This window comes from Triticum aestivum, chromosome 1A, assembly GCF_018294505.1.
Source record: "Triticum aestivum cultivar Chinese Spring chromosome 1A, IWGSC CS RefSeq v2.1, whole genome shotgun sequence".
Lineage (NCBI taxonomy): Eukaryota > Viridiplantae > Streptophyta > Magnoliopsida > Poales > Poaceae > Triticum > Triticum aestivum.
The window spans coordinates 543,156,847-543,214,642 of record NC_057794.1 but is presented as its reverse complement, the minus strand read 5'-3'; the positions used below and the strand labels follow the sequence as shown (position 1 = coordinate 543,214,642).

The window sequence follows — 57,796 nt, the reverse complement described above, 5'->3', positions numbered from 1 at the left end:
TTTTTTGGTTTTTCATGGAAATATCGATATTTTTGTTTTCCAGAAATTCGATTTTATTTATTTTCCCTGATTTTTTCCCGGAAATTTGATTTTTTTATTTCTTTTCCTGGATTTTTTTATTTTACAGCTTTTTAAAAATAATGCTGATGTGCCATGCTGACGGGACCCTGTTGACCGGTCAAAACCGGTCAACAAAGAGGGGAGGGTTGAATCCTAGCCGGTTTTGAGAGTTAGGGGTTGTAATTTAGACGGTATTGGAGTTCGGGGTTGTAAATTAGACCAGGACAAGAGTTCGGGGTTGAAATATGCACTTCTCTCTTCTGTAAATGGCATTCTTGTTGTTTTATGTTTCTGGTAACTCTCCTCTTAGCTTGATCTTTATTGTAGTACTGTGTTAGCTTGAACACCGCTTTGTGCTTGAATTTTGTTATTTAATGCAGTGATAATTATTAGGCATCCAGTGTCTCTCATGTTCTATCCCAGTGCTTCACTGCAATAGAAAGAATCAAAAACATAGTGCTAGGGATTGTATTTTGTTGTTCTGTTCATGAGGTCTCGTACAATACTGCCATGAAACAACTACTTGCTTACCCTTCCTTTCCTGGAACTTACAGGGACTAAATTGGTGGCTCGTATGTCTGCTTAGAGCTTGGGCATTCTGCTGTAGAACTGAACATGATGTGGCCATGGATCAACTCAATACCATGTCTGAAATTATCGCGTTGGAAGAACTCAAGCGACTGACAGCAGCTCTCAGTTCTTGAATATTTCTGCTACTTATTCTCAATGGACAGTGCCTGTATAGGTGCTGCGTGCGAGCATAGTTATGTCTCGCTAGCTGAATTGAGCTATATGCTTCTTCTGCAATTATTCACCTATATCCAGTGATACTATGCTCTAGCTGTCCGGCAACATAAATAATATCCTGTCAGCTTTCTTTCTGCTAAGCATATTATCCATTTTGTAGTTACACAGGAATGTACCATGTCGCCCGTTACATATTCGGGATTGTATTTTCAGTTTGGCGTAACCTCAAGAGGGTAATAACACTTAGACAGGGTGGACAGCAGATTTTTTTTTTACAGCAGATAGAACTCCTGGATTCATGGAATTGAGGAAGAAGGTCTTAAACAAGCCACAATATAGCTGGTTCCAGACTCGTATCATTTGATTTTATGAACACCCATCAAGACAGACATTGACAACCTAGCTGCTATCTTACAAGGCTTTGGTTACGTGACGAGCCTCTGCAACAACTTCCAAAAAAGCTTGGTCGTGCCAATCCGTTGCAACCATCTTGACCTCGAGCACATCCTCCGGAATATGCCGACGATCCGCGCTACCTTCTTGGTGAAATACCTAGACTTACCTCTTTAGGTTTGGCAGCTAAAGACGGTGGATTTCCAATATCTGGTCGGCAAGGCGGCCGGATAATTAAGCACTTGGGATGGGCAAAACATCACTGCTATCGGACGCACAACTCTCGTCAAGTCGGTCATCTCCTCTCAAGCGGTCTTCTCTATCACGCCTCTCATAGTGCCGCCGGGCATTCTAGATACACTTAATAAGATTGAGAGGGCCTTCTTTTGGTCGGGTGCGGAAAAGACCACGGGAGCCAAATGCAAGGTCAATTGGAATTTGGTGTGCAGACCAAAAGATTACGGTGGTCTTGGGGTGCTCAATACCGACAAGTTTGCACGGGCGTTGCGGCTTGGTTGGCTATGGTAGGAATGGAGGGAGCCCCGTAGACTATGGGTGGGCTCTGGCAACCCCTGCACTGAAGAGGACCTCCAGTTCTTCTATGCATCTACGACTATCACTGTCGGTGACGGCGTCAAACACCTTTCTGGGACTTCCTTTGGCTCCTGGGGCGCAAGCCCAAGGACATTGCATCGCTAATCTATGAGGGCTTGGCGAGGAAGAATTGGAAGGCGCGTGAGGCTTTGAATGGGAACGATTGGATCCTCGAAATCAAGCATGACACCGCCATCTCCGTCAACCACATTTCTGAGTTCTTTAACCTTTGGATGCTTGTGCATGACTTCCACCTTGATGAGCAAACCGAAGACGATATCATTTGGAAGCATGCGAACGATGGGGTATAAACGGCGAGCACTGCCTACAAAGCTCAATTTCTCGGCCTGACCTTGTCCCCCTGAAGCGCATGGACGCATGGTCTGAAAGGCTTGGGCACCTCCAAAGGTCAAATTCTTTACTTGGTTGGCTCCACAAGATAGGATTTGGACCGCCGATCGCTTGGAGAAGCGTGGTTGGCCAAACTGTGGCCCTTGCCCGCTTTGCAAAAGGGAACAAGAACATAGGGATACACCTCTTCGTCAAGTGTCGCTGCACGCTTAGACTCTGGGGATCAATCATTGAGAAGCTTGGGTTCGCGCACATGAACACCTCCGAATGGCAGTTAGATGAAACCGTCATTGAGTGGTGGTAGAAAGGAACCGACGACAACAAGTCTCACCGCCACGCAATGGCTTCCCTTACCATGTTCGTTTCTTGGACCATTTGGAATGAGAGAAACGTCTGAGTACTCCGTCGGAAAAGTGCGCCACCGCCGGTCCTCCTAACCAACATTTTAGAAGATGCTAAACTTTGGGTTACTGTCGGCGCAAGGAAACTAGGGAACATCATATTGTACGAGTAATTGTCATGCCGTGATTTGTGAGTGCGTTGTAAAACTCTACTCTCCCTTATTTAATTGAAGAGGCAAATCTTTTACATTCGTTTCAACTTTCAAGATAAAAAATCTAGCGAGCGCTCATGAGTGATTACGAGCTTCAAATGAACATAATCGAGCATAGTTTTTTTGCCTCGTTAAGTTTACCGAGTTTAGTGGTCACAAGCTTAACGAGCCAAGCAACTCGTTAATTCATCTGTAAGAATGCTTCTCGAAATGGAAGAAAACAATTGAACATCAGAATTTTAGAATATGGCCCTGTTTGGTTGGGATTTTTTTCATGGCTTCCACTGCTGAAAAGCCAACCAAATGAGCAGATTCCCAAACATGCTTGTCACGAATCCATTGAAAATAACTTGAACTAGGGACTTACAGAAACATCAGTAGTTCGACGTGTGTGCTACAGCAGTCAAAACTGAAAAGAAATTATTGTTCTAAAATGGCCATTTTTCTAAAACAGTTTACAGATCAGTGTTTATGATGAATTAGCACATAATAATTTACCAGGGCTTTAGGGCATTACAGATAGCACATAAATAATTTACCAGGGCTTCAGGGCATTACAGATAATTCTTATACTAGCAAGTAAACAAATTGTTCTAGCACTCACTGAAACTCTTCTAAAAAAAGAAGCAGTATTTTTGTCAATTATCGTTTGGGCTGAGGTTTTCGTCTGGGACGTTGGCGGCAAAGAGCAAAATACGGTCGCGCCTCGTCGGAGTCCATTTTCGTTTCATCTGCTTCTCCACGATCCGCCTGACTCCTCTTCGACCAATCAGAGCACGCGAAACCACCTCCCACGGATCACCCCCTCGACACCAGATCCCAGCCGTCCAGGCGCCCCACATCCAACGCTCCACGCTCCACCGTCCCTCCCGAAAAACCAAAACCCACGCGCGCTCCCCGCTCCAATTCCCCACCCGCTCGGTGCTCCCATCCTATTTAACGCCGCCCCGTCCCCTTCTTCCTCCTCACCCCCATCCCTCCCAATCCCCCAAATCTCCTCAGCCTCCCTGCCGGCGCATCTCCGACTCCATGGCCCGCACCAAGCAGACGGCGAGGAAGTCCACCGGCGGCAAGGCGCCGAGGAAGCAGCTGGCCACCAAGGCCGCCCGCAAGTCCGCCCCGGCCACCGGCGGCGTCAAGAAGCCCCACCGCTTCCGCCCCGGCACCGTCGCGCTCCGCGAGATCCGCAAGTACCAGAAGAGCACGGAGCTGCTCATCCGCAAGCTCCCCTTCCAGCGCCTCGTCCGTGAGATCGCCCAGGACTTCAAGACCGACCTCCGCTTCCAGTCCTCCGCCGTCTCCGCCTTGCAGGAGGCCGCCGAGGCCTACCTGGTGGGCCTCTTCGAGGACACCAACCTCTGCGCCATCCACGCCAAGCGCGTCACCATCATGCCCAAGGACATCCAGCTCGCCCGCCGCATCCGTGGAGAGAGGGCCTAGGCTGCAGTCTGCAATCCATGCGTCGTCTGTTAGATCCCTGTTAGCCTGAGTTCGTCGGTGGAAGTGTGTGTGTGCTAGCAGTAGGGTTTCAGACTGTGCCTGTGTTGTTCTTGTCATGGTGGATGTGGTATGCCTAATGTGATGGTACCGTCTTGTTGCCATTAGCAATGGAAATGAAAAATGTTTCTCATTCATCTGTGTTTGAATGCCTGTTCCCAACTTGCCAAATTTCTTGCCTGTTTTGCTCTGAATCTGAGCTTGAATTATCGTTCGACTGTCATCTGGGTAGCTGTCTCTGAACCCGAACGAACGAGCAGTTGAGATTGCTTGTCTGATAGTGTGCTCGTCTTCAGTTCCGTCCATCGACAGACAATGCCGGTATGTTTGATGCTCAGTGCACATATTCTGTTGAAACCATCCCTACTTTGCCTAGTTATGTTGCAATCACGCAACAAGTTACTTGGTGTCTTGTCTTCAGATTTTTACAGGTTCAGAAAATGCTGCAGGCTTCCACACTGTTCCCGCAATATTATTGGTTGCATCACCCACAATTCCTAAATAACACACCAAAACATCGAGCAAGCGCTGGCCACTATTGGTCAGAATCTCATGCCGTTCCTGGTTCTTGGACATTGCTTGGATAGTATCCTGAATATGTGAAATGACCTGCCAGTTTTAGCTACTGTGTTCTTAATTGCTTCGATTTTGTACCTTATAATAGTACTAGTACTGTGTCAAAATTCTTCGAAATAACTATTCCGGTTGGTTGCCTCTGAACCTGAATGAACAGATGTAATACGCTCGTTCAGTTCAGTTCTGTGTAGTACACATAAACATCGCTTTCCTGATGATAACATCGGTGCTGAAAGTGTCTCAACCCTGCTTCTGTGCTGTATAGTCTCAAAACTACAAACACAGTTACAATACAGGTTACAAGGATGCCTCCAACTACAGTTTTTCTTGATTAAATGTTTATCATGAGGCACACCGCTACTTCTTAAGAGAATAACTGCTCCCACAGTAATACCAACGCCGATTTCTTGGTACCTATTCTCCAATCGCACACACTTAACGCGAAACACGGTTCATTCTGGGCAGTTTACAACAGTGCTGCTGTGGGGTCCGAATGTTTTCTGGTGGTAGGCTGATGTTAGAACAGTCAAGCATCTCGGAATTTAATTTTGTAGGAAGAGAGGCAGTATTATGTTTATGAACTGTACAGTTCATTTTAAATTATGAAATTTATTACTGATGCACGATGCAAGTCTCTATGACGGGAGAAGATTTGTAATGGCACTCTGTCGTGTGGCTCAAAATGAATGCAGAGCTTCTAGGACCAATTACCTGATCGCTAAGTTATTATATGTAATATTGTAAAGTGTTATCTGAATCCTTGAATTTGAAAAAAGTGAACTCCAGTAAGTGATGAAAAATGAGAATAGCAGTGATGCATTGCGTTCGAGCCAGTTTCTTGTAGATTATCTTCAGATCTCCAAAATAGTTCGGATGAAGGAATAAGAATCTGTCATTGGGTGGGGACATGCTACAGCAACGCAGCAAGTATATCAAAATGAATTGATATTCACAGTGAATTAGTGACTTATCTTGTTTTCTGGGTTTGAAATATACCCATAAAAAAAAGTCTGTTCCTTGCAGAATAACTGAAGACAACCATTCTCATTTCGACAGAGAAAATTCCACAGACACATTACAATATTTCTAATACATGAAATCGAAAAATATATTTTCAATACATTCTTTCTTTGATACCTACGGGTTTGGACACCATCCCACATGAACAATCTCAAGAACACGACACAGCAGCATTTTTTTTTTTGAGTAGAACGACACAGAAGCTCTGAACAAACACCCGGCCCGCGCTCACAGCCCAAAAATTTGGAGCTGCCGCCACAGCTCTGACTCAGCCCGCCAATCCACCGGTCAAGCTCTCGGCCACGTCACCGATCCGCAGCACCCCTCACCCGGATCGCCATCGTGACCGTCCATTCCATCCGCATCCAACGGCAGGCAGACGCCTCCTCCACCCTCTCGTCCCCGTTAAAACGCCCCTCGCCCCTCCCCGCAAATCACATCACCAGCAGCCACCACCGTCCCTCCGATTCCACATCCGCTCGCAGCTCGAGATCGTCAGCCATGTCCGGGCGCGGCAAGGGAGGCAAGGGGCTCGGCAAGGGCGGCGCCAAGCGCCACCGGAAGGTGCTGCGCGACAACATCCAGGGCATCACCAAGCCGGCGATCCGGCGGCTGGCGCGGCGGGGCGGCGTGAAGCGCATCTCGGGGCTCATCTACGAGGAGACCCGCGGCGTGCTCAAGATCTTCCTCGAGAACGTCATCCGCGACGCCGTCACCTACACCGAGCACGCCCGCCGCAAGACCGTCACCGCCATGGACGTCGTCTACGCGCTCAAGCGCCAGGGCCGCACCCTCTACGGATTCGGCGGCTAGGTTCTTTGCCGCCGCCTGCAGATTCCAAAATCTTGATGGAACCCCGACTTGTTTAGCTCGCTGTTTACTCTGGCTCTGTAGTTCGAACTGAATCGTGGAACAAAGTTATTTCATATCTGTTGTTGGAAATGAAACCTGTCTTTGTGCAAATGCCGTCTTTCTGATTTTTATCTCTCTGTTGGGTACGATATTGAGGTGGCGATGAGTTGATTTGCCATAATTTTACCGGTATGAATCGTACCGTATTTGTTTGCAGGCTAATGTGTAATCTGAAAAAAACGCCACAGGGACTGAACACTTGTGTATCTCAATTCAGGAACATCATTTGCTTTGTTTCTGCTATTTGATCTGATGCATTTATACTGGACACCACTGATGTTACTTGTGGTGCAATGTGCTTAATGGAGACTGGGATTAGTCTGCATTTCATACTTTGAGTTCTAGATTCAGTCGCTATCCTTGATCAGAGGTCTGGGTGTACACATTTGCTCTGACTTGTAATGTGAAACTAGCCCACAGTGACCAATTCATGATGTAGCTCGTGCTAACTGCTAGTACAAGTTAATCAGGATCATCATTTGTGCCACAATAACCTTTTAATTGCTTGAATTGTGCTTCCAACTGCGGATTTGCAAATACAGATACACGATGCCCTCTTGGCAGTGCCAGCAACTTCATCCTTCAGTTGAATTGATCAAGAGGTGCAATGATGTATTGGATCTGCTATGAATTATATTCAGATATCCAAAGCAGCTCCGATAAATGAATACTAATCTCTCCTGGGAAGACATGCTACGGGATACAACCATCATTCCGTCAGAACGACAATGGAACAAGCATACCAAGTTAGATGGATACTGGTATTCACGGCATATTAGCGGTCATTCTTGTCGTTTGGCTTTGAAGTATACTTATATAGTATGAAAGATGTCTGCTCATTAGAAAATAAACCAATATTTTTTATAGATTATGCTCAATAGACAGATTACAGTCTTCTCTATTTGATGCCAACAGCTTTGTTACAACCCCACCTGACAAACTTCAGGAACGCCTTTATGAAACTGAACGCCTGATACAAGGATTAGACTAACACACACTCTGAAGACACAAACACACAGGAACTTTAAACAACAAAAAGACTTACATTTTGTACTATTAACACAAGCAAAATTTGGCACTCCCGTTAAAAATATACATGTACACCGATGTATAGAAAAGAAATGAAAAATCGCTATCAAGTATGGGCAGCGAGGTGACTAAAGCAGCACAGAGTTGGCAAGTTCCCCTGAAAAGCTCCGAGCAGCATCAAGCTGTTGGTGCTGCATTTACCGACTCACAGCATCCCAGTCCGGCACAGATTAGAGCAACCATGCTTTTCAAGGCACATGATACAGCAGTTCAGGTTGCTGTCATGGAGCGAAGGGAATACCAGAGTCGTCGGATGAGAACACGATTGCTCTGCCGCAAGTGCAGTGGCTGTAATTCCCAACAGTGGCAATATCGGTAACGCTTATGAGGGCTCTATCGGATTATTCTTGATACAATGGGGAAGCACGACCCGCGTGCTACAGGCGCGTGCATCGGGTCGGCTGGCTTGCGCTTGAGGGAGTCAGTTTTAGAGCTGCCAGTTATAGAAAATATGACAAGTTGTTTTCAGCTATGACATCAGAGTGCCTTTTTTCTGATTTTCATACTTATGGCAATGAGTTGTGCAGATTGATAATGGTCAAAATATAATAGGCTAAATCTGTTATCACTAAATAAGTAGATTTATGTGTTCCATTGTGCACAACATAATATTTAGAGTAATATGCATGGAACAACGTCTATACGTACTCGGTCAACCAGTAGTCTGCACTAGAAGCTCTGAAAAAAGTATGTGAGCAAACTTAAGTAGTAACCTTATATTTGTATCCATATCACGAAGCAGGCTTTCACCCCTTTATAGATAAGGGCATAAACAACCAAACCGATACAGTGTCACATGATACAAGGCATTGAGGAAATCCTCAAAAGCTGATCTAAAAGATATATGATCTTTTTCTCGAACTTGTAAATGATCTTAGCTACCTCCAGTTTCAGAATGGTCACATATTGCTATTACTGGGAATGCTTTTGCTATTGCAGGTTCAACTTACTCTCCACTTCTGTTTTGCATGGAATTGACTCGCCTCTTGATAAATTTCTAGTATTCTGAATTTCTCTTCCTGTTGCCACAGAAATATTTTTTTTCTTTGGCAAATCAGTGTAGAAATCCATGGTTTCTATGTAGCAATAGGCATGCATTGGTCTCTGTTTTCGAGCTGATTCTTCCATTTCTTTCTTGCTGGGCTTGGATAACTGAGTATTTTAATATGAAAATTTTCTGATTCTTCTGACTTTGCATGTAGCTCACTTGCATGGGAGGTTTATTCCAGCACGCGTTGAACATGAAGTACATGAAGTATATCACATATGGGAGGTTTATTCCAGCATATGTCTCATAACGAAAAGTAAGCCACATGAACTTAGTAACTCACAATTTACCATTCCGTGATGAATCAATTCTGATTGGTATATGTGAGATTTCTAATTTTGTTAATAATAAACTTCCTTTTTATCTGGAGCAAAAACAGCGATTCACCATTACTACCTAGATGGCTACATGTCATGTTGAATGCTGAAAAGAATTATGAAAAGAACAACATGTATCGATTGGTTTCAGAAAAATTGATGATGAATTGATTTTTTTAAAAGGCATCCATGTGCATGGATAGGGAATTGGAAATCTTGGATTGACATGCCATGTAAGCCTTGATTTTCCTGGCACATACATCAAACTTTATCATTTTTTTTTTGCGGGTGAAAAGGGATTTCTCATTACTCAAGGTGGTCTCTCAGCGGAGGCCAGACGTACAACAGGGTCAATCCCCGAGTGGAACCACACAGCGGTTCGTGGGGTTCGTCACCCGTAAGAGGCAAGTTCATGGCTACATTTATTTTGTGACCGGCAACATAGAGTAAATGAGATCTCCCTTCCAGCGGCAGTCGCTAAATCTCGTATCTCCTGAATGAGGGTGCGGTGCACCGAACGATCCTCCCCATTTGCTGTGATCATTGCCACAGCCTCCGCGCAATCAAGCTCGACCGTGATAGGCAACCCGGTCCTGTTTAGGGCCAGCTCCAGGCCCTCCTTGCAAGCCGCAAGCTCCGCTCCGAGCGCATTATCGCATGTGCGCAGCTCTCTACATGCAGTATAGATGATTTCTCCTCGATCATCGCGCAAAATCATCCCTCCTCCTGCCGCTCCCGTCTCCGCAATGAAACTGCCATCGGTATTCAGCTTAGTGCGTCCCGACGCTGGCGCGGTCCATGATCGCTCCTCCTTAGCCTCCTTGGGATGCCGAGTGACAAACGGCGGCAAGGAGACCGTCATCTTCCCCTTGACCACATCCGCATTTGGGAATTGTTGGATACAGAGCAGTGAAGTAATGTACCCATGCAAGAAACGTCGTGAGGCTTCAGGAGGTGGCGGCTTCTTGTCATGCGTGATCTCATTCCGGACATGCCAGGTTCTCCACATGATCATAAAGACGATCATCCTCGTAGCCTCGTCAAGGGGGTCCAGCAGGGTAAATAGCCATTCCGGTCCTGTGTACAGGATGTCCTCCACCTTGGGGATACACCAATCCGTGGCCATAGTGTGCCACAGCTCCTTTGCCAACGGGCACCTGCAGAAAGCATGGAACATATCCTCCCGTTCCAATCCACATAAGGGGCATAGGTCAGAAACCTCAAGATGGCGAGAGAGCTTATTTGCCCAAGTAGCAAGAGAGTTCGTAGCAATCCTCCAAGCAAACACGCGTACCTTTGGGGGAGCAGGGCACCCCCATATGATCTTCGAGATGGCGCGATGACCATCCGGTGCCCTGCTCGTGGCGGTGGCCAGTGGAAACTCGCGCTCGTCCATGGCGAACCGATAAGCGGATCGAACGGTGAAGATACCGTTCTTCTCTGGGGCCCATGCGATGATGTCGTCGGTGACGCGTGTCGAAGTACGAATGCTGGAGATCATCTCCATGTCTGCCGGGTGGAAGTAGCGATGGAGCAGGTCAAGGCACCATGACCTATCCTCGTGCAGGAGCTCGGCCACTCGTCGTAGTCGGCAGGTACCCTGTTGGGTGATAAGTTGGTGTGAAGGTTCGCGGGGGATCCATTTATCTCGCCAAATCCAGATGTTACGGCCATCCCCTACACGCCAGACGATGCCCTTCTTGAGGAGCTCAAGGCCATACTGAATGGCCTGCCACGTAGGGGAGGCGTTGCCTGAGAAGACTGTATCCTCTAGGCGACCTTCAGGGTAGTACCTCGCCTTGAGCACCTGCGCACATAAACTGTGAGGATTTATTAGTAAGCGCCACGCCTGCCGGGCAAGGAGGGCCTGGTTGAAGGCGTGAAAATCTCGGAAACCCAGCCCGCCCCGTGTTTTGTGCGCCAGGATCTTTGGCCAAGCCAGCCAATGTGTCTTCCTCTTCCTTTCCGATGCTCCCCACCAGAAGTTCCGGACCATGCGGTTGAGGTCATCACATACAGACATAGGAAGCTTAAACGCCCCCATAACATATGTCGGTATAGCCTGCGCAATAGCTTTGATCATCGTCTCCTTTCCAGCCAAGGATAACGTGTCTCCCCATGCTATGATTCTCTTCAATAATCTGGATTGCAGGTTTTGAAATTTCCCACGAGACATGCGACCCTCCGGTGTGGGTAGCCCCAAGTATTTATCCTCAAACAAATCTGTCACAATATTAAGAACTGCACATACTTTCTGCTGCTCTTCACTTGTACACGCATCACCAAATAAGGCACTGCATTTGGCCGGATTAATGCTCTGTCCGGTGGCTCTCTCATAAGCATGCAGGACTTGCTTCACATTTCTTGCTTGCTCCTCTTCAGCTTTGAAAAAGAGTAGCGTGTCATCTGCAAAGAGCAGATGGGACACACCAGGAGCTCTGCGGCACACCTTTAGCGGGGTAAAATCTCCATTTTCTTCCCCTTTCTTCAACAAAGCAGATAGCCCATCAGCCACCAATAAAAATAGGGACGAGGATAGAGGATCACCTTGCCGTAGCCCACGGGACGGTGCAAACGAATCCAAGAGGGTACCATTGAATTTTACAGTGTATCTCACCGAGGTGACGCATGACATAATCCAGTTCACCCATCGGTGAGCGAAACCCATCTTTTGCATCATTCGCTCCAAGAAGATCCAGTCAACCCTGTCATAAGCCTTGGATAAATCCAGTTTATAAGCGCAAAAGCTTTTTTCAGGATCCTTCTCTTGCTGTATATAGTGAAAGCACTCAAAAGCAATTAAAGCGTTGTCTGTTATGAGGCGTCCAGGTACAAAGGCACTCTGCTCCGGCGAAATAATCTCATCAAGAATAGGTCGGAGGCGATTTACCAGACATTTAGCCACCACTTTGTAGATGACATTACACAGGCTAATGGGCCTGAACTCAGACACTCGTTCCGGGTTGTCCACCTTGGGAATGAGTACTATGGCCGTGTCATTCACTCCATCCGACATAGTGCCCGTCCAAAAAAACTCCCTCACGCCAGCAATGACTTGCTCCCTCATCACCTCCCAGTTCCTTTGAAAGAACCGAGCGGGAAATCCATCCGGTCCCGGTGCTTTCAGGGGGCCAATCTGGAACAAGGCATCAGCAATCTCCTTGTCGGTGAAATCTGCGCACAGCCCAACATTCATGCGGTCAGTAACACGAGTGTTAATTAAATCAATAACCGGATCCGGACAAATGGTTTCATCCGCAGTAAACAGCGTAGAGAAGTAATCTAAGATCATCGCCGCCATAGTTCCATGATCACAATGGGCGATTCCTGAAGCATCAAGTAGCTTTTTTATGCGATTCTTTCTAGCACGCCATTTGGCCTTCCTGTGGAAAAATTTGGTATTACGGTCCCCTTCCTTTAGCCACGCCACCCGCGACCGTTGCATCCACATCATCTCTTCGCTGTACAGGAGCTCGTTGAGGCTATCCGTCGCTTCCCGTATTTCCCTTCTATCTGCATTCATGGACAGAAGCTCCTCGAGCCGTGAACGAGACTTGTTAATCTCTTTTATGACATTACCGAATTTTTTCCGGCTCCAAACCTGCAGCTTCTTCATCAAATTACCCAAGCCAGAGGATATGTCACCAAGATTGAGCATAGAACCCAAATCTGTCCAGGTTTTCATAATTACCTCCGGGAGCGATGCCTCCCTTTCCCACATGACTTCATATTGCCGAAACCTCCTGCCAGCAGCTTGCATCGGTTCCTCTCGCGAGCACCGAATCAGGATAGGAAGATGGTCCGAGCTAGGTGCCACCAGGTGGTCCACCTTAGCATATTCAAACAAGTCCCGCCAGGCATTGGTTGCAACCGCCCGATCAAGGCGGACCTTGACGTTAGCACGTCCAGCTCGTTTATTATCATATGTGTAAGGCAGCCCTGCAAAACCAAGGTCACCCAACCCACAAACTTCCAGAACATCACGAAAATCAATCATCTGACCTGCCGACCGTGGTGATTCAAAGAAGTGTTCGAAGCTCCACATAGCCTCATTGAAGTCGCCAACCACCACCCAAGGCAAATCGGATTGGCGGTGAAGATCATGCAGGGTGGACCACATGCGATGCCGGTCCTCCGTTCGCGGCTCGCCGTAGATGCAGGTGAGCCGCCAAGGTGGCTCTCCCGGCATCGTCATCACGTACGCATCAATATATCTTTTATTAATAGTTTTTACATCAAGACTCAAAGACTCATGCCAATACAAAGCCAGGCCACCACTAAGGCCATCACTATCTAAAGCCTCAAAACCACTTAAGCCTAAACGAGAGCGAACCCTCTTCATCTTATTTTTTGACTGTCTAGTTTCACAAAGAAAAACAATGCTAGGGGAATGAGTCTGTACAAGACTCACAAGGTCATGAACTGTCCGAGGGTTCCCACCCCCCGGCAGTTCCAACTAAGGATATTCATTGCTCCTGACGGGGCGCCTCGGGCCCCGTCAGTTCGTCGGCGGCCCCTGGGCCGACTGCCTCCAATGGGTTGGACACCTCCATCATGTCCTGATCACGTACTCCGCCATGCACTTGAGACCCCTGCCCCTCCAACATCTCTGATGTTCTCCGCTTCTTCGGCGTTCCTGAAAAAACAATAGCTCCCGCAGCAGTCGGGTTAGTATAGAGCACCATGGCTTTGTCTCCCTGTTCCACTTTAGCCGCGGAGGACACCTCCTCCTCCGCACTCCTTTTCCCAAGTTGTGTGGCGCCCGATAGTTCAGCATTGGCCATGAGTATCTCGTTTGACAGATCACGTAGTGCTGGTATGATGTCGGAGCTCCTGGGCTGAGAGGACGTGTGCTGTTTCTGGGAGTGGCCGTCCCCGCTGACTTCACTTGTAGGCTTCTGCACACCCGGTTCATCCTGGTCTCTCCCCGTCATATTCTGCATATGTTCTGCCAGCATTTGATCAATGGCCGGGTTGCCGCTCTTGTGCACTTCCTGTGTCTTGTATGTGCGCGCCTGATCTTCCTCACGGCGAGCTCCACGCCCCCTCGTCCCCGGCCAGAAGAGGTGCTACTTCCCGCTGAGAAATCAAGACCACGGAACGCAGTTGGATTAGTTTTCGCCCGTACTGTGCCAGACTGCCTTGTGAACAGGCGGGGCGAAGAGCATCTCAGTTTGCCGCTAAACTTCCCCGTTGGTGCACTACCGTTAACCTTTCTTCCGCATGACTTCTCCACATGGCCAAGGTAGCCACAGGTATAGCAGAAGTCAGGCAGTTTCTCATACTGAATTTCGAATTCAACCTTGGTACGCTTCTCTTTCAGTCGAGCATTCATCGCCACCGCTGTCTCAAGCGGCTTATACACAGGCATCGCTACTTGCACGCACACATAATTGCCCCTGTTCTCATCAAGTTCAACTTGTACAATCGTGCCTAAATTCGCACACAGAGCTTTCACTATTTTCTCGGTTCTCCAGTTGGTTGGCACATCCAGGATCCGCACCCAGATTCTAATCCGATCAAGGACGTACTCAGAAACTTTCCTCATCCCATCATATGCTTCGATGATGAGTGGATCATGTTTATATTGCCACGGTCCCCCACGCAGAACCCTTGTCATATCAGCTTCACATCCAAAGTGAACAAGGTACCTGTTATCTCCCTGGTATGAGTAGTCAAAGTTCTCCTTCAACCTCCAGCCATCTACAATATTGTCAAAAAGAGCTCTGGGTGTTGGTCGATCCAACGAGTAAACAAGCATGATCACCGTCCATGGATGAGCCGGTTGCTGGAGCACCCCCTCTTCCTCGAGATCAACCTCCACAAGTTCAGCCTCTTCCTCCGTTTTCTCGCCTTCCCTGAACTCCTCTGGGCCCTCAGCGTGTTGGCTCCCATAGCCTTGCTTCTCAGACTGTCCTGCCTTTAGCGCTATCCGCTTCATCTGGTCCCATATGGCGAGGTCCTTCACGCGCGAGTGCATCTCCACAGCAACACCAGAGTCCCCAGTGGAAGGCTTCGGGCGGGAAGCATCCGCAAGGGGAGCCCCATGATCGCCCCCACCGACCCCTGGGTCCCCCTCGGTCACTGGGATCTCTTAAGTCCTCTCCGCGCACGGGCGACTTCACCATGGCGACGGGGTGGTTTGGCGGCAGCAGCGCAGCAGCGTGGTTAGACCGATCTGGCGGCTCCCGAGGTTTCTGACGTTGTAGCGTTCCTGCCTTAAGCTTTAAAGGGGGGGGGGGGTCAGATCTTCCTTGCGGCAGGGTTTGGAAACCCTAATCCCTCCCGGCGTGAGACGACCGGACTCCTTGAGGCAGTTTCCTTCACGGGCACGATGGGATTGACGAGACCTGATTGGTCGCGCGATCGCGGGGCGGACGTAGCCGCTGCTGGTCCGGCACCCTGCCATGGCTGGGGCACGGACGGGGGGCCGACCGTGGCCGGGGCGGCGCCCGGCGTTGGCGGCGGCGTGGGGATCGCCCCCTGATTGCCCTGTGTGGACATCTACATGTATGACCTCAAAGGATATCAAACTTTATCATTTAATAAAGAGAATCTATTTGTTGTCATTTCGTAAGCATAATAGTTCATTATTTTGGTGTGCAAATAAAATTAACCTAGATATATCACCTCTACTGGGTATCTTAATTTAACCTTATTGTTTTACTACCGAACGGCCCGTGCGTTGCAATGGGAGAAAAAAAATCATAATCTCCAATTGCCATGACCATATTTTGCTGCATCATCGAGATACACTATCACTCTCATTTTCGTGAATTCGTGAACAATTTTTGAAAATCATATCATAAACATTTATTTAAACTCGCGAACATTTTTACAGATTTTTGAACAATTTCTAAATCCAGGGAAAAATTGAATTCATGAACATTTTATACTATTCGCAAATATTTTTACAAAAAATGTGAACATTTTTTAAACATTGTCCTTGAATAGGCAAACATTTCTAGAATCGGCAATTTTTTTTGGAAATTGGTGAAACAATTTTCTAAATTCACGATTTTTTTAATTTAATGAACAATTTTGAAAATGCATGATAATTTTTTGAATCAGTGAAAAATTTATGAATCAATAAACTATTATGTAATTCACGAACAACTTTTGAATTTTTAGGATATTTCTCAATTTCATGAACATTTTTTGAGTCGGCGAAATTTTGTTCAATTTCATTAACATTTTGTAATACAAGAACTTAAAAAAAACCATGAACATTTTTTTTAATTTCCTAAACATTTGTTTTCGAAATTGTGAACATTTTTTGAATATGCAAACATTTTTTAAAAGTCACAAATATTTTCTGAATCCATAAATATTTATTAATTATTAAATATTTCATTTAAAATTTTTATTTTTTATTTTAGGAATTATTTTGGAGTCCGAAATTATTTAAAAGTAGAAAAAAAATGAAGATGGAAACGAAAATGAAATTTAAAAACAGACCGCCTGGACATGGGCCGGCCCAAATAGGCGTGCTGTGTTTTCTCTGAAGCAGAGTGCAGTATAGAAGAAGGTTCCTACTACATGGGCCGGCCCAGGTGGGGATTCACCTGTGTGAAACTTTTTTATCACTTATAGGTGACATCGGTGGGCAATATTTTGCAACTTTGGAGGCAATTGCGGTGATGTACCGACAGAAACAATAGCCCTTTTCTATACTACTATATAGTGTACCAATTTTGAAAATTTGAAACATGGGCTTAATTAAGAAGTAATTTCAGCCATCGATAGGGTCAATCCTATAGTTCAGAATGCACGGATTCGCGTCTACAATATCCACCATGCAGCTGGTTGTTCATTCTAGAGAAATCTAGGCCCACCCGAATTGTTTATTACAGGACGTCGCGTTTGTGCACTGCAAGGTTGGGCCACGTAGATAGGACGCTGTCCGGCCATGGACTGATGGAACTGCAGCGCAGCAAACCGCAGTCACGCCAGACTTTCGGTCCTGTATACCCATCTCCATCCTTCTCCTAGAGCGTATCAAAGTAATGGTAGCTTTGCATCCCGTCCGTCCATGAAATAGCATTGTTTTAGGGAATACGACATGTATATGATAGTACAATGGTTAAGTCATCTATCACACTGCACAAATACATGAGATGAACAAAAATTTATGTTACCAAGTTTTGCAACCATGAAAATATTTTTCTTCGAAGAAAAAATGTGACTAGGACATTTTGATTAGTGAAATTAGGATAGCTGTCATGATAACTTTACATACAAACAGAACATAATTGTTGATTTCTTAGACTTTTCAAGGACTTCTTTTTTGAAGAAAAAAAATCAGCGTGGGAGATCTGTTTTCACGAATTGAACTTTGCACGTGCTATGCACGTACCCGCGTACTAGTATTATTAGGTATAGATATAGATATAGATATTGTGAGGTTAATTATCCAAAAGCTATTATCAAACTCTTTCTTTGTACAATCGGATTCTCTAGAAAATATGCGGAACTGCACTCTTTCTTTGTACAATTAGATTTCTCGGCAAATTCATGGAGTACACTCCATGGGAGGGGGCGAGGAAGAGAGCACACGAGGAAGCAGGGGATGAAGCTAGAAAAAATGGTCACTGGGTCAACCAATGCCCACTATAACACATGCTATGGCGTTACTCACGCCGAGAGCAATATAAAGAAGAAAAAACCAAAAATATGCCCACTATAACACAACATAAATAACATCCATGGGCAACATGAAGGGCGAAAATATGCAATGAGCCAATGATATAATTGGTATCATAATAATAAGATTGTCATACCAAGTACTGGTTCCCCGAAGTCATAAAATCATTTGTTTACATATTCAAGATAAAATAAGCAAAAAAGATGACTTCTAACAATTTCATTTGTAACTTCCTGAAAAGGATGAACAACAATGGTGTGTAAGAAATAATATAGAGAATAAATAGCAATAACAAAAAGTTATAGTCATGTGATACTCACATTTTATAACTTGCCTTCTCAATCTCTCATCTTCTTAAATAGACCAATTACGGCGTCATTCGTAATGGTAGTAAATATATATTTCTCCACATAGAAAATCAAGCAATCACTCATGAACTGAGCACCCATTTTGTTGCGTAAAACACTCTTCACGGTATTCATTGCTGAAAAGCATCTCTCCACTGACGCCGTGGCAACCAGCAAAATTAGCATTAGAAATTGATACACGAAAGGGAAAACAAGATGCTTCTTAGTGTCCACCAACTTTTTAGCAAGATCCGCAATGCCATCCAAATAAGCAAATCTTTGGTCCCCTCAGACATTGTCAATATAAATCCGAAGTTCATGTTCAAGATCCATCAATTTTGATGAATCAACATCGTCATGATAAAACTCAGCTAGCTTCAACAAACTCTAAGTTAACAGCAGCGAAAGAGTTTTTTGGGTTGAAAGAAGCCATGTGAACAAGCAATGCAAAATTTACTTCATTGAATCTGTCACCAAACTCTCATAGTTTCCAATCAATAACAGTGTTAAGACACTCTATTTGATAATGATGTAGGTTGTTATATTGGTTCTTTTTCGTGTATATATTCATCATGCATGTTTAGTTTTGGAATGCCATGTTCTTCACATAATGAATATACCTTCTCCAAAAGTGATTTCCACCCATTATCTCTTAGTTGTTGTAGATCATTCCTTGTTGACTTCACACATGACATTGCATCCAAGATATCTTGATCCTTTTGTTGCAATGCATGTGACAGAGTGTTGGCACTCCCTAATATATGGAACATCATGTGACAGAGTGTTGACGAAGAAATATTGTGTTTACAGCCTAATTAGCCAGCAAAGAAAATGGTCATAACTTATCACACCATTGCAAAATGTTACATGTCCTGAAATTGAGACCAAGTCATTGCTGACTTAATCAAGTCGCTGACAAAAACATAGAGCCCACTGAAACAAATCCACAATATATTATTGTTCGGAAGGACACTGATAGATCAAGAAAATCAGGAACCGGCGGCATGTTAGAAGAGAATTTTACACACTATGGCAAACTTTGGCTGATATATAGAGCTTATCGGTGATTTATTGGTTCTCTACGGAAACTGGACTAACATGTACTTCTGAAATTGGACTTCCTAAATAGTAGTGACTTATACTGCATCAATCATATCACAATAATACTAGTTCATGAGCAAACACACAGGGTCCAAAGCAAGAAAAGGAACTGACATCGAGTAAAGCCAGGCAATGATGGGATAAAATTACAGATAGCAAAAAAATAATTACTCCTACCAAATCTGCTCCATACAAAGTTCAAAATTCAGTGAACTTAACTGGACATGCATCAAAACTGCATTAGCCATCCTGACAAAAACGGCAGGCATGATGTCAGCTTAGGATCGCTTGTAGTTATCGGACAAGACAAGCATACTGGTATGGTTATGTAACACCGAACTGGACGGGCATATTAACATCTGTTCATTCAGGTTCAGAGGCAGCAAACCCGATTACTAGATACATACTAGTTTTGACATAGCCAAAGGATAATTAAGCTAAGAATCAGATAAACTTGGCTAAAACCGACATGAAATTTCACAAGTGAACTGCCCTTTTATCTGTTCCGATAGGACACATCTTCGCTTCATACTCCTACATGTACCCAATCTTCAGCATATGTACTCTAACAGTATACCCAACCATTGCATTTTTCCATGATACTAATTATACTGAGAACAACACATCGAGTAACAGCTACTGTTTCGACAGCGGCAGACCCAAGATCAGCATCAGACTCTGACCAATCTTGGCCAGCACTTCCTTGCTCAGCTCCTGGAACGGCCACAGGTGTAAGAAGAATCTGAACGAACTTGGAGGTTCAGTTAGTTGAATCGAGGGGATGCACCCAACATTACAATCAAAATGGGGAAGTCTGAAGCCTGTTTCTGAACCAATCATCTAATAAGATCTGAAGACAAAGACATCCATGTAATATGTACAGTAACTATGTACTCCATGAGATGATACGGGACTGGAACACTAGGCCAGACACATGCAGGATTGCTGTATCATTAGGCCAGACACTTGCAGAATCTGTGCACCGAACATCAAACATACTGGTACTGACGTACTGTTATGCAACTGGTTCATACTCTAAACTGAAGACGACAATTACCATGATGTTCGTTCAGGTTTAGAGACTGCAAACTAGCTTACTTAATTGCGAAATTTGGCGTGGCATGGTTAGTTTAGCTTAAAATCAGAGAACTTTAGGAAGGACAGGCTCACGAACATAAAAGGGAAAGCTCATGTTCGAGGCAAAGATAGCCAACGGTTTCATTTCCATTGCTGATGGGAGCAAGATGGTAGCATCAGACGAGGCAACACATGTTAGACTGTATTTACATGTGTATATTGTAACGTTGTATACCACCTCATTATATATATATGTGATAGGCCACCCCTAGAGGGTTGTGCCGGTTCCCCCCAAAACCTATTGTCTTACATGGTATCACGCTAGGTTACGTCCGCTTCCGCCTAAAAACCCTAAACCGCCGCCGCCGCCGCCGCCACCGCCGCCGCCGTCGCCCGACTGCTATGACGTCCGCCGCTGCGTCCGGCTCCACCGCCACCGGTTTTCTGCCGGCCTCCCTCGCGGCACTTCTCTCGAGGCCGCTGGATGCCGCCTCCCTTCAGGCGCCGATCGGGACATGGAGCGTCGGCTCCCTCTTCGCGCTTCCGCCGGCTGCTACTTCGCCTGGGCAGACGCTTGTGGCCCACACCACCGCCGCCCCGTCAACCGCGGCTGTCGCGCCCTCGGCCACTGCGCCTCTGGTGGCGGAGGACGTCGCGCTGGCAGGCTTCGCGGCGTCAACCGCGGCCATCGCGCCCTCTGTCGCCGCGCCGGCTGCCCCTCCGACTGTCTCCACGGTGTTCTCACCTCAGCCAGTCTCCTCGATGGGATCGCAGCCGCCGCCGCCGTTTCACTTCGGCCATCTCATCACCATCAAGTTGTCGTCGGACAATTACATCTTCTGGCGCGCGCAGGTTCTTCCGCTTTTTGGGAGTCACTACCTGCTTGGCTATGTCGACGGCTCTCTCCCTTGCCCTCCTGCGCTGGTTGACAGCGTGCATGGTCTGGTCTATAATCCGGCTCACCGTGTCTGGACAGGGCAGGATCAGGCGAACCTCTCCTCCATCCAGGGGTCGCTCTCTCCGGCCGTTGCTGGGCTTGTTGTCTTCGCCAAGACGTCCCACGAGGCATGGACTATTCTTGAGCGCTCGTTTGCGGCACAGTCGCAGGCTCGTGTATCTGGACTCCGTCGCCAACTTGGGGAGTGTCAGAAGCTTGACTCCACCGCCACTGAGTTCTATAACAAAGTCAAGAGTCTCGCCGACACGCTGGCCTCCATTGGACAGCCCCTCACCGACTCCGAGTTCAACTCGTTTATTGTCAATGGTCTTGATGAGGAGTATGACGCCCTAGTCGAGATCATCAATGAGAGGGGCAACTCCACGCCCATGCCAGCACACGAGGTCTTTTCACGCCTCCTGCTTACTGAGCAACGAGTCGAGACGCGCCGATCCAGGGGCAACGGCGCCCTCTCGGCAAACGCCGCCACCAAGGGTGGTCGCTCCTCTGCTTCATCCAGGGCTCCTTCGGGGCAGTCACCACCACCCGCCTCGGCCCCTCCTCCTACTGCGACGCTACCAGGGGCTGGCGGTCCACGTGTGTGCCAGCTTTGTGGTCGCGATGGGCACTGGGCCTCGAAGTGTCACAAGCGCTTCCAGCGGGGTTTTCTTGGTCTTGGCAATGACGGGAAGGATACACGCAACTTTGCTTGTCAGGTCGCCATGGCTGATCGTCCGCCGCCGCAGAAGCCACAGGGACACACTCAGTCCTACTCCATTGATCCCCACTGATACATGGACTCTGGGGCGACAGAGCACCTGACCAGTGAGATGGGGAAGCTTCACACTCGTGAACCCTACCATGGCTCCGACAAGATCCACACCGCCAATGGAGCAGGTATGCACATCTCTCATATTGGTCAAGCATCACTTCTCACTAGACATGCCAATAGGAGTCTTCAACTTCGCAATGTTCTTCGAGTTCCATCTGTGACACGTAATCTTCTTTCAGTTCCTAAACTCACTCGTGATAATAATGTGCTTTGTGAATTTCATCATTTTGATCTTTTTATTAAGGATCGGGGCACGAGGGACATTCTTCTTAGTGGGCGGCTCTGCCAAAGTCTCTATCGTCTGGAGCATCCTGGCGTCGCTCGCGTCTTCAGTGGAGTTCGGGTATCTCCGTCACAGTGGCATGCTCGTCTTGGTCACCCGGCCACACCTATTGTCCGGCATGTTTTGCGTCGTCATGAGCTTTCTAGTGTGTCTAGTAATAAAGATGTAGCAGTGTGTGATGCTTGTCAGCAGGGGAAGAGTCATCAACTTCCTTTTTCGGAGTCCAGTCGTGAGGTGAAACATCCTTTAGAACTTGTGTTTTCAGATGTATGGGGTCCTGCTCAGACTTCTGTTAGTGGTCATAATTATTATATCAGTTTTGTTGATGCTTACAGCCGCTTCACCTGGCTTTATCTTATCAAACGTAAATCTGATGTGTTTGACATTTTTGTTCAGTTCCAAAAACATGTTGAACGCCTTCTCAAGCACAAAATTGTTCATGTTCAGTCGGACTGGGGTGGCGAGTATCGCAACCTCAACTCCTTCTTTCAGTCGCTTGGGATCACTCACCGTTTAGCATGTCCACATACACATCAGCAGAATGGTTCAGTAGAACGTAAGCATCGTCACATTGTTGAAGCCGGTCTGACTCTTTTGGCCCATGCATCTGTTCCGTTTCGTTTTTGGAGTGATGCTTTCACCACTGCATGTTTTCTCATCAATCGTACTCCCACTCGTGTTTTGAATATGAAGACTCCCATTGAAGTTCTCCTTAATGAACAACCGGACTACACCTTTCTCAAGGTGTTTGGGTGTGCTTGCTGGCCCCATCTTCGTCCATATAACAAGCGTAAGCTCGAGTTTCGTTCCAAGAAGTGTGTTTTTCTTGGTTATAGCTCTCTTCATAAAGGATACAAATGTCTTCATGTTCCCACTAATCGTGTCTACATCTCTCGGGATGTTGTGTTTGATGAGCATGTTTTTCCCTTTGCCAAACTCCCTGTGTCCACTACCGAGCCACCTGTCATGCATTCATTCTCTGTTGCTTCTGACCAATTTGATGATGTTGCATATTCTCCTCTATTGTTGCCTAACCATGGTGCAGGCATTGGTCGTGGGGCTCGTTTGGAGATTCTGGAAGCGCCATCTTCCTCTTCGTCGCCATCGCCTTCATCCTCGGCACTTTCTGTTGCGCATGAGGAGCACATGGCGCCCCTGCATGGCCTTGGTTTCCGTGCTCATGCACGGCCGATCGACGTCCTGGCCCGGTCGCCTCTGGCTTCTGGGCTGCCTTCGCCATCGTCGCGCCCTGCAACCCCGCCGACTGGGCCGGCCTCCTCGGTCCCCGTCTCGCCCAGGGCGTCGGGGCAGTCATCACCAGGCCTGGCCTCGCCCGCCCCTGCCTCGTCCAGGGTGTCTGGGCCCTTCTCACCAGGGCCGGCCTCGCCTGCTCTCGCCTCGCCAAGGCCGTCTGGGCCGGTGTCACCAGAGCTGGCCTCGCCCACCTTCGGTTCGCCCATGGCCTCTGAGCCCCTGTCGTCGGACCAGTCTTCACCATGCAGCCCGGAGTCGTCTGTCCCGAGCTCGCCTGAGGTGATTCCTGCATCTCCGGCGACCGTCACGTCTCCGTCACCTTCGCCTCCGCCGGCTCCTGCTGCTGCTCTACGTCCACATACGCGCAGTCGGAGTGGCATTTTTCAGCCTAAGCAACGTCACGATGGCACAGTTGCTTGGTTAGCGGCGTGCATGTCTGCTGCTCTTGCAGATCCATCCTTTGAGCCACGCACGTATCAAGCTGCTATGCGCATTCCTCAGGCCATGGAGCAGGAGTATCAAGCGCTTCTTCGCAATCAGACATGGACTCTTGTTCCTCCACAATCACGGGTAAATGTCATTGATTCCAAATGGGTTTTCAAAGTGAAGAGGCATTCTGATGGGTCCATTGAGCGCTATAAGGCTCGTCTGGTTGCTCGTGGTTTTCGACAGCGTTTTGGACTTGACTATGAAGACACCTTCAGTCCAGTGGTCAAGCCTACTACCATCAGACTTCTTCTCTCTCTGGCTGTTACTCGAGGTTGGTTTCTTCGTCAGCTTGATGTTCAAAATGCTTTTCTTCATGGTGTCTTGGCGGAGGAGGTTTACATGCGCCAGCCTCCGGGTTTCTCTGATCCGGATCGCCCTGATCATCTCTGTCGTCTGTCCAAGGAAATTTATGGTCTGAAGCAGGCTCCTCGTGCTTGGCATGCTCGTCTTGCAATGGCTCTTCGTGCTCATGGTTTTGCATCATCAACTGCTGAATCCTCATTGTTTCTTCTTCAAAGGCCTGAGGTTACTATGTACTTGTTGGTCTATGTAGATGATATCATTTTGGTCAGCTCCTCTCAGTCGGCTGCTACTGCGCTTGTTCGCTCACTTGGTGCTGATTTTGCGGTCAAGGACCTTGGGAAGCTTCATTACTTTCTTGGTGTGGAGGTTACTTCTCGTGCTGCTGGCCTTGTTATGACGTAGAAGAAGTACTCTCTGGATTTGTTGCAGCGAGCTGGGATGCTTAAGTGCAAACCGACGACTACACCCATGTCTACCACTGATAAGCTCAATGATGTTGATGGTGTGCTTCTTTCTTCTTCTGATGCGACCGAGTACCGGAGTATTGTTGGTGGGCTCCAGTACTTGACAATCACGCGACCAGACATTTCCTATGCTGTTAACCGAGTCTGCCAGTATCTGCAGTCACCCCGTGACACTCATTGGTCTGCTGTTAAGCGGATTTTGCGCTATATTCGTTTCACGGTGGCTCATGGTTTGCATATTCGGCCGTCTGACTCTGGTTGTCTTTCAGCATATTCTGATGCAGACTGGGCTGGCAATCCGGATGACAGGCGATCCACGGGGGGTTATGCTGTCTTCTTTGGCTCTAACCTGATTGCTTGGAGTGCTCGGAAACAGGCTACTGTCTCGCGTAGCAGTACTGAGGCTGAGTATAAGGCTGTGGCTAATGCCACATCAGAGATTATCTGGGTACAGTCCTTGCTTCAGGAGTTAAGTATACCCCAATCACAGCCTCCTGTTCTTTGGTGTGATAACATCGGTGCTACATACCTTTCTGCAAATCCGGTATTCCATGCCCGAACGAAACACATTGAAGTTGACTATCACTTTGTGCGTGAACGTGTCTCTCAGAAGCAACTACAGATCAAGTTTATTTCTTCCAAGGATCAACTTGCTGACATCTTCACCAAGCCATTGCCTTTGCCACAGTTTGAGACTTTTTCAGACGCAATCTTACCCTTCTAGATTCATTAGAAAGTGGCTAAGATTGAGGGAGGGTGTTAGACTGTATTTACATGTGTATATTGTAACGTTGTATACCACCTCATTATATATATATGTGATAGGCCACCCCTAGAGGGTTGTGCCGGTTCCCCCCAAAGCCTATTGTCTTACAACACACATCCGACATGGCAAGAACAAACACTAGCACGCATACGTTTCCAACGCTGGACAAAGGCTAAGATGTCCTTGGGCAATGATGATGACGCGCTTGGCGTGGATGACGTAGAGGTTGGTGTCCTCAAACAGCCCCACCGGGTACACCTCGGCGGCCTCCTGCAGCGCGGAGACGGCGGAGCTCTCAAAGCGGAGGTCGGCCTTGAAGTCCTCGGCAATCTCCCGGACCAGACGCTGGAAGGAGGGCTTGGGTATGAGCAGCTCGGTGATTTTCTGGTACTTGTGGATCTCCCAAAGTGCGACGGTGCCGGGGCGGAAGCGGTGGGGCTTCTTGACATTGCCATGGCCGGGGCGGACTTGCGCGCCATCTTAGCCTGCGATGAAAACGGATCACTGATCAAATTATTGATTTTTTAAAATAAAATATTTTGGAAATTGAATTTAGTAATTAATGATATGGAGCTGTTAAAAATCAGTCGACTGAGATTTCGCGAAGTCTCAGTCGACTGGCCAGCCGTTCGATCGTTGTTTGCTTGTAGATTCGCGCTGGGGCGCTTTGCCCTTTGTTTCGGCCTGTATAATACACGGACCGGTCCGTTTATTTGTCTTTCTGTTGGAGCGTTGACCGATACTTGGGGCCGGCCTGGATTCGTGCGAGCATGTCGCTTTTTTGTAGGCTGGGGCAAAGTGCTCGGGGTGCAGTAAATAAAGGGGGTGAAGAGGAAGCGGGACCCGTGGTAATTAAGAGGAGGGGAACGGCAAGTCAGTCCATTTCTTCCTTCTCTCTCTATTCTTCTCTGTCAAATCTGAAGATCTGCAGCGGAACAAAGAAATCGATGTGCTCCTCCACGGCCAGTGAGAGGACGGGCGGTGCTGCTGATGGAGTAAGTGCCACCCTCTCCTTTTCTTGTTTGTTTGTTTTGTTGGCGAGATGCAGTAGATCTGAGGGGATTTGGGGTTTCATTTTTTGTTTGGATCAAGTCCAGATTAGTAGCTTCAAGCATAGAATCGCCCCCCCCCCCTTTAATCAAACAGTGGCATGTAGTGTGTCCTCTTTTTTGTATGGTTTTTCTTTCAGACTTTTGCCGGATCCATTTTCGTGAAATCTTTTCTTTTGCGCAACATTTTTGTGAAATCAGTAGCATGTTTGAGGATTGTTACGTACTGAACCTAAATCCTCTCATATCTATTACTGAGCCTATCACTAGGAGTGGCTCAGTCCCTTGTTTTATTTTATTTTAGATTTTGCTGAAACCCATTTAATCAATAGCATGTTTTTGGTATCTTTTCTCTGTATACAAGAGAGATTATTACTGAATCTATCACTAGGAGTGGGCATGTTTATTTGTTTTGTCATATTTTTTGTTGAACCCTTATTAATAAGTAGCAGTAGCATATTTTTTCGGTTTTCTTGCCGAAACCTTATGAATCAGTACCATGTTCAATTTTTTTTGTCTGGGATCAAGATAATGGTTACTAAATGCATCACTAGCAGTGGTATGTCGATTTCTTCCATGTGTTCACACATTTTTTGTTTTAATATGGTCTTTTGATATGTTCATCTTTTTATCTCTGCAACCCAATGTAGATATATTTTTGCTCATCAGCCGTCGCCGCCAATGATAAATCATTATTATCTTGAAATCCTTTTTTTTGGAAGCATGCAAGTTTCTCACTAAAATCATTAGCTGAATATGTATGCCTCGCACTAGCACAAATTTATGTTTGGCGCCATTTTTATGTGCACAGGAGATGGTTTGCACAGTTTGTCTGAGCCCTTGTTGACCGCGAGAGCAGGGGAAGCGGCATCAGTATGTTTAGTGTATCTCTTTTTTAGCCATTTTTGACCCGTGTAGAATGTAGATTTGTAGAATTCACTGGTTGATCTTCATGTTCAACCCATGTAGGATTTTCAATCCAAGAGTAGTTAAGAGAATTGGATAACACTCTTTACAGTTATCTGTTTTATTATTTATCTGATTCCATGTAGAATGTATAATTCAATGGGTTAATGTTCAAAGTGAACTTATTTTTTACTAGTTGATCCATGTAGGAATGTAGTTAACGTTTTGTTTTTTGCTTTTTTCGGTCAAAAACAAATAGGTTGTGCCATGCAATGAAAGGGTTCGTTTCAACAACCTGACGGGAGATAGGTTGACATTCAAGGAAAACAAACGTACATACACTGTGAAGTGTCACAAGGGGCGCAAGCAGAGTGCATTGTATGGGAGAGGGTGGAGGAAGTTTGTTGCACACAACAAGCTAGGGAAGGGTCAGATGGTTTTGTTCTACTTGGACCAGCATTCACCAAGGGCGGTTGTTTGCGTGGTCCAGTTTGGAAACAGCACTGAAGATGTTGGGGGAGGATCGAGTTGTTTTCTGAAACCCGAACTTTATACTTGACTATCTTCTTCTCGCTTAGCAGCAGATCCCCATTTCTCCATGCATATTCCCTTTTTAAAATGTTTTTTGTAGCCGTTATTTTTTAGTAAAGCATAGTTTCCATTTTGTCGATTTTTTTCCTTCAACAAGAAGTTAGACTATTGGGTCCGACTCATTGGTTTTAATTATTTCCATTCCTATTGATGGAAAAAAATGCAGTTCGGCAGTAGTAGTTTTTTAGGATGATGTTAATTAGTAGTAGATGTAGTTCATCTCTTTTGCCTTTTCTTGGGATAAGGTGTTAATCAGTAGTAGATGTAGTCCTAGTGAACATTTTAAATGTCATTGTCTTGTAGGGGCTTTTTTTAACCACAAAATGCTTTTTTGGAGCTAATCCTTATGTGAAAAGCATATTCTTCCACTTTGTTAAGGTATTCGTGTGTGTGAGATTTTTGTTTTGTTTTGCATCTATTGCAAACTTAAGTCAATAGTAAAGCTTAATTTTATGTCAAGAAATGCATGCATTTATTTCCTTTTTCTAGTTTTTGTTTTGTTTTTGGCAGTATGATCCCTCACAACTTTTTACTTTTTCTTGTCTTACTCCACCAACAGGAATGGCATGCCTAGTTTGCCACACATACTGCCATAATAACAATGGTCGGAGCTTCGTCATCTATGTCTGTGATGCCAACGAAATCTTTCCGGTATACTCCTGTCCACAATTTTCCCTTCTTTTTTGTTTGTTCTTAATTTGTTCTGTTTTTTTACGTTTATTATTTTTCTGTTTTTTCAAATCGTCTCATGCTCTGCAAGGAACAAGTTTGCTCAATTGTCAGGCGGCTATATGAATTTCAAATCGCACAGCCGCTGGTACATTGTGGAAGTGTATAGGGGGCACAAACTACTTGCCTTGGTGGTGATGACTAGAAGAAGTTCATTGCGGACTTCAAGCTGGGCCATCGGGAGTTGGTCCTTTTCTATATGACTGTACAGATGCCGAGGGTAGTTGTCGGAGAGGGCGGCGGGGAGAGAGAGGGGGCCAATCGCATGTCCAACTGCAGTCATGCAATTACATGTCTTCTAACTTGGTTGCAACTGGGGTTTTGTTTTGTCAAAGGGAGCATCGACAACAAGGCAGGGGGTCAGTTGCATGTCCGGCACTAGTCATGCAACTGCAAGTGTCGCCCCCGGATGCAATTGCATGCCTTCCACCATGATTGCAATTAGGGCTTTGTTTTGTTGGAGGGGCGGCAGGGAGGGAGAGGGGTTAGTTGCATGTCCAACTACAGTCACGCAACTGCATGTCTTCCAACATACTTGCAACTGGGGGCCTTTTCATTTGTCGAATGGGGGGGGGGGTAAGAGTGAGGGCGCCAGTTGCATGTCAAACTTTAGTCACACAACTGCATGTCTTCTAACTTGGTTGTAATTAGGGGCCTTTGTTTTGTCGGAGGGGCAGCTGGAAGAGAGAGGGCTCTAGTTGCATGTCCCACACTATATGCAACTGCATGTCTTCTAACTTGGTTGCAATTGCACGTCTCTTAAATTGGTTGCAACTGGGTTTTCTTTGTCGGAGGGACCGGTGATGAGAGGGACCAGTTGCATGTCCAACTATAGTTACGCAACTGCATGTCGTCTAACTTGGTTGCAACTGGAGGGGGGGCTTTGTTATGTCGGAGGGAGCCATGAAGAGAAAGGCGCCAGTTGCATGTCCAACTATTCATGCAATTGCATGCCTTCTAACTTGGTTGCAACTGCATGTCTTCTAACTTGGTTGCAACTGGGCTTTTGTTTTGTCGGAGGGGCCAATGAGGAAAGGGGCCAGTTGCATGTCCAACTATAGTCACGCAAATGCATGTCTTCTAACTTGGTTGCAACTGGGGGACTTTGTTTTGTCAGAGGGGGCGGCACGAACAGAAAGTGGGTCACTTGCATGTCCCACACTAGTCACGCAACTGCATGTCTTCTAACTTGGTTGCAATTGTTGCCTTTGTGTTGTCGGAGGGGACGGTGGGAAGAGAGAGGGCGCAAGTTGCATGTCCAACTTTAATCACGCAACTACATGTCTTCTAACTTGGTTGCAATGGGGGGGGGGGGGCTTTGTTTTGTCGGAGGGGGCGACGCTAAAAGAAAGGGGCTAGTTGCATGTCCCACAATAGTCATGCAACTACATGTATTCCAACATGGTTGCAACTATGCGTCTTCTAACTTGGTTGCAACTGGGCTTTTGTTATGTCGAAGGGACCGACAAGGAGAGGGGCCAGTTGCATGTCCCACACTAGTCACGCAATTGCATGTCTTCTAACTTGGTTGTAATTGTGGCCTTAGTTTTTTCGGAGGGGGTGGTGGGAAGAGAGAGGGCGCCAGTTGCATGTCCAACTATAGTCACGCAACTGCTTGTCTTCCAACTTGGTTGCAACTGCACGTCTTCTAACTTGGTTGCAACTAGCCTTTTGTTTGGTCTGAGGTGCCGACGAGGAGAGGGGTCGGTCGCATGTCCAACTGCAGTCATGCAACTGCATGTCTTCCAACATGGTTGCAACTGGGGGCTCTGTTTTGTCAGAGGTGACATCAAAAAGAGGGAGGGACGATGGGGAGAGAGGGCAACTATTCATGCAATTGTAAGCATTGTCCCCGGACTAGTCTGCACGTCTTTTACCAACATAGTTATGAATAGGCTTTTTTACTTTACCGGAAGGGGCAGTGGGGAGAGGGGGCCAGTTTTTGTGGAGCAGGTAAGGTACCCCCCCGCCCCCGCGTGCCTGTACCCCCGTTGTGCGTCACACGAGCATCGTAACAACTCCATTTGCCATGTTTGTTAGCACAAAATAAGTGCCCCGATCTCACAATTAGCTTTGTGTTTGGGGTCAGAGCGCAGGGGGAGGGGGCAATTTTCATGATCCCCCCCCTTTTCTTATTCTTTTTAAAATCATATACAAAGTACAAACTTTTTTGCATTTGTTTTTCCAATGGAGTATGTATGTGTTTTTTTTCAAAGCAATATTTGTTTTTTCTCACAGGTGATTTTTATTTGTTGAAAATGGACCTGCTGAAATGCATGGTGTATAGTCTGAAATTAGTGAGATCGATCGATGTGTTGTTATTCATGTAACTAGGGTAGTAGGATTGATGAATCTTTGAGTGTAGCCTGCCTGCATGCATGCCTCCACTCCATAGCTTCAGCTTTAGTAGTGCTGATGCATAATGGTGCATGTGAATTCAGTTTTCTAAAACTACAGATGTACTGCTTGGTACTATCTTTTATACTATATTTTGGGACGGAGGGAGTATCTCAGTAGCATCTCTTTTGCTTGTCCCCTGGACTGGAGTGTCCGGCTCACTTGTCCTAGTAGTTCACTGCAACTCTAGCTCACTCCAAGTTTCGGGATCTCTTAGGTCAGCTGCGACGACAACAGCTATCAGTTCCGTTGAAAATGGGCCTGCTGAAATGCATGGAGTATGGTATGATTTTGTGTGTGTCAAACCACAGAGGCTGACAAACATCATGGGCGCGAGCCCAAATCGAGTAGCGGGTCCTCCATTTTTTGTTGGCTAGGGTTCCTGATTAGGGCACAGATCATGTTTTTTGAGGGATTTGCTAGTGCAGATTATTTGGAATTTTTGGTGCCTTTTTTCCTTTGTGTGAATCCTGATTTTTAGGGGGTCTAATTAGTGTTTTTAGATGGTGCTTTAGTGCTAAGTTATATGGAGGAAATATGTTATTTTACAGGTGTTGGGGCAAGTTAAGTGGCAACTCCACTTTTCAGTGCCTCTGTATTTTGTCTTTGACATTTGTTAGAACTTGAGAGGTATTAAGAGGTGAAGAACTTAGATGATGGGCTTTAAATGGATTTTAGTTGGGAGATCTCATCGTCTAATAATGTCTGAAGAAATATGGCAGTTTTCCTGGTTATAGGTGTTCAGTTTTATAGAAGCAATTACTCTTTTTATTTTCAATTTTTTGTGGTGGCTGAGCCAACTTCTTTTCCGTTACATGTTAACATTTCTAAAGCATTGCATAGTTTTTTTTGTTCTGTGTTAAATCAATTTGTGATATATGTTGACATAAGTTAATGCCTTTTTTATGAGCAGACTCTCATGGATGCCCACAAGCAGATTGAACACAAGATAGAAACTAAAACTGAGGCCTCCTTGAAAGAAGGAGCATGTCAACAGCCTAAAACTCTATGCACTCGGTCTCTTTCCTGTGTTTGATTTTAACCACTTTTTTCTACAGTTGTTATGAGTCTTATCATCAATTCTTATTTTCACACAGGATCCTGGGGAGAAGGCTAAAGCTGAAACAAGAGATTGGCTTAACAGTGTGGTATGTTAATTGCATCACCTTGTATGCTTAGTCTTTTGTGCTGTCATTTATCTACATGTCTTTTGATGGATTTCCGTAAACACGAGCAAACAAAGAAGTTACCTGCAACATATATGTCTTGTATTGTTGTTTCTCTTTCGCCTAGAGTATGTTCCTAACGATACAATTTACCTGCAACACTAATGTATCATATACATTTTTATGAATACAACCACATACAGGTAAAAATATTGAAGACGAAGGCAGAGAGCAGGGTCTTGAAGATACAAATTTAGAGGAGAGAGATCACTGACACTGAAGCATCATAGGGTTTGCTGTATGAAGAAGTTGTGACGTTGTATGAAGCATTAGAGAAGGAACGAAGAACTGACAGAGGAGTGAAAGTTTTTCATGTCATTTAACTACACAAATGGGCCTCAGAGATGGTGTTGACATCATTTTTTTTGAAATGTGCATCTGTTTAGTCTTAGAGATGGTGCTGCTAGCAGTTTTTTTGTGCACCAGGGGGGATCATGATATGCTGATTAACAAACTAGCAGTAGAAATTCTCTTCTAGCTAGTGCCATGATTTTAGTTTCTTCTATGTCATACTTTGTCCTACCCTCCTCTTTTTTAAACTTGTTTTCAACACTAATGTATCATATACATTTGTGAATACAGCAGTGCACGGGCACTGACATGGATGACGAAGGAAGCGAACCCGAGAACGAGAGAAATGCAGAAGGCAAAGAACAGTGTGTTGAAGATCCAAAGTTAGAAGAGGAAGTATATCATGTACAAATCACTCGCATGGAAGCATGAGAGTTTGCTTTTTGAAGAAGTTGTTACACTGGTTTGTAACCTTTTTCTATATATATCCATAAGTTCCTGTGATCAACTCCACAAACAATGGACATCACAGTTCAATTTAGCTAGCTCTAGAACAGCAAACTGCCTATGTGGGCATGGGAGGAAAGGGTTTTGCCTTGGGGTTCTAGTCAAATAAAGTAGACATAAGAAAGAAGCAGAGTAGCATACATTTTCTTGTCTCTAACTGCTGGGCTTTTTTTGTTCCTTTTTTGTTCAATAGCTTTTTGCATATGTGTTGGTAGAAATATTTTCATAGGCCAGCACCAGCCCGACCCAGTCAGGACAAACAAATTGAGAAATCCCAGCCCAACATAACAAACAAGCAAACAGGAAAATAACAAAAAGGCCCAGAACCAGGTCGGATACAATCCAGGAGAGGTAGAGCTGGTTAATAGGCCTAATTTACATAGGGCGACGTCAGCCGACTGAGTCGACTGAGACGTAGACAGACCCTTAATGATATGATGTCAGCATGTTGTGGGAGATTTCTTCATGCTTGTATGTGCTCTCTTCACAAAGGGTAGATGGCATTAAAAGTTGGTACTACCCAAGGACATCTTCATAGACTTTTTTCGTCCATCAACCAATGATTGACAAGTCTTCTCGGTCAGTCAATGCATGCATGTGGTCTCTTTGTAATCTCACTTGAAGGCGTACTATGCTCCGTAGATTTTTCTCATCACGTCAATGCACGAAGACTAAGCAATCTATCTTGACTTTTTGTTGGTTTGTCAATTATTGTACTATAGGGGCATTAATAATGAGTGGCCTCATTGGTCAATGGATAAAGTTTAAACAACCTCTTTAACTTATTCTTTTTCAAAAAAGAGAAGTTGTTGCTAAAGCTATACTAGTATTTACTTATCCTTGGTATATAAGTTGTACACCGGCGATATAGACTACTTCTGAAAATGGATCATTTCGTGTTAAACTCGTAATCGTGATTAAGGGTCAAAACAATTATGTTGAGCCCTATGACAGCTGCTTCTGGCTTTATCGGTTTCATGATTCGAGCACCCACGTGTGCTATACAGTGTATAACAAGGAGGAGATGATTTATGTGAGTCATATTCGGCAGTTGACGTGTACATAATAACATAGGGGGGTCATGCACCACACGACTTCGTCGCGGCAGGATCCGTTGCAGGCATGAGACACAAGGCACTGCATAATGTAAATGGTGCCCTTGCATTGAGAGGGCCCGTGTGCTAGTTATATATTAGTGATACTAATATCCAGCATTAAACCGCTAATCTAGCTTAGTCTTTAGTGATTTGGTCGATTCTTCTTCTAGTCCTGTAGAGTGCTACAGGAAGAAAGGGAAAAGGGAGGATGAAAAAAGAGCTAGTACAAATGCAACAAAGATAAAGGGGTGGATCTGGGATCTATTATTCCAGGCAAAACTCAGTACGAGTACTCTAACCATTTTTCTCCTCCCCACAGCGACTCCCAAGCGGCCAGGGTTTCTCCGCTTCTCGCTGGCGCCAATGCTGATCCGTCTTGTTTACTATGGCCTTAGGGCCATGGAGGTGCGGTCAATCCCTGCCTTTGCTAGTGGGAGGGCTCCTGCTCCATTTTTATGTGTTTCTTTAGTTTGTTTAGGATTTATGTCTTGCTCAAGAAGGTGAGGAGATGGTGGCTCCCTAAAGACAGAATAAGGTTTTTCCCATCTAGCCTTCATCCCGGTGATGCGTCTAGTATCGTGCGATCTGTGTGGAGGTTTGTTTCTAGCGGATCTCACGGCAATCAATCTGTGTTTGTCTTTGATGGATCTGCTTGGACCCGATCTTCGTGTGTCTGCGTTCGAGTGTTTGCAGGTTGGATACTTTTGATCTACGCTTCGCTTCATCGGTGGCGGCTGTTGTTTTGGTGTGTTGGTTATTCTAAGTCTTAGCACCACGATTTCTCGACTATCTACTACAATAAGGTTTGCCCGACTATGATGCAGGAGGGGCCATGAAGGTGGCGCGCCTTCAACTCCCTCCAATGCTTGTAGTCATCGCTAGGTGGTCTACAGGTTCTTCATAACGTACCTACAACAAGGTTTGATCTTCATAACGTTTGACCATATGCGATGTAATTTACTAATATTACTTCTGATGTTCTTTGTGCTGTCATGATATTTGATGAATAAATTGGAACTTCTCCTCAAATAAGAAGTACTCCCAACGGTTCTTTTTACTCCGCATATGAAATTTGTCTGAAGTTAAACTTCGTAAAATTTGACCAACTTTATAGAAATAATATCAACATTCACAAAGCGAAATCATTATCATTAGATGCATCCTGAATTTAATTTTCATACTATATAACTTTAGTACTCCCTCCAATCCATTTTGAGTATAAAGTTTTACTAAAACAACAACAATTAATATGGGTCGAAGCAAGTATTGTACTTGTTGATATTCTTTTCATATAAATATGGTCAAACGTTATGAAGTTTTGACTTTAGACAATTTTTATATGCAAAGTAAAAAGGACCCATACGGTATTAGTACTCTTTCTATTTCATAATGTAGTTTTTATAAACTTAGTCGTAGTCTTTATAAACTTGATCAAAGTCTATGCGCACTATATTATAGAACGGAGTAATCAATATAAACATAGTACAGTTGCCATGGCCCGCAAGAATTTGGGAGGACATGCGTACACGCATGCATGTTTGAAAGAGAAAAGCCGAGTAGGGCGATCAGCGTTGCTTCTCGTTCTTTGCTTGGGGCAGAGAAGACGCGTGCACACCGCCAATAGTACTGGACTGCCTACTTATGTCGTTTGTTTGCAAGTTAGTGGTTTCCGTTTTGGGCAAGCTGTAATGGCTACTCAAGGCCACAAGCTTTTCTCCATGTCAGCTGAGGCTGAGAGTCGCTCCGTTCTTTCAAGCTTTTTCAGTTCAAGCACAAGTGCGCGATGCCTTAGTCACTGTGTAGGCGTCAGGCGTGCATGCTCTTCGTGTGTGTGTGGATTGGACCGATGGCCGTAGGACATGCACGGATGTCCAAAAAAAAAAAGAACACGGCCAGTCGAGGCCGCCAGTCGATCCTGCACGCACACAGTCCTGGGATGGTATGGCATATGGTACCGGTTCGCCTGACCAGTCAATCAACAAACAAGTCTTGCATGCATGTGCATTTTATCTTTTCATTGTGCATACGGATGCTTCATTTTTTCCCCATGAATCAACAAACATTTCTGTTTGGTCAGTCAATCCATGTATGTGCTCCCTTTGTAAAAAAATTTAAAAAATCTCATTTGAAAGATAGTATCATCCGTGCATACATATGCTCTATAGATTTTTCCCATCACTCAATCAATCCGCTTGGAGTCAATGCATGAAGACTAAGCAACCCTCTTGACTTCCTTTTGGTTGTAGAATATTGTACGGCCGGGGCATTAATGATGAGTGGCCCCATCGGCCAATGCATGAAGTCTAAGCAACATCTTTTACTTCTTGTTATGTAACTTGTCGCTAAATTTACACTCTTCTTTGGTTTCAAGGATTCTCAAAGGAATTTTAAAGGATTTCAATCCTTAGGAACTTTTTCTATGCAGGTTGTTTTGATTCATATGATTGCATATGATAGAATTTTTTTTCCTTGCGATTCATTTGCATAGTTTTTTTCATTCACTTAAACCTTTTTGAAAGAATCCTACATTTTTTCATGTGCACAATCAAACACCCTCACAATCATGTTGTATTCAAGGTGACATGCTACTCTATTCCTATGTATTTCCTATTCCCGCATTAATCAAAGAGGCCTTTCTCTAGAAACAAGGCCGAGTGGCGTTAACTCAATGACGCCCTTACATCCCCAGAAGCCTACACAACAAACACAACAACACAAATAGTGGGAGATACAAGAAACTAAGAGCTGGCTAACAGACACCGCAGATCACAAACTAGGAAGCTTGAACAACGATGCCTTCGGCCGACGTCAAGATCGTGTCGGAGAGGAGACGAAGCCAGGGAGGTGGCTCGCTGCCGGCGGAAGCCCATGTGTCATCAAATCCCCAAGGCCACATATCGTCCTTACACCATCTGCCTCTGCCTCTGAAGAAGGTCGGCGTGCCCTCTCGTCCTGGTTCACAGGGCGCTGCACCGTCAGCATGGCAGATGCTCCGCCAAAGCACTCATGGACATGGACCAACCGGTGGCACAGGGGAGGATGACATGCACGAGCGCCTCACCTCATGAAGCAACCTTAGACATCGTGTCACTCACCTTCTAAACAAACCATGGCACATGACCCAAGATGTCGAACAAAATCACCAAAGAAGACGAAGTGAAAAGAAGTGCACCACACCACGGGACACAGAAGGAGCTCCAACAGGAACCTGACTTGCCACTGGGTTATCGCACTATTGAATAGCACACTATTCGCCATCAGCGGCCAAACACACGCGTGAGAGCCTTGCCCCTCACCTCCACCCCCTACCCATTGTCCAAAGGTGACTCCTTCAAGAAGGTGACGGCACGAGCCGCCGCCCAAATCTAAGGGATTTTTTGTTTTCACGAGGGACACACATGGGAGGGGAGGCAAGGGGCGGACCTCGATGATGCCTACAAGTAGGAGGATGGCACCCTCAATACCGTCGACATTATGGCCATCATTGCTGATTAAGGGTTTCCCTGGGTCAAAATCCCCAGCCCCAAGCACGTTGTCCAACCACCAGAGATGGCGAACAAGAGGCCGTTGTGATCCCGGGTAGGCGGGGCTGGCCGAGCTGCACGCCGAGAAGCCACCATCTCCAGATCTTGCACTAGGAGCCAGCGGAGATGACCCTCGCGTCATGACCCACATCCACCATCGCCTCGCCACACGCGCGAACAAGGGGGCGTCCCTTAGCATCAATGCCCGCCAACTGCTGCAGGGAGGCGTCACCATCACCGCTGAAGCCGCCACCTCAGATCCAGGCGCCTCCCACGCAGAACATGGGGCGGAGAAGAGCGTTGCTGCCACTTTCCGCGATGGTCGCGCGGCCCGTCCGACGACCCCCTCAGGTTGCGGCGAGTTGATGGGATGGGAGGGAGAGCTGGTATGGCGGCGCTAGGGTTTCGCCCCCGAGTTGTCATGGAGGGGCAACACAAGGTCCACTAGTGGGAAGGGCCTCTCCGTAGTCCAGGTGCGGCAACGCTGATGCGGTGTGGGAGCCAACGACAACTCGAATCAAAGAGGCCTTAATAGAGGGAGTACAACAAACATATTGTTGGTCGGATGAATGAAGTGGGTAATGTCGTGGTTCTAGATCTGATAGTAGAATGGGGGGTAGGAATGTAGAGGCAAGATCCTAGCTATGGAGTAGTTGTACGCGCGAGTTTTACGAGTTCAGGCCCTTCTCAGAGGAAGTAACAACCCTACGTCCCGGAGCCCGGAGGTGGTCGACTGGATTATACGCGTGTGAGTTACAGAGGGTGCGAACCCTTGTCCCTGAGGAGGGGGATGGCTTATATAGAGTTCGCCAGACCCCTCCGGCCCTCAGTTACAAAGGGTTTAAGGTACATAAAGGTAGAGACGTTACTGGTAACGCCTGTAATAAAACTACATAAATGACCATTAAAGCTATGACTTAAATCCTGACCGTTGCAGAGTGAGTGGCTCTTAGTCTTCTAGTAGTCGAGTGGTTGTTCGTATGGTCGAGTGTCTTCAAGACCGTCGAGTGGAACATGGCTTTATGGTCGAGTGGATGATGATTTTTCTTCGACTGCTTCTGGTTCTTTAAGGGATGTCCTTGGGGAGGGTATCTTGATCAGATCCATGACCCTACCCTAGGTACATAGCTTCGTCATTAGCCCCTGAATGGATCAGGGTTTGAGTGAGGAAGGAGTTGAGAACACTTCCGACTCATTCTTCGTGCTATGAGTATATCTTGCTCTGGATCAATGAACTGAGGGGATAACATCAACTTCTTTTTCAGTCGCCTTGGTCCATTCTTAGTTTTTGCCGAGTGAACTTTCACGGTAGAGTTCCGAATGATGATGTGAAGGATGTTTTCCGTCTGACAAGTTGCTCTACTCTCCACGGATTTCGCGGGATTCAAATTTTGGGAAGCGCGCCGGACGGGCGAGGCCGTGGTAATCGGGACGGATTAGGCAGGTTGCCTCGATCCCTGCGTCACCTTTTTCGCCACGTATCGCGCGCGCGACTGTTGCGGGATTTGTTTAGATCATCTGGGCCTACAAGTCAGTCACTCGAGAATGACCTTATAAAAGACACCGGACCGGCCCTTTGAACAGTGCGCCCTCATTCTCTTTCTTCTTCCTCAGACTTCTCCGCCGCGCCCGCTTCCGTTCTTGGCGTCGCAACCTCGCTCGGACTCAATCCGCCGCCATGGGAAAAGAGAAGACGGTGGCGTTGGAGCACGCAAAGAAGGCGACCGCGAAGGCGAAGGGCAAGAGGACCAGCCGGGGCAGATCCTCGTCAAGATCCGGCCTGCCGCCGGGCTAGATTCAGGGCAACTGGATCCGCTCGATGATCAGCCAGGACGACCTCGACGACCTGGTGGAGGGGGGACTGATCCCCCACGAATCGGCATGGCTCCCGGGGAACAAGACAGAGCCGCACCCGCGGGAGGGTGAGTGCGTTCTCCTCGCCACTCACGTCGACCGCGGGTTTTCTTTGCCTCCCCATCCTTTCTTTTGTGGCTTTTTGAACTTCTTCGAGGCTCAACTCCACCACTTCACTCCAAACACCATAGTTTATCTGGCTGCCTTTGTGTCAATGTGCGAAAATTTCTTGGGTTGTCGACCGCACTGGGGTCTCTTCAAACACATATTCACTTGTCGCTCCCAGTCAGTCAAGAAGGCCAATCCGAGTGATGAGAGGATGCACGTGATCCAGATGTGCGGGGGCCTTGGGATCCATATGAGGAACAAGAGTACCTTCCCAGTGATGATCCTTCCCGACTCGGTCCGGGGCTGGCAGTCGACTTGGTTTTACTGTAAGGACCAGCCAACCCCGGGTCAGTCGACTGGACTTCCCCCCTTTTCCCTGGCTCGAGTGGATAAGCCCTCCTCCTTGAGGGTGATCCCAGAAGAGAAGGCGCGGGTCAAGGTGTTGGTCGAGCGGGTCGTCCAACTTGTCCGCGACAGGGTGACTGGGATGGACCTGCTGGAGGTCTTTCTCAGTCGACGCATCCAACCGCTTCAGGCCCGTGACCATCCGATGTGGATGTACTCGGGACTCGAGGACTCCACTCGGATCCACCCGGAGGACGTCGGCGAAGACACGATGGAGAAGTGGCTGAGGGGAATCACCAGCAACAAAGACAATCCTCGGGGGTCTAGGAGGGTGATTTCATTCGAACACTCGCGCCAGCCGGAACAGGTATGATTCTGCTTTGCTAAGTATCTTCTCGATTCACTGCGTGACACCTTGTTGATGGTCGACTGTATTTCCTTTGCTCGGTGTCCTTTCAGGCTCTCATTGATATGTACTCGATGCCCAGTGGAGTGCAGGAGCAAGACGTCGAGGAAGGAGCGAGCGGGGGCGAGAGTGGCGAGTGGCACTCGGATGCAGAGGAGGACGAGGAGAGCGACGACTCGAGTGATGACGAAGAGGTCGACTCGCCTCCTCGCAGAGAGAGGAGATCCAAGCACGCTCATGACCTGGCAAGCACCCCGGTCTTGGCAACCGCGCCGACTGGGCAAACTTCGAAGCACCCCCGGACGTCTTCCCCAGCGCCAATTGAGAAGGCTCTGAAGCAGCTCAAGGTTGTGCCGCCTCCTGCGCCAAAAGCATTGAAGGCCACCTCCTCCAAGCCACCGAAGGCTTTGCCCAGAATCAAAGTGACCATCCCCACCATCTCCGGGTAATCATCCGACCTGTTCTTTTCATCGATTCGAGCAACAGAATGTAACCGACTGAATGCGGACATTTGCAGTGCTGCTACATCAGGAACCTCTTCCTACCAGTACCGAGATGAGGAGATGGAAGATGCGGTTACCTCCAACCCAGGTAAAAACTCTTATGATCTCGTTCTTGATTACTTGGTCGATTGAATTCTAGCGGTTCACTTGGGGTCGACTGAACTTCTCTGCAGCTCCACCCAACGTCATCAATCTCCCAGATGACGACGAAGACGTGGCTCCCAGGCCCAGAAAGAGCAAAAAGGCAGCGGCTGGTAAGACGTCTCAGCAGGGACCAACGACAACACCAACCGTCCGTCAATCTGAAGACGCGGGCGGGGCCTCTGTAACTTTCGTTGTACCCTTGTCGAGTGAGCGCCCCGCACCATCGACTGTACCGGTGTTTCCTTCAGTCGTCCAATCTCCCGCCTCAGAGCTCCAAGCTGCTGCACCTGGGTCGTCTGCCCACTTCTTCACCAGCTACCCTGTTCCGGAAAACCAGTCGGATGCGGCTGCGGAAGCCATCCGTCAGGCTAACGTGATGATGGAGCGGATGAAGACGGTGCACGAGAATAGCCACGCTGCTTACAACGCCAGCGCTGCTCTCCGGGCCAATGTCCAAGTAAGTAGACTTTCGACTGACCTTGTTCTATTAGGATATGCTACCCGAAATATTTTCTTCCATATAATCTCCTGTTGTTTGCGTCGAATCTGTACACCCACTGGGTGTTTTGTTGTCTTTGGTATTTGCGCTCGTTCACTCGGTCTGGGCGAGTAGGATCTGAACCGGTGGGGGCACGCTAAGTGCACCCACTGGGTGTAGTCCCCGAGACCGCAGTTGACTGTTGGCAGTCGACTGGGGTCTGAGTTCTTTCTTCCTTTCTTTTCTTCCACTCGACCCGGGCGGACCGGTCGAATGAGATCTGAACCGCTGGGGGCATGCTAAGTGCACCCACTGGGTGTAGTCCCCGAGACCGCAGTCGACTGCTGGAAGTCGACTGGGGTCTGAATAGTTTTTTTTTGACTTGACCCGGGCGGACCGGTCGAGTTGGGTCTGGATCAGCGGGGGCACGCCAAGTGCACCCGCTGGGTGTAGTCCCCGAGACCGCAGTCGACTGCGTGCAGTCGGCTGGGGTCTAAGTGAACTCTTTAAGTTTTATTCACTCGAAAGTAAATAACCTTTGATCTTGTCGATTGACACGTCTTTTGCCTCCTGCAGAAATCTTGTACTCTCATTTCCAAGTTTGCTGAACTTGAGGAGAAACAGAGGCAACTCAACCTCGACTTGGAGCTGACCCAACAGAATTTGAAGAAAGCTCAAGATGAAGCTGCTGGTATGGAAGGTAATTGCCTGTCGACTGTTCACGTCGATCGTCTGTTAAAATATTTCTTCGATCTCTTGTTTGATCCGATTGCTTCTTTTGCAGAGAAAATGAAGTTGGCTCTAGAGGAAAAGGACTCAGACCTTACAGCTGCACAGAAGGAAGCCCAGGATAAGACTGCCCTTGCAAACCAGAAGCTGGCTTCAGTCGGAGCGTTGGAAGGGGAGGTGAACAAGCTGAAGTCCTGTCTCAATGAATCTAACCGAGAAGTGAGTCGTCTGAAGAAGGATAAAATTGCCCTGAATGAAAAGCTAGAGTCTGCGGTCCACAAGAGGAATGACACGGAAGCTTATCTGAGAACTCTTGCCAAGAAGCTCTATCTTATGTTGGAAGGTACTCCTTTTAAACCGACTGTGTTGATGCTTGCAAATGAATCCTGTCTAGTCGACTCACTAATTCTTTGACTGCAGAATTCTGTCAAGACTTTGACGAGGAAACCGGAAGGGTCGAGACGGGTCTGGACCCTATCGCTTCTCCAGTTTGCGACGAAACTGCCATGAACGTGCTCCGACTGGAGTCTCGTGTCGCTAGCATCACAAGTTACCTTGCACGTCTGAAGGTGGCAATCTCACGAGTCGACTCATTGCTCTGGCCAAGGGCGACGCTTCAAAATGACCCGGAATCTCTGATGGCTCGACTCGACGAGATCCCTGATCGAGTGCAAGAATGGAAGAAGTCCTCCGCCCGGTGTGGTGCTGACGTGGCGCTGTCCTTGGTACGATCCACTGCAAGGAGGCTCGTGAAGACAAGATGGCGGCGATCAAGGTCGCCAACACCAAAAGGCATGACTTCCAGTCCTTCATGGAGACTTTCATCGCTGCTGCCACTCGGATCGCGGATGGGATCGACTTGGACGAATTCGTCGAACCTGCCAGCCCTCCTCCTGCCGAGTGAACAAACTTATGAGATTTGAATCCGTCTTAAATTTGCCTCGGAATGCCGAGTGATTGCTGTAACCGTTAAACTCCTTCGGGCTTGATGCTCGAATACTTTTGATTTGCTGCTTGGAACTTTAGGATTTGTCCGAATTGCTTTTGAGTATACTTGCGATTGCTTTCGGGGTCTGCTCCGTTGTACATGTGGCGTAGCTCGGAGGAGAAGGTTGTGGTCGACCTGCACTTTGCCATCCTTGCAGACAAGGATGAAATGTACGTTGTATTTGTGGCGTAGCTCGGAGAAGAGGGCCGCAGTCGACCTGCACCTCGTCGTCCTTGCAGACAAGAATGGAGCGTACGTTGTATTTGTGGCGTAGCTCGGAGAAGAGGGCCGCGGTCGACCTGCACCTCGTCATCCTTGAGGACAAGGATGGAGCATATGTTGTATTGGTGGCATAGCTCGCAAAAGAGGGTTGCGGTCGACCTGCACCTCGTCGTCCTTGCGGACAAGGATTTTATAAACTTAGGCGAATGCTGGACTGCAGCTAAGCCCCCGAGTGGGAGGGTTGCTCGCCACTCGGTAGGATTTTACAAACTTAGGCGAGTACTGGACTGCAGCTAAGCCTCCGAGTGAGAGGATTGCTCACTGATGAAGCTATGTACTTAGGGTAGGGTCATGGACCTGTCCCAACTGCCCTACCCAAGGACATCTCTAGAAGAAATCACCTTTCAATTGACTTGGAGGTGTTCCACTCGACAGACTCGAAGACACTCGACCAAGAAGCAATCACTTGACCAAGATCTAACCACTCGACGTCCAGGAGACCTAAAGTCACTCTGCACGCTAACGGTCAGTCATTAAGTAGCTTTTATGGTCATCATAGCACTTTATTAGGGGCGTTACCAGTAATGCCCGACCTTAATGTATTTAAAACCCTGCATAACTGAGGGCCGGAGGGGTCCGGCGAACTCTATATAAGCCACCCCCTCCTCAGTGTAAAGGGTTCGCACCCCTGTAATTCATACACGCATAATCCAGTCAACCGCCTCCGGGCTCCGAGACGTAGGGCTATTACTTCCTCCGAGAAGGGCCTGAACTCGTAAACCTCTTGTGCTTACAACTACTCCATAGCTAAGATCTTGCCTCTCCATACCTACCCCCCTACATTACTGTCAGACTTAGAACCACGACAGTTGGCGCCCACCGTGGGGCAGGTGTTTTAGTGATTTGTTGGAGGAGTTGCGATCTATTCCGATCCAAATCATCATGGTTTCTGGCGGAGTTTTGGTGGAAGGCCGCGAGATCCGTCTCGGCGCGCTCACGTTCATCGCCGACGACTCCGCTTGGCTTCAGGAGGCTCCGCTCGACGTGGACGCACTCCCTGTCCGCGGGGCAACGCACTTTCGCGCGTGCGTCCGCGGCGTCCTCTTGCGGCAACCGTCGACCCATTATCGGTCGGCTCCTGTGTTGTCCTCCCTCCCTGTTTCCCGCCGGCGCAAGCGCTCCGGTCGGTCGAGACTTCAGCGGTGGGTGAGACACGCGGTGGCACGCCAGTCGGCCACCCCTCAAGTCGCGGCGATCGAGCCCGACGAATCCCTCTACGGCCTGTTCGACTGGCTCCGCAGAGACCGCATCCGAGTGCGACAGCAGTGATCCGGCGGCGGAGGTTCTGATGGTCGATGGACCGCCCAGTCCTCCCGGTTTTCCCCGCACCGACGGAGGCGCAGGTGGAGGCGACCCGTCGCGTCCCCATGAGGAATATCTCCCCGAGCCTCTCACGTCGCTGCAGAGAGAAGAACTTCGTCGCCGGAACATGGATGCACTGCACACTCCTATCGTTGGAGAAACCCCCGAGGCTCGTGCCTTGGAGGACGCGCGCCTGGCAAACTTGGCCGAGCGCACTCGACTGGAGAACCTCCAGCGAGCACTCGACGAGCGTGCGCGACAACGGGTTCCAGAATCCAGTCGACGTCAGCTCTTTCCGCCCCCGCAGGTATATCGAACTCCGATTCAGAATTTAGCAGCTGCAGCCCGTATAGCAGAGTCGATTCAGCCTTCCCAGTCAGAGGCTGGCAGAGGCTTGATGCAGATCAGAGCATTACTCCGGGCAGCAGGAGACCAGAATTCCGCTGTTTCTCAGTCGCGGAACAGGATTCATAGCAGATCCATTGCTGCAGACACAGTCCAGTCGGCTCATAGCCCAAGATCGCCCCCGAGGCGTGAGGGACGTGGGGACCGGCGTGATCAGTACGGGAACCGTGAGCAGTATGATCACCGATTCGATCGTGACGATCGACGTCGAGTGCCCACCCCTCCCCCGAGGAGTGGATCGTATGTGCCTCGACAGCAGGATGACAGGCGCCCTCATAGTGTTGGGCGAAGGATTCCAGTCGACCCCAGGGAACCAGGCTTTGATGCGAGATCCATTCTCGTTCAAGGTTTGGTCGACAGGAACAGAGCTCACCGAGAAGGTCACGACAGAGATGCACCTACCAGCAGCAGAGTACATGTTTCGGGGCCAGAGTGCTTTAGTAGAGCCATCAGGGCCGCTGTGATTCCTCCCAACTTCAGGTTGGCGACTGGAGTCAGTAAGTTCACTGGTGAGTCCAAGCCCGATACTTGGCTTGAAGACTACCGAGTGGCTGTCCAGATTGGCGGTGGCAATGATGAAGTGGCCATGAAGCACCTGCCTCTCATGTTGGAGGGTTCGGCCAGAGCGTGGCTGAATCAGTTAGCACCCAGCAGCATTTACACTTGGGAAGATCTCGCCCGAGTGTTTGTCACCACATTTGAAGGAACATGCAAGCGACCGGCAGGGCTGACGGAACTGCGGTCTTGCGTGCAGAAGCCGAATGAAACTTTGAGGGATTACATCCAGAGATGGATCACGTTACATCACACGGTAGAGAATGTGCCTGATCACCAAGCAGTCTGTGCCTTCAAAGAAGGCGTCAAGTACAGAGAACTGAATCTGAAATTCGGTCGAACCGGAGACATGTCTCTGAATCGGATGATGGAGATTGCCACCAAGTACGCTAATGGTGAAGATGAGGATCGACTCCGGAGTGGCAAGCACAAGTCAGTCGCCCAAGAAACCGGAGGAGGAAATTCCAATCGGAAACAGAAGCGGAAAGCCGAGCCAGCTGCTCCTGGGGAAGCCTTGGCTGTAACTCAAGGAAAGTTTAAGGGGAAACCCAAAGGGCCTTGGAACCCCAAGAAAGTTAAAGACCAAGACGGAAATGATGTGTTGGATTTGCCATGTCACATCCACACCAAGAAAGATGAAGAGGGTAAGTTCATTTACCCGAAACATACCACTCGACAGTGTCGGCTCTTGATCCAGCAGTTCCAGGGCAAACAGCCCAAAGATAAGGAAAAGGAGTCGGACAAAGTTGAGGACAAGGAAGACAGTGATGATGGATACCCCCAGGTCAATTCCACCTTGATGATTTTTGCTGATGTTGAAAGCAAAAGTCGACTGAAAGTTATCAACCGTGAGGTGAATATGGTTGCTCCGGCGACACCCAGTTATCTGAAGTGGTCTCAGACTGCCATCACATTCGACCAGTCCGATCACCCAACGCACATTGCCACCCCTGGGAGGCAAGCTTTGGTGGTCGACCCAGTTGTTGAAGGCACTCGACTGACCAAAGTCTTGATGGATGGTGGCAGTGGTTTGAACATACTGTATGCTGAGACGTTGAAAGGGATGGGCATTCCGATGTCCAGACTCAGTACCAGCAACATGAGTTTCCATGGAGTCATTCCTGGGAAGAAGGCTGAGTCACTCGGCCAAATTGCTCTTGATGTGGTTTTCGGTGATTCCAAGAATTACCGCAAAGAAAAGTTGACGTTCGAAGTTGTGGATTTCCAGAGTGCTTATCACGCTATTTTGGGCAGGCCGGCTTATGCACGCTTCATGGCTCGACCATGTTATGTGTATCTCAAATTGAAGATGCCTGGTCCCAAAGGTGTGATCACTGTTACGGGCAATCGGAAGAAAGCAGAAGAGTGTTTTCAGAAAGGTTCAAAGATCGCTGATGCTCAGATGGCAGTGGTGGAGCTGCAAGAATACCAGAAGACTGCAGACCCGAGTGATTTGTTGCGAGCCAAGAAGCCCGCTACAGAATCAGCTTTTCAGTCGTCTGGTGAAACGAAGCCGGTTCACATTCACCCGACCGATCCCAGTGCTGCTCCGACTCATATCTCAACAACACTCGACTCCAAATAGGAAGAAGCGCTCATCCAGTTCCTCCGTGAGAACTGGGACATCTTCGCATGGAAGCCTTCTGACATGCTGGGTGTTCCTAGGGGGCTGGCTGAGCACCGCCTACGAGTCGACTCAAAAGTAAAACCTGTCAAAGAACATCTCCGACGGTCCGCCGTCCAGAAGAGAAAGGCTATTGGTGAGGAGGTGGCTCGGCTCTTAGCAGCGGAGTTCATCCGAGAGATTTACCACTCCGAGTGGCTCGCCAACGTTGTCATGGTCCCCAAGAAGGACAAGTCACTTCACATGTGCATTGACTTTAAACATATCAATCGGGCCTGCCCGAAAGATCATTTTCCTCTCCCCCGCATCGACCAGATAGTCGACTCGACTGCGGGATGTGAGCGACTATCTTTTTAGACGCCTATTCCGGGTACCATCAGATCCGTCTGTATGGACCTGACGAGATCAAAACAGCTTTCATCACTCCATTCGGGTGCTTCTGTTATGTTACCATGCCATTCGGCCTCAAGAATGCCGGAGCCACATTCATGAGGATGATTCAGAAGTGTTTGCTCACTCAAATCAGTCGGAATGTGGAAGCATACATGGATGATATTGTGGTCAAGTCACGGAAGGGTTCCGACCTGCTGACTGACCTTGCTGAAACCTTTGCCAACCTCAGGAGGTATGATATCAAGCTTAATCCATCAAAGTGCACATTCGGAGTTCCTGGCGGAAAGTTACTCGGTTTTCTCGTTTCCGAACGGGGAATCGACGCCAATCCAGAAAAAGTCGGTACTATACTCCGAATGAAAAGTCCTGTGCGAGTGCACGACGTCCAGAAGCTTACTGGTTGCTTGGCCGCTTTAAGTCGATTCATCTCTCGTCTCGGTGAAAAGGCATTGCCTCTTTACCGATTGATGAAGAAGTCAGACAAGTTCGAGTGGACTCCTGAAGCTGATGCAGCGTTTGCAGAGCTCAAAGCTCTGCTCTCCACCCAGCCGGTGCTTGCTGCCCCAATCAGCAAAGAGCCTTTGCTGCTTTACATCGCAGCCACGGGACAAGTCGTCAGTACGGTACTTACGGTCGAGCGGGAAGAAGAAGGAAAAGCCTTCAAAGTTCAGCGCCCAGTATATTATATTTCTGAAGTTTTGACCCCGTCGAAGCAAAGATATCCTCATTATCAGAAGCTTGTATATGGGATTTATATGACCACAAAGAAGGTTGCTCACTACTTCTCTGATCATTCCATTACAGTCGTCAGCGACGCTCCATTGTCAGAGATCCTGCACAACAGAGATGCAACTGGTCGAGTGGCAAAATGGGCGATTGAACTCCTTCCTCTAGATATCAAGTTTGAGGCAAAGAAAGCTATCAAGTCCCAAGCAATAGCAGATTTCGTCGCCGAGTGGATTGAACAACAACTGCCGACTCAGGTTCACTCGGAGCATTGGACCATGTTCTTCGACGGTTCCAAAATGCTGAATGGTTCCGGTGCCGGGGTAGTATTGGTCTCCCCCCGAGGAGATAAGCTCAGATATGTTCTTCAAATCCACTTTGATTCCTCCAATAACGAAGCAGAATATGAAGCACTTTTATATGGGTTGCGCATGGCCATTTCACTCGGCGTCCGTCGCCTCATGGTCTATGGCGACTCAGATTTGGTGGTTAATCAGGTGATGAAGGAGTGGGACGTCAGAAGTCCGGCCATGACTGGTTATTGCAATGCAGTGAGAAAGCTGGAGAAGAAATTCGAGGGGTTAGAACTTCATCACATACCCCGACTGAAAAATCAAGCAGCTGATGATTTGGCGAAAATAGGTTCCAAAAGAGAAGCCATTCCCAGCAATGTGTTTTTGGAACACATCCACACACCATCAGTTCAGGAGGATCCCTTCACTGAAGAAGCCCCGCAGCCAAAAAGTGCCACGGATCCGATTGAAGTTGAAGTTCCAGCTGTGGTCGACCTGATCATGGAAGTTTTGGTCATCACTCCCGACTGGACAGTACCGTACATCGCGTACATCCTAAGGAAAGAACTCCCAGAGGACGAAGAAGAGGCTCGACAGATCGTCCGTCGATCCAAGGCCTTTACAGTCATAAAGGGACAGTTGTATAGAGAAAGCGCGACTGGAGTCAGTCAGAAGTGTATAACACCAGAAGAAGGTCAGATAATCCTTGATGATATCCACTCGGGGACCTATGGTCATCATGCGTCCTCTCGGACCATTGTGGCTAAAGCATACCGAGCGGGATTCTACTGGCCAAGAGCGAATGAAATGGCGAAAGAGATAGTCGACAAATGTGAAGGATGTCAGTTTTACTCCAATATGTCGCACAAACCCGCGTCAGCCCTGAAAACCATTCCACTCGTCTGGCCCTTCGCTGTTTGGGGACTGGACATGGTTGGACCACTGAGAACGGGCAGGAGCGGCTTCACTCATGTGCTAGTAGCAGTCGACAAGTTCACCAAATGGATTGAAGCTAAGCCTATCAAGAATCTTGATGCTTGCACTGCTATCAGTTTCATCAGAGAGTTGATATTCAGATATGGAGTTCCGCACAGCATCATCACTGACAATGGGTCAAACTTCGATTCCGACAAATTCAGAGCCTTTTGCGCCTCTCAGGGCACACGAGTCGACTACGCTTCGGTCGCTCACCCCCAGTCGAATGGACAAGCGGAAAGAGCAAACGGCTTAATTCTCAAAGGACTGAAACCCCGACTGATGCGCGATCTCAAGCACGCAGCAGGTGCATGGGTCGACGAGCTTCCATCAGTTCTTTGGGGATTGAGGACAACCCCGAACCGATCGACTGGAAGAACCCCATTCTTTCTGGTCTACGGAGCCGAAGCAGTTTTGCCGAGTGACCTGCTTCACAACGCACCCCGAGTCGAGCTCTACTCTGAAGATGAAGCAGAACAAGCCCGGCAGGACGCAGTCGACCTCCTGGAAGAAGAAAGAGAAATGGCCATGATCCGATCGACCATCTATCAGCAAGACTTGCGTCGATTCCATGCCAGAAATGTGAAGAGTCGAGCCTTCCAAGAAGGAGACTTGGTCCTCCGAGTGGATCAACAGAAACCACACAAACTCGCTCCTACTTGGGAAGGTCCCTTCATAGTCACCAGAGTCCTCCACAATGGAGCGTACCACCTTTATAATGTCGATCGCCAGATTGATGAGCCACGAGCCTGGAATGCGGAGCTGCTCCGCCCCTTTTATACTTGAATTCTCACTCGGATGAGATGTAATAAGAAAAACTTCTGTAGTTTATTTATCAAAGACAAGAGCGTTATAATTTTCCCAGTGATTGTTATTGTTTTTGTTTGCGTGAGAAATCCCCCAGCGGGTGGCTTAGCTGCGAATCCGTTTCGCCTAAGTTTGTAAAAATAATTTCCTACCGAGTGTTGAGCCAGCCTCCCACTCGGGGGCTTAGCTGCGAACCCGTTTCGCCTAAGTGTTTGAAAATCCTACCGAGTGGTGAGCCAGCCTCCCACTCGGGGGCTTAGCTGCGAACCCGTTTCGCCTAAGTATTTGAAAATCCTACCGAGTGGTGAGCGACCCTCCCACTCGGGGGCTTAGCTGCAGTCCAGTACTCGCCTAAGTATTTGAAAATCCTACCGAGTGGTGAGCGACCCTCCCACTCGGGGGCTTAGCTGCAGTCCAGTACTCGCCTAAGTATTTGAAAATCCTACCGAGTGGTGAGCCACCCTCCCACTCGGGGGCTTAGCTGCAGTCCAGTACTCGCCTAAGTGTTGAAAATCCTACCGAGTGGAGAGCGACCCTCCCACTCGGGGGCTTAGCTGCAGTCCAGTACTCGCCTAAGTATTTGAAAATCCTACCGAGTGGAGAGCGACCCTCCCACTCGGGGGCTTAGCTGCAGTCCAGTACTCGCCTAAGTATTTGAAAATCCTACCGAGTGGTGAGCAGCCCTCCCACTCGGGGGCTTAGCTGCAGTCCAGTACTCGCCTAAGTATTTGAAAATCCTACCGAGTGGTGAGCGACCCTCCCACTCGGGGGCTTAGCTGCAGTCCAGTACTCGCCTAAGTTTGAAAATCCTACCGAGTGGAGAGCGACCCTCCCACTCGGGGGCTTAGCTGCAGTCCAGTACTCGCCTAAGTATTTGAAAATCCTACCGAGTGGAAAGCGACCCTCCCACTCTGGGGCTTAGCTGCAGTCCAGTACTCGCCTAAGTATTTGAAAATCCTACCGAGTGGTGAGCCAGCCTCCCACTCGGGGGCTTAGCTGCGGTCCAGTACTCGCGTAAGTATTTGAAAATCCTACCGAGTGGTGAGCGACCCTCCCACTCGGGGGCTTAGCTGCAGTCCAAGTACTCACCTAAGTTTGAAAAATCCTACCGAGTGGAGAGCGACCCTCCCACTCGGGGGCTTAGCTGCAGTCCAGTACTCGCCTAAGTATTTGAAAATCCTACCGAGTGGAGAGCGACCCTCCCACTCGGGGGCTTAGCTGCAGTCCAGTACTCGCCTAAGTATTTGAAAATCCTACCGAGTGGTGAGCCAGCCTCCCACTCGGGGGCTTAGCCGTGGTCCAGTACTCGCCTAAGTTTGAAAAATCCTACCGAGTGGAGAGCAACCCCCCCACTCGAGGGCTTAGCTGCAGTCCAGTACTCGCCTAAGTACGAAACACATCCCAATCCGCAAGGACGACGAGGTGTAGGTCGACTGCCACCTTCTCCTTAGGAGCTTCGCCACAAATACAACATGCGCTCCATCTCAATCTGCAAGGACGATGAGGTACAGGTCGACTGCCACCTTCTCCTTGGGAGCTTCGCCACAAATACAACGTGCGCTCCATCTCAATCCGCAAGGACGATGAGGTGCAGGTCGACTGCCACCTTCTCCTTGGGAGCTCCGCCACAAACACAACATGCGTTCCATCACCGACCCGCTAGGACGACGAGGTGCAGGTCGACTGCCACCTTCTCCTTGGGAGCTTCGCCACAAATACAACGTGCGCTCCATTTCAATCTGCAAGGACGACGAGGTGCAGGTCGACTACCACCTTCTCCTTGGGAGCTCCGCCACAAACACAACGTGCGCTCCATCACCGACCCGCAAGGACGACGAGGTGCAGGTCGACTGCTACCTTCTCCTTCGGAGCTGCGCCACAAATACAAAAGTTGTCTCGAGTGAAGAACGAGTTCCACTCGACGGAGGATTCATGAAGATATTCAACAATAAACCATGTTCAGATAAATCCTAAAGGTTCCAGACCACAGATCGAAGTGCTCGGGCATTCAGCCCGAAAGAGTTTAACGGTTACAAAAACCACTCGGCATTCCGAGGCAAATTTAAGGTGGGGCATAAAAGTTTGTTCACTCTGCAGGAGGAGGACTGGCAGGCTCGACGAACTCGTCCAGGTCGACGCCGTCGGCGATCCGAGTGGCTGCAGCAATAAAAGTCTCCATAAAAGATCGGAAGTCATGCCTCTGGGTGTTGGCGACCTTGATTGCTGCCAGCTTATCTTGTCGCACCTCCTTGCAGTGGACATGAATCAAAGACAGAGCCACATCAGCACCACATCGGGCAGAAGATTTCTTGCACTCCTGCACTTGATCAGGGATCTCGTTAAGTCGAGTCATCAGGGACTCAAGATCATTCTGGAACGTGGCCTCTGGCCAAAGTGCCGTGTCGATCCGTGACGTGGCGACCTTCAGTCGAGCCAAGTAGTCCACAACACCGTCGATGCGGGATTCCAGTCGGAGCAGATTCATGGCAGTTTCATCTTTCACGGGAGAATTGATTGGGTCCAAACCTGGCTCAATCCGCCCAGTCTCCTCCTCGAAGTTCTGGCAAAACTCTGCATTCACGATCCAAGGATAAGTCAATTTTCGTATGCTGAGTCGACAAAAAAACATCAGTCGGAACAAAATGTATACCTTCAAGCTTGATGAACAACTTCTTGGCAAGGCTCCTCAGATAGCTCTCCAGATCGTCCCTCCTGCGAGCGATGCCTTCCATCTTCTCGTATAGGTTGAGATTGTCCTTCTTCAAGCGCGTGCACTCCTTGTTGGCTTCGTTCAGAGCAGATTTCATCTTGGTGTTCTCTTCTTCCAATTGGCCGACTGAAGCCAGTTTCTGTTCAGCCAGAGCGGTTCTGTCGTCAGCTTCCTTTTGAGCAGCAGCCAAATCCTGATCCTTCTTCGCCAGAGCTTCTCTCAGTTTTTCTGCAAAGAAATGGTGCTTGATTCAGAAAGAGCAGAAGGGTACTCAAGCCTAAGACAAACCAGTCGACAAGCTCGTCTTACCATTGGCGTCGTCCTTGGCCTTTTGTAGCTCTGTCTTGGCCAATTCCAAGTCAAGGTTTAGTTGGATCTGCTGTTTCTCCAAGTCAGCAAAGCGAGCTCCAAGATCACAAGATTTCTGCAATCAGGGAGGAGAAGTTATTTTACAGCGAAAAACGACAAAGACAATAAATACTAAGACTACGGTCGACTGCCCGCAGTCCACCATAGTCTCGGGGACTACACCCAGTGGGTGCACTTTGCGTGCCCCCACCGGTTCTGATCCCACTCGACCGGCCCGCCGGAGTCGAGTGCAGGGAGTAAAAAAAGAGAGAAAGAAGAACTCAGACCATAGAACTCAGACCACAGTCGACTGCCAGCAGTCGACCGCGGTCTCGGGGACTACACCCAGTGGGTGCACTTGGCGTGCCCCCACCGGTTCTGATCCCACTCGCCCAGACCGAGTAGAAGAGACAAACTACCGGTTCGGTTTACACTCGACGCGGCCAGACCAGATCGAGCGAAAGAATCAAAATACAAAGACTACAGTCGACTGCCAGCAGTCCACCGTAGTCTCGGGGACTACACCCAGTGGGTGCACTCAGCGTGCCCCCACTAGTTCAAAAATTCAATCGACGCACCCATTGGGTGTACAGATGCAAAGATTTTTGGAAAGAGAGTCTTCAGATAGCATATCCTAACAGAACAAGCGGTGACCAACTAACCTGAACATTGCTTTGGAGAGCCGAGCTGGCGTCGTAGGCGGCCTGACTGGCATCCCGCACCGTCTTCATCTGCTCCATCATAATGCCCGCCTGGCGTATGGCTTCCTTGGCAGCATTCACTTCGTCCTCTGGGACATGATGGGTCGCAAAAACTGAAGGTGAGTCGGCAGGGGCCTGAGCAGTCGACGAGAAGGCAAGGCACTCGACAATGGTACGTCGAAGGTAACAAAACCCCGATTGGCATCACCAGCGTCCTGAACGACTGGTTCCGCCCTCGGCGTCGACTGTGGCACCTTGCTTGCAGGAGCTTGCCTATTTTTCCTCGTCAAAGGCCTCTCAGGCTCTTCATCATCATCATCGGGGAGGTCAATAATGTTAGGAGCTGTTCAAAGATCAATCGCCAAAATCACATCACCCAATGGTACACATTGCAGTTGAGTCGACCAAATAAAGACAGAATGTCAGAAATCATACCCAGATTGGAAGTGACTGCATCCTCCATTACCTCATCCTCGTCCCTGTAAGCTGAGGTCCCGGAAGTAGCAGCGCTGCTAGTTCCAAAGTTTGTCTGGTTAAATCAAGAAAAAACAAACAGCACGGGGCATCGAGTGAATACAAAGGGAGACACTCACGCAGAAGCGACGGGGATGTCAATCTTAATCTTCGGCAACGCCTTCCGAGGCTTCGGCTCTGCAACTTTAGGATGCTTTGACGCTTTTTAGTTGGGGTTGGTGAAGAGGTCCGAGGACGCTTTGAAGACTGACCAACCTGAGCAATCGCCTTTTCACGGGCGCTCGGTCGTTCTTGGTCAAGCTTGGATCGCCTCTCCCTGCGAGGAGGCGACTCGACTTCTTCTTCGTCACTTGGGTCGTCGCTTTCTTCGTCCCCTTCACCGTCAGAATACCATTCGCCACTGTCGCCGCCGCTCGCCTCTCCTTCCAGGTCTTGCTCTTGCTCTCCGTTGGGCATTGAATACATTTCGATAAGGGCCTGAAAGAAAGCAGGAAGAATAAAGTCAGTCGACGCAGTATAGACAGCTGCGCGAGTGAATTCAGATTACAATCAAAAGCTCAGAATCGGACCTTTTCTGGTTCATGGGACTGGTCGAATGGAGGAACTCTCCTGGCTCCCCTGGGGTTGTCCTTGTTTCCGGTGATGCCCGACAGCCACTTCTCCAGTGTGTCGTCATCGACCTCCTCCGGGTGAATCCGAGTGGTGTCGTCAAGACCCGAATACATCCACATCGGATGGTCTCGGGCTTGAAGAGGCTGGATGCGCCGCCGAAGGAAAACCTCCAAGAGATCCATACCGGTGACCCCGTCACGGATAAGCTGGACCACTCGTTCGACCAGCACCCTAACCTGCGCCTTCTCCTCCGGGAGCACCTTCAAAGAGGAGGGTTTCCTCACTCGGTCCATGGTAAAAGGAGGGAGGCCAGTCGACTGCCCTGGCGTCGGCTGGTCTTTGCAGTAAAACCAGGTCGACTGCCATCCGCGAACCGAGTCGGGAAGAATCATGGCTGGAAAGGAACTTTTCCCTCTCATCTGAACACCAAGACCCCCGCACATCTGAATCACTTGTGTTCTCTCGTCACTCGGATTGGCCTTTTTCACCGTCTGAGAACGACAGGTGAAAATGTGCTTGAAAAGACCCCAGTGAGGCCGACAACCCAAGAAATTCTCGCACAAAGACACGAAAGCAGCGAGATACACGATTGTGTTGGGAGTGAAGTGGTGGAGTTGTGCCCCAAAGAAATTCAGAAATCCCCGAAAGAAAGGGTGAGGAGGCAAGGAAAATCCACGGTCGACGTGGGTGGCAAGGAGAACGCGCTCACCCTCCCGAGGTTGCGGCTCGGATTCCTTCCCCGGAAGCCGCGCCGATCCATGGGGGATCAGCCCTCCGTCGGCTAGGTCGTCGAGGTCTTCTTGGCGGATCGCCGAGCGGATCCAGTCGCCCTGGATCCAGCCCTTCGGCAGGCCGGCTCGCGAGGAAGATCCACCCCGACTGGTCGCCTTCCCCTTCGCCTTTGCCGTCGCCTTCTTCGCCCGCTCCAGAGCCGCCGTCTTCTCCTTCCCCATCGTCGCCGGCGAGACGCGTACGGAGCGGCGGCGCTGGGGCGAGAGCGAGCGCGACGAAGAAGCCTGAAGAGGAGAAGAGGAAATGAGAACGCACTGTTCAAGAAACCCCGGTCCGACGCCTTATATGAGGTCGCTTCCGAGTGGCTGACTGGTAGGCCCGGACGGTCCTGTCAAATCCCGTAACAATCGCGCGCGCGATACGTGGCGAAAAAGGTGGCGCGGAGATCGAGGCGGCTCCGCCCTATCCCATCCGATTACTGCGGCCTCCCCCGTCCCGCGCGCTTCCCAAAATTCGAATCCCGCGAAATCTGCGGGCAGCAGAACAACTTGTCAGACGGAAGATCTCCTCCACACCGTCACTCGGAGCTTTTCAAGTAAAGAAACTCACTCGACAAAAAACTAAGAATGGATCAAGGCGACTGAAAAGGAAGTTGCTGTCATCACTCAGGTTCATTGATCCGAAACAAGATATGCTCATGGCATGAAAAATGAGTCGGAGAAGTTCTCAACTCCTTCCCCACTCAAACCTCGATCCATTCGGGGGCTAATGATGAAGCTATGTACTTAGGGTAGGGTCATGGACCTATCTCAACTGCCCTACCCAATGACATCTCTAGAAGAAATCACCTTTCAATCGACTTGGAGGTGTTCCACTCGACAGACTCGAAGACACTCGACCAAGAAGCAATCACTCGACCAAGATCCAACCACTCGACGGCCAGGAGACCTAAAGTCACTCCGCACGCTAACGGTTGGTCATTAAGTAGCTTTTATGGTCATCATAGCACTTTATTAGGGCGTTACCAGTAACACCCGACCTTAATGTATTTAAAACCCTGCATAACTGAGGGCCAGAGGGGTCTGGTGAACTCTATATAAGCCACCCCCTCCTCAGTGTAAAGGGTTCGCACCCCTGTAATTCATACACACATAATCCAGTCGACCGCCTCCGGGCTCCGAGACGTAGGGCTATTACTTCCTCCGAGAAGGGCCTGAACTCATAAACCTCTTGTGCTTACAACTACTCCATAGCTAAGATCTTGCCTCTCCATACCTACCCCCCTACATTATTATCAGACTTAGAACCATGACAGTCACCACTTGGTAGGA

General features: G+C 48.3%; 3 protein-coding genes and 2 pseudogenes across 11 annotated transcripts in view; 4 read left to right on the top strand and 1 right to left on the bottom strand.

The window, feature by feature from the left end:
• LOC123065029 (probable phosphoribosylformylglycinamidine synthase, chloroplastic/mitochondrial) overlaps positions 1-1,053 on the top strand; it is a 7,369-nt gene extending 6,316 nt beyond the window's left edge. The window contains exon 4 of the mRNA XM_044488405.1: positions 615-1,053. The gene's annotated coding sequence lies outside the window, so the exon portion shown is untranslated. The remainder of the gene's footprint in view (positions 1-614) is intronic.
• Positions 1,054-3,646: 2,593 nt separating this feature from the next.
• LOC123065019 (histone H3.2) lies at positions 3,647-4,332 on the top strand. The gene has a single exon (XM_044488396.1). The coding sequence runs from the start codon at positions 3,728-3,730 to the stop codon at positions 4,136-4,138; it is 411 nt and encodes a 136-aa protein (XP_044344331.1). The 5' UTR covers positions 3,647-3,727; the 3' UTR covers positions 4,139-4,332.
• A 1,895-nt stretch (positions 4,333-6,227) lies between these two features.
• LOC123045436 (histone H4-like) lies at positions 6,228-6,640 on the top strand (annotated as a pseudogene).
• A 19,152-nt stretch (positions 6,641-25,792) lies between these two features.
• LOC123045361 (histone H3-4-like) lies at positions 25,793-26,145 on the bottom strand (annotated as a pseudogene).
• Positions 26,146-26,379: 234 nt separating this feature from the next.
• On the top strand, positions 26,380-33,507 carry LOC123064971 (uncharacterized). Of its 9 annotated transcripts, XM_044488380.1 has the most exons (8): positions 26,380-26,649; positions 27,515-27,576; positions 27,869-28,136; positions 28,760-28,851; positions 32,240-32,343; positions 32,424-32,474; positions 32,686-32,695; positions 33,135-33,507. In XM_044488380.1, exons 3-8 carry the CDS (start codon positions 28,043-28,045, stop codon positions 33,273-33,275), a joined length of 492 nt encoding a protein of 163 aa, XP_044344315.1. In that variant the 5' UTR covers positions 26,380-26,649; positions 27,515-27,576; positions 27,869-28,042; the 3' UTR covers positions 33,276-33,507. The 9 variants fall into 9 exon arrangements, 4 of the variants coding, with proteins under 4 accessions (XP_044344315.1, XP_044344294.1, XP_044344287.1 ...); XM_044488359.1 differs by lacking the exon at positions 27,515-27,576 and having other exon boundaries at positions 26,392-26,649; positions 33,138-33,507; XM_044488352.1 differs by lacking the exon at positions 27,515-27,576 and having other exon boundaries at positions 26,392-26,649.
• Positions 33,508-57,796: the final 24,289 nt, after the last annotated feature.

Bases quoted from the DNA above. Each gene is read 5' to 3' on its own strand.
- LOC123064971 (XM_044488352.1), top strand. From the start codon at position 26,425: ATGTCGCTTTTTTGTAGGCTGGGGCAAAGTGCTCGGGGTGCAGTAAAT. The intron at 26,650-27,868 runs GTAAGTGCCACC...AAAAACAAATAG, and splicing joins CGGGCGGTGCTGCTGATGGA to GTTGTGCCATGCAATGAAAG. The intron at 28,137-28,759 runs GTTGTTTTCTGA...CTCCACCAACAG, and splicing joins AGATGTTGGGGGAGGATCGA to GAATGGCATGCCTAGTTTGC.
- LOC123065019 (XM_044488396.1), top strand. From the start codon at position 3,728: ATGGCCCGCACCAAGCAGACGGCGAGGAAGTCCACCGGCGGCAAGGCG.